This window comes from Peromyscus leucopus, chromosome 19, assembly GCF_004664715.2.
Source record: "Peromyscus leucopus breed LL Stock chromosome 19, UCI_PerLeu_2.1, whole genome shotgun sequence".
Taxonomy (NCBI): domain Eukaryota; kingdom Metazoa; phylum Chordata; class Mammalia; order Rodentia; family Cricetidae; genus Peromyscus; species Peromyscus leucopus.
Window position 1 is genome coordinate 82916789 of NC_051079.1, and position 70478 is coordinate 82987266.

Consider the following 70478-nt stretch of genomic DNA (forward strand, 5'->3'; position numbering starts at 1 on the left):
TTTCCCAGCATGAGATTCAAAGCCCGGTCTGCACCTAAATCCATCATCAAAGTTCATATTGGACAAAACAAATTCAATTGCCTTCCCCACACTCATAGCTTCAAGCTTGCCCAAGAGAGGCAAAGTTACCACTGTAGAAAATGAGAATCTTGTATCACTTTCTCCCCAGATGTCTCCAGCAAAAGAATGATCTCCTTTCTGTGGACTTTGAACATCCGCCACAACTTTATTTACATCAGTACATTAACGCTTTGGTACACAGTAAGAGTCAGGACAACACTAAGAGTGTACAGAAGATGTGGATCATGTCCAATTTCAGCACTTATTCCCCAACACTCATATTGGCATGACTTGATAAATACCAGTATTTCTTCTCAGTTCATGCAATGAAGCTGTCCATTAGATCCATCACGGTCAGCAGGCAGTGCTAGCACACGCCTTTAATCCCAGCACTCAGGAAGCAGAGGCAAGCAGATGTGTGAGTTCGAGGCCAGCCTGGTTAACAAAGTGAGTTCCAGGACAGTCAGAGCTACACACAGAGAAACCCTGTCTCAAAAAACAAAAACTGACCAAACAAAAAGATCCATCATGGTCAGGGCCCAATAAATGCCACTAGTTTTCAAATACTCAGATACACAGTATTCATAATCAGCTTTCTTTTTTTAAGGTATAGGAGGCAAAATAATTAGCATGCTTCTCCAGGAACACCCTTCTGCAGTGTGCCCATGCCTACCCGCCAAAAGTCTATGTATTTTCAACAATAAAATTAGCAACATGCTTAAGGAGAATGTGCAGTCACTGTGAAGTAACAGACATTATTGCAAGATAGTTTTTGAACAAGTGAAGACAATGTTCATTTCTGTAGTAGACTTACATTAATCCTTAGATACTCAGGTACAGTTAAACAAAATTAAGTTATAGATACTAAAATGTCATATAATTCAATATATTTTAATTTATAAAACTATTGGAATTTTGTTTTTGAACTTATATTAATAATATAAATATTATTAATTTTATAATTATATATTATAATATATAATATATTATATAGTTATTATATATTAATAATATATAATTATATATTATTACCATTATAAAATTTAATTAATATGACTATAGGTAAAATTAGTATTAATTATTATAACATTGTGCATTCTATCTGGAATAACACACTTGCCAGGATGTATAATTTTAAAAGATAATGTTCAATTTTGGGGTTTTTCCAGTTAGTAAATATAACAAAAGACTGATTTAAAATGTATTTTTCTGGTCAAGAAGTACATAAGCAAGTCACTGGGGCAGAACGGGAACCTTCAAGCCCCATTCCATGTCCAGTAGAATTCACTATCACAACCTCGGTCACAAGAGAAATGTCGGGACAAATGGCTGACTATTCAGAAAAGTAAGTTTTATTTTATTTTATTTTATTTTATTTTATTTTATTATTTTGGCTTTTCGAGACAGGGTTTCTCTGTGTAGCTTTGCGCCTTTTCCTGGAACTCACTTGATAGTCTAGGCTGGCCTTGAACTCACAGAGATCGGCCTGGCTCTGCCTCCCGAGTGCTGGGATTAAAGGCGTGCGCCACCACCGCCCGGCCAAGATTTCCTTATATCTTCCATCTTGTTTTCCTTATGTTTCCACATGTATTCCATCCAGTATAATTTAAATGCATTGAAGTTTTGAATGTAAGACACAAAAGCTGATGTTGGAAATGAACATGTGTACTCAGCAGGTGAGGAGATGCTAAGCATGACTTAATGAGGAAAGGTGATCCACGGATAGCCTCTCCCAACAGCTCCTGCCCCTTAGGTCAATGCTCTTTTTAAAAATACTTGAAAGCTGTCGGCATCACAATGGATCACTTGTGTTGACTCCAACAGAAAACAAATAAAGCTGGGTGATTGTGAAGGAAGGGCTCTTCTTGGTTGTCTGAGAGTTAACACACCACTTGGTCACATGCAAAGCTTTACAGGTGGCCCCAATTCTTACCCAGAAAACACTTCTGCAAAGTGTTTGCCACAAACTGGCTGATCCCTGCTGGAAGGGCACCACCTTTGTGATTGATCCTTGCAATCAAGAATGATTATTTCAAACTGTCTAGTATAATCCTCATTTTTCCTTGAAAAGCTTCCTCTAGACTTGACCGCTGAATATACAGGACACACAGGAAGCCTAGTCACACTGCAGCAGACCTCACCCATAAACTATACTTGCATTTGGAGCATGTGTCTTTGTGTAGCTGGAGAGTTTCTCTCTGGGTCCCGCCAAGCCCCCACAGTCCGACAACCCACTTATAAAATAAACACATAGATGCTTATATTATTTAAACTGTTTGGCCTAATGGCTCAGGTTTCTAGCTAGCTGTTCTTATATCTTAAATTAACCCATTTCTATTAATCTATAAGTTGCCGTATGGCTTTTTAAAAACATTTTAAATGCCATATAAATGCTTACGGGTATCTTAACATCTTCTCATGGTGGTGGCTGGCAGCATCTCTCTGCCTCAGCCTTCCATTTCCCACACCTCTTTTTCTCTTTGCCTCACCTATACTTCCTGTCTGGCTACTGGCTGATCAGCATTTTATTTATCAATCAATCAATCAATCATCCACAGTGCTTCCTCCCACCCCTTTTTTTAAAGGAAGGTTTTAACTTTAACATAGTAAAATTACATATAAAAAAACAATTATCAAGCAAGAATTGCAGTTACAATATTTAGTCTATTTATAATATCTAGTCTATTTGTATTTGGCAAAATTAAAGATGATATCCTATCTATCTTATATTTGTGAGTCTAAGGTTTCATATCTAACTTATATTTTATCATAACTAAGGAAATTATAACTATCTAACTTCAACTACATCAAAGACCTCAGAAGGATATAATACTACCTGAGAAATGGGAGAAGGACGCAAGCAACTTTCAGGAGTCTTGCGAGAGTAGACAGAGACAGCTGGCAGCCTGGACAGTCATCCAAAGTTTCTCTGTAAAGTTGGGGCATCTGTCTTCAGCCCACAGGCCTAGAGTCTCTCAGTTACTTTTCTCTGTGTCCTGTAGAATGTCTGGCAGTTTGCTCTGTGAAGCAGGAACCTGAAGGACCATTTTCCCAAGCAAAGTTCAGTGGTCACCTTCCTATGGGTCCTGCATGTCCAGTTGATCAAGGAGTCCAGGCAAGAGCAGTTTCTTGCCCAAATGGCTATTTTTGCCAAGAAGAAGATAAACTCCATATAGAATGTCTTCAGTGCCCATCCTCCTCTCTGAAGTAAATCAGTGCTGCCAGGAGCAGACATGTCTCATTGTCCAGAAAGTGTAAATTTTTAAAAACATTTTAAATGCCATATTCTGCAGGTCTTTGAAGTATTTGAAGATTACCTATCTATCTGAAATATATCTATGTATACCTAGAAAACTTAACATGACTATAAGTTTGACTATCATAGAAGACTAATTGTTCCATTGCAATTTAAATGAGTTGTATAAACATAATACCTTAAACAAGAATAAAAACACACATACATTATAATAAAATTAACTTCAAATTTGTATCAATAAACTAAAATCCATAGCAATGTAAAACATTTTTAAACAAGTTGCTCTTTAAAAGTAGGTTCAACAATCTACCCTTTTATCCTGTCATATCTATATCCTATATATCTATATCATATCCCCCTTTCTTCTTTTAGAAAGATATTGTATTTATAATTAACATGATTTAAATAAAAATATTGGTTTTTTTCTGTCCCACACCATAGGGCTCTTATGATATTGGACACAGGAATCTCTCAACCTTTTCTTTTAGGAATATGTTTGGGTTTAGAGAAGGAGTGAGCCAATTTTATCCCTAAAGCCAGCTTGGTATATTTGGGGATTTGGGGTGTAGTTTTTTTATACTACTTCCTGCTGGATGGAGGTGCTGTATTCTTATGGGGACATAAAGAAAATTTTAGGATTATGGAGTAGTTCATGAGGGTGTATTGTCTGAGCCAGTTGCCTTGAAACCGTTTTGGATGTTAGATCATCTGGGCCATAGTATCATCAGAGACCTTTCAGGGGGTCTTGGCTGGTCAAACCTGATATATCTTAATCTAGAACAAATCCATAGCCTCTTGCTTTCTGTGGAAACAAAAGCAGAGCCTCCTTTCCAAAGCAACATATCCTTAGATCCAAATTTTGAAGTCAATGTACCTTTAAAATATACATATTGGCTTAACTCAACAGCTTTCACAATCAAATGTCTTTCTGCAGTTAACATATCAAAGACAACATAATCCAGATTTTCTGTGTGATATCTATCTTTATGTGGCTTATTTTTTTATATTAATTTTACTGTCTCTTTAAAGACTTTATTTTTTAAAACTATGTATTTTTTATATAACTGTATATATTACTTTTTTGTCTCTTTCAAACCTACATATATTTTACACACACTGTTAACCATTTAAAGTCTTTTTCCATCTGAATCTGCCTTATTGATTTAAACTGTAGCATTACTAGGGCTAAAATAGCAGCTTTGGCTGGTGGCTCTGCCCACCTCAGCTTTCCAACATGAAGATGTTACATTTATCCCCATGTTAGGAGGAACCATGCTCATGGCAGGAGGCAGTGGGTCTATGCCTGTATCAAAGCAGGATGTAGTCCAGAAACCTTTTTTTTTTTTTTTTGGTACTAGCAAAGGCTAAATCCACCATGCAGTGTAATGTGCCACTTGCAAACACCTCATTCCCGCCATACTGTAGGTCAAGTGTGCACACCAGGAACCCGCCATAGTAGCTCAAACCTGCAGGCTGCCACTAACTTGAGAGAGACAACTAGGAAGCTGTTTTTAGCTCCATTTTAGAATCTTCTTTCTCAGGTTTTAGGTGGGAACGCTTGCCAACCCATTGGGCGCCATTTGTAGCTGGAGTTCTCTCCAGTCCTGCCCAGCCCCATGGACCCCACAACCACTTATAAAATTGTGGTACTATTATGTTCCCCAAAATATTGTGCACCCTAATAAACTTATCTGGGATCAGAGAACAGAACAGCCACTAAATATAGAGGCCAGAAAGTGGTGGCATACATGCCTTTAATCTTAGCATTCCAGAAGCAGAGATCCACCTGGATCTCTGTGAGTTCAAGGCCACACTGGAAATAGCCAGGTGTGGTAGGTACAGGCTTTAATCCCAGGAGGTGATGGCAGGAAGCAGAAAGGTATTTAAGGCATGAGGATGAGGAATTAGGATCTGATTAAGCTTTGAGGCTTTTGAGCAGCAGTTCAGCTGAGATCCATTTGGATGAGGGCTTGGAAGCTTCCAGTCTGAGGAAACAGGATCAGCTGAGGAATTGGCGAGTCGAGGTGGCTGTGGCTTGTTCTGCTTCTCTGATCTATCAGTATTCACCCCAGTACATGGCCCTGGGTTTGTTTTTATTAATAAGAACTTTTAAGATTCGTGCTACATAAAATAATCACTCAGAAGCTCATATTAACTAAACTGCTCGGCCATTAGCACAGGCCTCCCATTGTCTAGCTCTTACACTTAAACTCAGCCCATTTCTGTTAATCTATATGTCACCATGTGTTCCATGGCTTTACCTGTGTGCCATTACCTGTTGCTCCCTGGATGGCAGGCTGGCATCTCCTCACTCAGGTTTCCACCTCCCAGCCTCTCTTCTCTCTGCTTGTCCCACCTATCCTATACTTCCTGCCTAGCTACTGGCCAATCAGCATTTTATTTCTCAATCAATCATAGCAACACATATTCACAGCATACAGGACATCCCACAGCACTTCCCCTTTTCTGTTTTTTCAAAAAACGTGGAGTTACCTTAATATTTCAACCAATATCTTTGCTATCATTTAACTTGACAACAGTAATCCATAAAACCTTTTATGTTTCATACCTACAGGCTGAGAACCACATGCACATTTATCCTCAATTCTCTAGCAAAGTCAAGCAAAATCATAAAACAAAAGACAACCACAGTAAGTTAAAAGATGTTTTCCCCCAGAAATGGGCTCAAGTTGATCATATTTTTTTACTTTTCTCCCATGGAATTATACTGGATTTTAGACATCAGAAGAGTTTAGGTCATAAGGGGCCGCAGCTCAGATTTAATCCTGTCCAGTTCTTAAAACACATTAACCAATGGAATATAAATAATGTGCAAGCGTTGGCAACACTCACTTGAAGTTATTCTCAAATCTTGCATTCTGGATGGGCTTCTCCCAGGGCAGTATGCTGCGTCCTCTGGGGGCTTTGCAGATTCCATGCTTTCGGAATGGGCTTTCTCTCTCCCCTGAAATAATTTGTGAGCCACCCCAGGGTTTGTCCTTCATTGTTTAGACTGTCACTCATCAAGCCTTCATTAACTACTAGCTTGTCACAACATTTGTGCATACATTTCCTCCAGCACTCCAGGCTCACAAGCTCCTCCTTTGAAATGAGGTACAGGCGGCGAGGGTGGCTTTCTGTTCTCTGCCACAGCCTGTGCCTTCTGGCAGCCATGTGCCAGGGCCCGCATCTCTGAAATGTGCAAAGAGCATTTCCTGAAAAGAAATAGCTTCTATGGAGACAAAAAAAGAAAAACAACTCAGACACAGTTACTCTGTAACTTGATGATAAAACCAACCAATCAACAGACACATTGTTGTTGAAATGCACACACCCCGCTGCAAAAGAAGTAAAGTGGATTTTAAATGGTTTTGCAGATGGAGCTGGAAACAACATAAACGAAATGCATCTTTTTACTGTTTCCTTGAAAGCTTAAAACACATGGATTTGGTTTTCTTCCTAAGCAACCCAGCTCTGCCTACTGATTTGCGCTTACTAACTGATCGTTATTTCAGATGTGTATAAACACCTGCCCCTCTTCCAGGATGGCCTCCACCTCATGGTGGGGTTAGCTCAGAGCCTGCCAGCCTTGCTTCCAGGGGGTAGGCATTCAATGGCTAAGGGCTTGAAGAGGTTTCTGGTCCCACAGTCTCAGCCTTTCCACATGAGTGTTGCCTCTTGCTCTACTTTAGGGCTTTCTCCTAGTTTTTCTCTAGAATCCAATCACCGCTAGGGAACTTTCTGCTCTGGGACAACTCCTTGGGATGCCTGTTGCAATCCCAGAAGGACCCTGTTCCCCACCTCCACACAAATGACAAAGACATAGAGAAGTACATGGGCAAATCCAAATGAGTGCAGGCCCCAGAGGTGAGGCTGATGAAGGGCTCAGATTCCCACAGGCAAGGCTCTTGCTATGACAAAGACTAGTAGTGCATGTGGGATATTCAGTAAGAAAGTAAAACATTAAATATTGCATTTATGACTTAAGTCATTTTTTAGGCAATAAAAGAATAAACTAATATAATTAAGGTAGCAACTGGAGTCCTAGCACTCATTTTCAAATCATGTCAGTTGCTGTCATGGTGACCACAGATCTCTGTCTCCATTGCTTTAGGGGCAATGGAGAAAGAAGGGGAGACCTTCTCTGGGCTCTTGTTTGAGTTTGAACATGCAAGGACAGTGTTGGCAGATGTAGAAACGGAAGTGAGTGAACTCAAAGAAAAGTCGCCGTAGGTCAGGACTACGGACAAAAAAGATGGCTTCCCGATGGCTAGCTAGGCCAGATATTAGGTGTGAGTGGGACCAAAGGAGACTAGCGGCTCACAGGCAGGAAGGACAACACTCATGCCTTGCAGTGTGGAAGCAGGATGAAGAGAGGTGATGGCAAGTCCACACGCTGGAGAGGGATCCACAGAGATGGAGAGGGTAGGGTCTGAGCAAAGGCATTCTAGAAAGGACCGTAGCCAGATGCTGGACCATGGACAGTGAGGTAGGGGCATGCAAGCCCATAACCACTCTGAAAGGATGCAGGGTCCTTACATGTGCAAATGATAGGCTCAGCCAACAGGGGACTTCTCTGCTTCTATTCTTTAGAAACTCTTGCTACAGAGAATTGGAAAAGAACCTGAGTTGGCTCACAGTCTCTTCACTGCCCACACTGTAGGCAGTGTGGAAACTCAGCCCAGCCTTGAAGGATTTGCTTTGTTTGAGCTCACAGACATAGATAGGCTTAGTGTTAGAGACCACTGGGGGCATCGGACTTGAATCCTCATCTAACTTTCTGATGGGAAGTGCCACAGGGGTGGATTCCTGCCCTCCCTTGCTGGATACCCAGCACCTACCACATGGCAGAAACACCATGTGGATTTGTTGCCTGAATAATAAGTCATAGATGGATGAATTTATTTAAGATCAGATAATAACCCACAAGGACAAGGTGAGATTTTGAGTCTTATTCCCCCCCCCCAACAACTTGGGGTCAAAACATCCATTAATTTTAAATGCTTTTATGATAAAAGGCCACAGACCTGTTAATGGCTGTTTTTAAAGTTAGCCAGATTGAGGCAAGAAAGACCAGTGAAGCACCGATTTGGAGCACTATTTGTGGATTAGGTCAGTGGAGAGCCAGACAGCCATGGGGATGCAGTACTTTGTGGAGGTTCTTTATGTCAAAGAGAGAGCTTCCTGCCGCTCCTTCTTGATCTCTGCCGGTGAATTGCACACCCCACCCCACATCATGAGGTTCACTGTGGTTCCCTGAGGTTGGTGCCACCCGTGAGATGTGATCTGAGTGACATCACCACATCCCTGCGGCATCAGCGGGGCCTTTCCCTGACCACCACAGCCATGAGACTGAGACTGAGGGAGGCTGCTAATCTGGCCTCTGATCCCAAATGGAAGCATGTGGAGCGGAACCAGAGTGAAGAGCCACCATTCTGTGTCACGTTTTTCTGGTCGGCCACCAAGACCTGGGGGTTGTTGCTCTTTACAGCGGAAATGGGCAAAAGCCAATTTATGAAGACATTCACACTTAGAGAACCTTAGTGAGGCAGTACAGGGATTTCGGCTCACGGGACTCCTCCCAGTTGGGCTCCATCAAACACACTGACCACCCTCCAGAAAGGCACAACTCCTATGACAGGTGTGACTCCACACTCCAGCCATGTCCTACTTGTGTGTGTGTGTGCGCGCGTGCGTGCGTGCGTGCGTGCGTGTGTGTGTGTGTGTGTGTGTGTGTGTGTGTGTGTGTAGGAGGGGCTGGTGGGGAGCCGTTGGAAGCCACAACCAACCCTTGTCCATTTTTTTTTGGGGGGGGGATTGTCTTCCTGGCCATCTGACTGGATTACTGAGATATTAGAATACTGCTGCAAACCAGAGCCCACATCCAGGCGAGGCCCAGAGCCCCTCTGTGGGATCGCCACGCTCCTAAAGGCGAGGATGCCTCTCAGAGCTAAACCGAACTCCGACAACTCGAGGCACAGGAGTGGCAGCAGCAGGTACCACTGTCCTCCCTTGGACGTTTGCCTGAGCACCATACCTGTGTCACTTCTCTGCTGGGGGTCAGATGACATTTTCCCAAAGAGTGTCCATGAGGGAGGCCCTGAAATGAACAAAACTGACTGCTCTTCAAACCTTGGGTCCTGTGGTAGGGGGCACCACACATGTTCAATTTGCCTGCTCTCTGTCCTCTCACCCGCCGTCCTTGGTGGAGCGCGTGGGCTCTGGCCAACATCGGTCTGATGACTAAGGTTAAAAAAGGAGGTGAAATTCTGAAGAACAATCCAGAAGGAAGGAGTCCTAGCGGCAACAGGCAGCCTATGCCTGGACCAGAGAGAGTGCTGGTCATGGCCAAGCTTTGGCAGCATGCAGTGTCCCCTGGAACAACCCAGCAGGCAAGGCTTTGAGCCCAGCCTTGGTCTGTCTGTGTCTGGAGCTGGGGGGCAGGGGGGGGGTGCCTCCCGGGCAGTCAGCAAGCTCGCCAGGCCTCTCTGTCATGAGGAAAGAATCTGCAGGTCTGTAAACTCGCTATTTTTAGGCCTTTGTGGGGCCGAGCCAGTTTCCCAGTGTGGTAAGACCCACATATTTTACTGAATAGAACCTTGAAAAGTTATAACACATGCCTCCGGCCGACTCAGAAACTTCAGGGGGTTGAAATGCCATACAACTAATTCCTGAGGACAAAGGGGCAAGCCCCCAAGCCCCTTTGTTCTCTCTGGTTGCTCCCCTGGTCCACACCCACCTCAGTGTGCAGCTCACTCAGTGCCATTCAGAGTCTTCCTGCATGTGCTCCTGACCAATCCTGGCCAGGCAACTGTGCTCAGTGCCAGCTCATGTCAACTAGCTCAAGGTGCCTCCCACATAGGGGGCATTTCCTGCTCTCCCTGGTGTCCCCAAAATCAGGAAAACAGGACCTCCAGCCATTGTTAAACCCATATCCCAGAAACTACTCTCTGCCCAACTCTTCCAAGAGACCTGGTGGCTCTCTTCAAGATGTATGCTGTCTGTGGCTACCTGTCCCCATTGCCACTCTACAGAGTCCTGCCCAGGGCTTGGCATGGTCCCCAGTCTGCTCCTGTGCATGGAGTATACTAGATGGTCTTCTAGAAAAGGCCTTAAAGATTCAATCTAAGTGCTTGGCTCGGAATTCTCCAGGCCTAATCTGTGACTGTGGGGTGAGAAAGCCTAGTCTGGCACAGGTGCTCAGGGTGGCTTCCTTCTAGAGGCTTACCTAGCTACTCCTGTCTTCCCTTGGTAAATGCCATGGATAAAAGCTAATAACTCAGCTGGATGTGGTGGCTTACACCTATAAACACACTTAGGAGGCAGAGGTAGGAGACTGTCCCAAGTCTGAGGCCAGTTTGGGCTAAAGAGTGAACTCTAGGCAAGCCAAAAGGGTGGGCAGAGAATACAGAACAACTTGGGAAACAGAGATGAAGAGCAGCTCTCTACAACAGGTGAAAGAGAACCAGCCTGATCCAAGAGTAGGAGGCAGGGTATGGATTTACGTGCTGTCCTCCTACCTCACTTAGTGGGAAAGGCCCAGAGATGCCTGGAAGGCTTGGAGGAGATCCTAGCTTCTTACAGAATCTCAGCGTAGAGCTGCCTGTTTACAGGGTCTATGAATGGTCACTCCTGAAATCCAGCTGCAGTGTGAATCCCTTTAGTTTTCATATAATCCTAAGTGTGAGTGACCAGGGCCATCTACTCCTTCCTGAAGGTGTGGTGTGTGAGGTCAGAGGTTTACCAGATGGCCCAAGGCTGTAGGACCAAGCACAGAGATGGCAGCTGGAAAACTAGACCCATAGGCCCTGGTCTTCACTGAAACAGGAGAGGTGGTTTGACCTGTTTACAGTCTGGGTTCCCATAGGAGTTCTGCAAATTTTCCCTGGGGTAGACAGGCTGGGTTTACTCACCCAGGCTTCCTACCCGGGTGGAGCCTCTACTTACTGACTGCTGGCACCTGAGGTGGTAAGGTGTGGCACTGGATTGTCCTGAGACGTGACCTCAGCCAGGAAACACAGCCAACTCGGCTGTTTGGGCTGGAGGAAGTGTCCTGGGGTGGCCTGTGGTGTGCAACACTGGCACTCTTGCAATTACTTCTTGTTGCCCCTTCAGACTACACCGGGAGACACAGAGAGGGGATGTGGAAGAAATACGGAAAAGCATGGATGGTCCTGTCTTACTTTTAAGTTATATGTCTTCTATACAAGAGATTCTGGTCAGTTCCAAAAAACAAAAGGAGCATCCTGTAAACTGAACACAAGCCAGAGACACCAGTGTTTAACGTCCAGTGCTCCATGGTGCTTCTGCCACCACCCATGTTGTCTTGCACCAGTGGTGGCTCCCGTGTTCACATCCGAGCCCCGCTGCCACAGTCTCTTCAGCAGAAACCCATAGCTCTTGACACCCCCCTCTCCTGCTTCCACACACTAAGCCAGTCATGGGTCCTGTGACTTTACCTCCCCAACAGTTCATAGCAGAGTCAGCACTGCACACCTGCCAGGTCCAGTGCTCATGTTCTGGGCACGGCTAGACTAACTTCCAGCCTTTCTTGGGAATGCATATCTGAGCTCTGGATGCAGAGGTACTGACCACCCCAGGCCTGGCCATTCAACCTCCTTGAGGACTGCCTCCGTCCCCTGCTGGCTCTCCACAGGGAAGCAGAGGACTCTCAGGTCCAAGGAAATGGCAATGTTGGGAAGACGCCTGGATCCCAGTGAGTGGATGGCACTGAGCCACACCTCACACTCAGTTCCCTATTGGCCAGCTGAGACCTCTTTGACCCCACCTGGATGGGGGTCACAGATAGGAAAGAGACTTTTCAAATGCTAGTTTCTAGCACCTTTTGTTTCCTTCGGTATTTGACAGCAGCCGGTTGGTGCATCAGGCAGGAAGCAGGCAGCCCCCTCTGATGTTGCCATTCCCACAGAAGCCTCAGGTCTTGGGACCCGTGGGCCTTGGACACGGCCGGTGTTAGAGCTGTCAGCCTTCGGTCTGAGCCCCTTGGACTTGGAAGACTTGGAAGTGGTGACCAGGGCTGCAGCTCATTTCTCTGGCAGTTTATAGCCTACTCTGTCATTGTCTTTCTATTTCCCATTGCCCTCTGTTCTGGCTGTTCTTGGACTGCTCAGGACTCCTTTAGCTGTCAGTGGCTGCTGCTGGGACTCAACTTCACTCACCACCTCTGCTGGAAAACATACCAGAGCCAGGATGCAGCTGAGGCACCCTGCAGGCCAGACAGGAATTGAGCATTGGGTGTAGTTGGGATCAGTCAAGTGCAATCATTTCCTCCTGTAAGAGGTGGGATGCCAGTGGGTCAATGGAATGCCAAGGTGGGTGCTGTGGGAATTTGTTCAGTTCAGCCAATGACCTTTGGGGTGTCTGGCCTGATGGGCGTGGTCTTCTTCGGGTATGTGACCGGTTAAAACTGAGGAGGGGACAGGTGCTCTCTCTTAGGTAGCAAGGACCAGTCAGAAAGCATGAAGCAGCTGTGGTTGGTCTTCTCTCCCTTGGGCAGGGCAGGACAACAACTGGACCAGCAGGATCAGCAGCGGGCGTCTTCCTTATTCTGTATCAGTGAGTGTATTATCCCCAGTCAATACCTTGGTAAATTCTTGAGATCCCTTAACAGACTCTCGTGGGTTCACATTACAGGTGGGTCTCAGTAGCACTGCCACACTGGTACTACTGCTATGTAGATTCAGGCTTGTGAGGTCTGACTGTGGGGATGCCCCAGGCACCCCCACTCAATGGGTACCCACTTCAGCTGACTGGAGACACATCCAGGCCAGCTGTCAGTCAGCACCCTGGGTCCTCACTCATCCTCTGCTGATTCTGTCAACAGCTCAGCTTGTACTACTGAAAGCAGGATAGACTAGTCAAGAGAAGTCTTCACTGGGTCTGATGTTGCAACGCCATGAGAGGCAGTAATAGGAGATCTCCAGCCAACTCACTGGGAATCTAAGCAGTCTTTTTTTTTTTTTTTTTTTTTTTTTTGGTTTTTCGGGACAGGGTTTCTCTATGTAGCTTTGCGCCTTTCCTGGAACTCATTTGGTAGCCCAGGCTGGCCTCGAACTCACAAAGATCCGAGTGCTGGGATTAAAGGCGTGTGCCACCACCGCCCGGCCTCTAAGCAGTCTTCTTACACATCCTGAAAAGGGAGTGTTTGACCCAATCCAGGTATTTGTTTTGGACCAATTATGATTATTAAGAATTATGTCTTTGGCCAATCATGGCCTTGCTGCAAATCATAGTCACCCCTCTAGTAGGGGACATGTTTCCTCTCCTCCAGGTAAGAGTGATCCCAAGCCTGGTGCAGGCTGGCATCCCTGTCTGGGTCTGTGCCTCTGAGAGCCAGGGCAATCATCTGCAGTCCTTCACAGTTGTCTCGAGGTGTCCATGGCGTGTTCAAAATGGCTGATGTTGGCACGAGCATTATCCTGCTGGCAGTTAAGGGGATAGGCCATTTGCTCAGGGCAGCTAGGGCAACAAGAGAGAGTTTTATATCTAATTAGGAGTCTAGTTGCCCCATCTGGTGTCTTGCTTATTTACAGAAAATACACACTAGAAGGAATGCTTACAAACTTAAAGGACTCACTATTAACACTAATGCTTAACCCCTGCCCAGTGTCCAGAGAGAGCCTGCCTGTTCTGTCTCAGCTGAGCCCTGTACATGGCACTCAAATCCTTGTCTGACTGGGTAGAGCTGAGCCCCCTCCCCACCCACATCCTGAATGACTGAGTGGAGCAAACGCCCCTTTCCCACATCCCAGATCCCTGGATAACAAGGCGTAGCTGAAGTCCTTTCTCGTTCACCCAGATTTCTGGATATTCAAATCCCTGGATGCTGCCCATATAGGGGGAGCTGAGTCCTCCAGCCAATACTCCCTGCCCATCTGGGGCCCACACTGTCATGGTTGTGTCAGAAACAAGCTCTCAATATGTTCTCCCATTCCAGCTTGAGATTACTTCCCACAGTGGCGGTGGTTACTGACCCTCACTCTCTCCTCCTGAATGACCTCCACACTAAAGCCTGCACCCATCACTAGTTTCCTACTTCTGTCAAAGGGCATCAGCCTTCCCTTCACATCCAGCCAGTAAGGCAGAGTGTGCTCTTCTAATGCACTCAGACTACATTGTTCTAGGAATAAACCTTCAAAGGGAGCCAGCCTCCCCAGTGCATGACGCATGCACCCCAGCATGACGCCCAGTCGTCCCACACCTGTCAGCAAGTGTGGCTCCAGCATTTTGGTCATCACCCTTCCCCAGGCCTCCACCTGGAATGCATCCACCCCTGTTATTGGTCCAGAAGCTCTTCTTGATCTCCACCCCCCTTGCCCCCCATCATGCTTCTCTGTGCATTCAGGGCACATCTCCACTTTCTTTACTGTGAATCTCTGGGCTCTCTCACACAGAGGCTGTGCAGGTCATCTGTCTGTATTAAACACACCGCAGGGACCAGAATCTCCCAGTTACAACAATCGAAGTGCCCTCTTGTGGAGACACAATCAGCCCTGTTGACAATTCCTGCCCTGGAGTGAGCTGGGGAGAAGGCCAGCTAGGGCCCTGAAATCAGAGGGTTGCATTCTCCGGGCAGAGTTACTCCCAAGGATGACCGGAGAAAGTCAGAACAGGCTTTCAAACTCAAGATGTGTACACTGGGTTTGGGGTCCCCTCCCCGACCTGGTTCCCCCTTGGCTAGCAGACCTCCTTTGTCCTTCGTCCCTTACTCATGCCCAGTACAAGCCATGACTCTATTGGTTTTTGTCTCATTTCTTAGCCTCCCTGGCAGTTAAAAATGGCTATAATTATGGTCAGTTCGTCAATACAATTTAAGATTAAAAAAATGGAGAAAGGTTTTCTTGGAAAATTATTGCAGTTCTGACAAAAGAAGGCACATGCAATAGACACTGCCCTTTACTTCTCCTTCGTGTTCCCAGTATGGACATGAGGGCTGGGCTGGGACAGCAAAGGTCTGGACAGCTTGCACAGGCTATGAAAACAATGGCCTGCATTGCGACTGTCTATTAACACAAGAAGACGATAATCAGACCCATCGGTCTGTATCAAGATCGAATCTGTCACTTGGGCCCACAGTGTGGTGAGAAATGATGACAGGCCCGCTCACAGGTTGTGCACACCTGCTTGCTTCTTGCCCTGCTTAGCCACACTCAGAACGAGCGGGACAGCTTGTTGGATGAGGACACAGAGAAGGCCATCAGCCTTTGTGCCCCAGCTGCCGCCAGCCGAATGTCAGCTGTGTGAAGGCGACCGACCCTCTGGGAAAGCCCACCTTTGGCTGTCCTGCCAATCGACTGCAGCAAGATCAGCCATGTCTGAGCTCAGTAGAACCACTCGGCCCATAGGCTGGCTTTAAGAAGTACTAAACACTACTTTGCCAATGGGTTTGAGGGCAGCCAGCTACCCAGCAGTAGCTGAGTGATATGCCACTCAGCCTGGGAACCTGGGCCCTTCGAGCCCCAAAGAGAAAGTGCTGGGTTTTTTCTCTGTGGAAACTAATGACAAAAAGAATGATCTCCCTGCCCAGAGTTTCAAAGACTGAATTTTACTCTCAGCATCAAGAAATATATGGCTTCTGTGGCTGGAGAGATGGCTCAGCAGTTAAGAGCACCCACTGTTCTTGTAAGAGGACTTGGGTTCAGTTTCCAGCACCCACGATAGCTCATTCTCATCTGTAGCTCTAGTTCCAGGGGATCTGGCATCCTTCTTTGGCTTCCATGGGCACCAGGCACACACGTAGTGCACATAAAATACATGTAGGCAAACACTTATTTAAATACATAAAATAAAAATAAGTAAATCTCAAAAGGAAGAAAGACATGGCTTCTAATTTACATAAAACCTTTGTTCTAATTACAAAACTTGTCTGGTGGCTGATTAATCAAAGGAGGGGGATCAGCTAAAGGCAACTACAAAGATAAGAGCGTGAGACTATATGAAAAAAAAACCCACAGGAAAACACTGGAATAAAATAAATGGCAGCATGGATGACAGACTCCGGAAGCTGGCAAGGGGACTATGGTGCTCATGTCCTTGGCTGTTCTGCCAGCACTCAGGGAGGACTTAATCGCTGTGCCACACTGTCCTAGAGCTGGTGTCCAGCAGTGAAGAGGACAAGCCGTCATCTCTTGGGGACCTGTCATTCTGATGCAGCTGAGGGGACACAGATAAATGACGTATTAGATGGTGGAGTGGGTGGCATCAAAAGGTGTGGAAGCCTTTACCCTGGGTGCCTGAATGGCCTTATAGGGAAACAGATCTTTACAGATGTTCTCAGCCTGATCCAACATAACAGGTGTCCTAAGAGACGACAGACACAGGGCAAGTGCCATGGATGATGGAGACAGGGTAGTGCTGTGGATAAAGGAGCAGTGCCAGGGATTGATGGGAGAGGAAACGCTCGGAGGAAAGCAGGAAGCAGGGGCTGGCTTTGGCCGTACAACCTTCTCAGACGACACGGCCTGCTGGCATCTTGATGCCAGACGTCCCGGTCTCCAGAACTGGGAAGGAACAAACTTGTTTTCTGGGTGCCTGATTGGTAAATCAGGGAAAGAAATGGGGGAAGTTGAGGACAAAGTCTGCAATTTAAGCAGAGCCACTTGGAAGTCCTGAAAATGTGAAGAGGGGATAGAAGGAATCCTGCGTATGTCTGGGGAAGAGCATGCCAAGTAGCTGTAAGAGCCAGAGCAAAAACTCAGGGACAGAAGTGTGCCCCACCCTCTGTGGCCACTGCAAGCAAGGTTAGGGGATAACCCGGGAGAAAAGGTGTGAAGAGGGGGAGGATGACAAGGTAAGAGTCTAGAAGGTTAGCAAGGCTGTTAATTTTTGGTCATCAAAAAAGCAAGACACTGAGGGATACATGATCTGATTTCTTAAAAGTAACAACTTAAATATGTATGAATACATGTGTGGACATTCATGCATCTGAATCACTTGAAGAACCACCTGCTGTGTGGATAAGAACTAAAGGGGCAAGGATGGGATGCGGGAAACCATTTGGGAGTCACAACTTAAAAACAGACTGGAGGTAGAGGTGATTGGAAGGACCAAGGAGAGGAAAGGTAATAGTTTGGTTTTGGATGCTCCTGGCAGCAGCAGAGCCAATAGGGCAAAGGGATGGCGAAGGGAGAGGGCAAGGACTTGAAGGATTTCCCGAATCATTAAAATTGAGTTCCAAACTGAGGGCTCTTTTCTTGCCTGTAGTATTTAATATAACACCCCCTCGCTTTTGGGGGACAGGGGTTCTTTGTTTGATCCAGGCTGACTTGTACTGTTTGCAATTCTCCTGCCTCAGCCTCCCCAGTGGTGGAATTACAGGCATGCACCTCCGTACACAGCTTAATGCACAGGCTCTCATCGTTGGCTGTGATCGCCACATAGACAGGCGGTCAGAAAACGCCAGGGACGAAACATTCGTTCATTTCCACGCCACTGAGGAAAGGAACTAAGTATGTACTACGGCTCTTCCACGTTGGTGCCATATTAGAAGCGCCAAGCACTCAGTAGTTTGCTCCTCCCTGGTACAGACCAGGAGCAGAGCCGCTCCCTGATGCTCAAAAAAAAAAAAAAAGCGGAGCCCAGGTACCGCGGCGGGCCCAAGCGCAGCGGGAGCAGAGAGCAGGCTCGCCCCGCACATCACATGCACAGGACACTGGGTCTGCTTCCGACTTCACCGGCCGCGTGGCCCCGTGGCGCATCCCAAACCAGGCGGGGCGCTCACGACTGCGGCGAGCCACGCGGGTCTCGGAGGCCAGGCTCCTGCCGGGTCACTTGACTGCACCGCACGGAACGCGCGAGCAGACAGACGTCCGGAGGGCGTGCGGGCGTGCGAGCGGCTAGACCCGCACGCCAACCCTCGCCGGGCGGCGCCGTCGCAGCGGTTTCGTTTTCCCAGCCGGCCGTGCGGCCGGCACGGAAACTTCCACCCGGCCGCCCTGCGGGCCTCTGCGCACGCGCGGCGCGGCCCCGCCCCCACAGCGAGGGCCCGCACCCCGCCCCCTCCTCCGGCCCCGCCCTGTCTGTCTGGTCTGCCGGCGCCCGCGCCGCCCGCCGTCTCTCCGCCGCCGCCCAGGGCGCGGAGGGCGCAGGCGCGGTAACCAAGGCGGCGCAGCCGAGTGAGGATTTGAAATCCCCGCGCGTGCGCACTGCGCCGCGGCCCGCCGAGGGAGGCCGCGCCTCCGCCCCGCCGCCCCCGCGCCGCCTCCCCGCCCCTCCTTGGAGCGGAGGCGGCGGCCCCCCCACCCCCCACCTCCATCCCCCGGTCCCTCCCGCGCCCGGGCGCCGCCGCCGCCGCCGCCGCGCCGCAGGAGCACCGTGACTGCCTGCCTGCCTGCCTGCCTGACGGACGGCCCGGCGCTCTGGGCCCGCCCCCTCGGCCGGTCGCCGCCCCTCCGATGGCCTCTCCCCGCCGCCCGCACGCAACGCCGCCGCCGCCACGGCCCCCTCGCCCTCCCCGCGCCTCCTGAGCCGCCCGGAGCCGCAGCAGCGCCGCGCGCCCCACCGAGCGCCGCCCGCGCCCACCCGCGCGCCCCGGAGCGCGGCTCAGGCCGGTCCCCGTCCGTCCCTCCCTCCCTCTCCCCGCCCGTCCCTCCGTCCGTCCGTCCGTCCCTCCGTCCGTCCGTCCCGCGCGCGGCCGGGCCGGCCCGGGGCGCGGCGGGGGCGGGGGCGGGGCGCGGCGGGCGGCGCGGGCCCCCGCGGGGCGGCGCGTGGATGGATCCGCGCGTGGCCTGGATCCAGCCCGAGCAGAAGGGGCCGGCCAATGCCCTGTGGATGCAGATCTGGGAGACCTCGCAGGGCGTGGGCCGCGGCGGCTCCGGCTTCGCGTCCTACTTCTGCCTCAACTCGCCGGCTCTGGACACGGCGGCCGCGCCCGGGCTGCGGGACGCGCAGCGGCAGCGGCAGCGGCGGCGGCGGCGGCAGCAGCAGCAGCAGCAGCAGCGGCAGCGGGAGGAGGCCCGGGGCCGGCGCCCGCCGCGTCGCCCCCACCGCCTGCACCCGGTCCCGGTGCCGCCGCCACCACCGCCGCGCTGCCCCCGGCTCTGCTGACGGCGCTCGGGCCCGCGGCGGACGGCGCGCGGCGCCTGCACAAGTCCCCGTCGCTGTCGTCGTCGTCCTCGTCCTCGTCGTCGTCCAACGCCGAGTCGGGCACCGAGAGCCCCGGCTGCTCGTCGTCGTCGTCCTCCAGCAGCACCTCGCTCAGCCGCGCCGGCGGCGGCCGCACCTTCTTCAGCTTCGCCGACGGCGCGGCCCACGCGCACCCGGGCCCACGCGGCCCCGCGCCCGCCGGCTCGCCGCCGCCGCCGCCGCCGCCGCAGCAGCACCAGTTCCACCCGGGCCGGCGGAAACGCGAGAACAAGGCCAGCACGTACGGCCTCAACTACCTGCTGTCGGGCAGCCGCGCGGCCACGCTGAGCGGAGGGGGCGGCCCCGGGACCCAGGCGGCCAGGCCGGGCACGCCGTGGAAGAGCCGCGCGTACAGCCCGGGCATCCAGGGGTGAGTGCGCCCGCCCCGCGGGGCCGCCGAGGACGCCGGCACTTTAACCATAACTCCCGTTAGGACGGGATTGACAGTTCGGGATGGAGGCCTGGGGACAGACGGGCACGCCGTTCTCAGCTTCCTCCCCTCCAGGGCTGGGAAGCCAGGGGGCCTTGCTGGTTCAGACTGGGGAGCTTAGGAGCTTGTTCTTGCCTATAAGTTAAATCGTGTATTTTAGTGTAGTCAGGTTGAAGGTATTTTTTTTTCCTTCCTTTTTTTGGAGACAGTAGGTTTTTGATAGTGATACAGCTTAGCCATCAGGTGAGATTGAGAAGTGGGGTGTTGTGTGTGTTGAGGTTACCTAGTACGTTTTAAATCTGGGCGGATGTTAGCAGAGCATCACCTGGGGATTCTAAAAAGCTGCTTAATGGCACGCAGAATTCTTTCCTGTGTACTCACGGGAAGGTATCATTTTCATTTAAAAATTTTCCACACATCCCAGAGGACCTTTAGGGTTTAATGTCCCCAATGACAGCAAGGTGGGGGCGTTGGTTTGGAATTGCCCCAGGTGTGACTGCTCTTGTGTGAAGCTATTCATTCAACCCATTGGCTTTTCTGAGCATCTAGAACAAAATATTCGTTTATACTTTGTGCGTTTCAAGACTGGTGAGCCTGGCTTGCCTCAGTTCCTGCGGATCTGAGAGACATCGAAACCCCCCTCCCCTCAGGCCTGGATCTGCTGACCACCCAGTTTATGTTGGCCCCAAGGGTTGCTAGACTCTGAGACTCGTGTGAGGTAACTTCTTAGGGGACGGATACTCTGCCGAGTGTGTAACGGTTGCACATCCTGCATCTTGTTTCACCTGGTTTGGGGTGGGAGTCGTGAGCATGCACTACAGACCCGGGAGAGGCTGGTTTCCTCTGCGGATTCTCCACTGCTTGCTTGGAGAACTTTCTGAGGCAGGTGTCAAGGAACAGATTGTGTGTGTGGCGGAACCTCCGGAGGGAGGTTTCTAGACTGTTACATAACTGTCATGGAACCAGTGTCTCCACTGTTAGTTGGGGCTTGACCCGGGACAGTTCCGCTTGTGCACCGTCTTAAGCATGAGCAGCGTGGTCTGCCCCTCTGCCATAACTGTGACTCTCGAAGTAGAGGTCTCGTTGGTGGTTTGTAAGCTGGTCAGCCTCTGTATGTTCTTCTGGGCTTCTGTTAGTCTGGGTGCCACTGTGGGCCAGGTGTGTTTCTAGAGTCTGGGGTGGGGTTGGGGTGAGTGACATGTAGTCTTATGGATCCCCCAGACCTGGTCCATCCCTGGAGTGCCCCTTCCTGGTCTGCTTGAACATTGCTACCTAGGTGTTCACACTCGCCTACTGCCATCCTTTCTCCCAAGTCCAGTCATCGATCAGATGCTGTCCCCTGGGCCTGAGTTCTCATCATACTTCAGGCCCATCAGAATCATCTCTGGTGGAGGCTGTCGGAGCAGTCCTAGACTGGTGTCCGTCGATTTAGTCACTGTGGCCTGTGTCCTTGGTCATCACTCAGTGGGATGAGGTGCTACCAGCTCCCAACTCCAGAAGACTCGCCTCATCTCCTACCCTTCCCCCACCTCCAAGAGAGATGAATGCCTGAACTCAGTGGTGCTTGGGCTCTGTTACTCAGCTCGCCTTAGACCCTGCCTCAGTTTCCCGTTTACTCAGTTTAGGACACTACGGTATAGGTCCTAAGAGGACTCCAAACCAGCTAAGAGCCTTGATCCTCTCTGGACCAGGAGATGCCACCCATATCTCTTTCATGTGCCTGGTGACTTATCTGTCTCAGGTGGCTTGTGTCATGGTTTTGTTGCGGGGAGGGGGGGGGATTGGAGCTTGCTAGTCAGCTTGGCCAGCCTGGGGGGGCAGGGTACCCTGTCTGGTTCCTCCTGTGAATGACCTTTCAGAGGTGGGTAGGGAGAATTAGTAAACCAGGACAGCAGTAGAGTTGGGCCTGTGTGTTAGGAGTAAAGGTAGCCCAATGATGGTTTCCATGTGGCCGGTTGGTCTTATGTGAACTGACCTTGGGATGGCAAGAAAGAGACCTGTCTGAATCTTCTCTCGTCTACCACCTTGTCTAGAGGGATGTGTGGGCCAGCATCAAGCCTTGGTGACTTAGCAAGAGACAGAACTAAGGTCAAGTGTTGGCTGAAGTGTGGCCCAGTTAACAGTGAGGGGCCGGTTTGGGAAGGGTTGCCAAGTGTTCTTTCTAGTCTCAGGGTATGCCTTTCAGGGGACACCCTGCAGACCTCAAGAAAGGTGGCGTGGTTTTCCAGTGGCTGAGAGTCCACAGCTCCTGCTGAGCCCAGCTGGGTCTCCGCCTGGTGGACACGTGGCACCTGCAGCATCCATCCTTCTCTGGGAGGAGTCCGCCCTGGGAGGCTGCTTGCTGGCCTGGGTTCATGGACTGCTAGCTGGCTTTCCACCTCGGGTAGGGTGAAAGGACAGGCTTAGAGCATGAGCCTGGAGAGTAAAGACGGTGAACCCCGGTGTGAGCACTGCCCTGGCACAGGCCTGAGCTGACTTCTGAGACCGTTGTTTAGGGCTTGGCATACGTAGTGTTGGACATACCTGCTACATGAGCTCCTCTCCCAGAGACGGAGGCAGCTGTGGATGGGCTCTCTGGGTTCTCCCTTTCTGCGTTTAACCCGCCTGGCCCTCTGCGTCCTCACCTCTGACCCACAGTTTGATTCCTTTGCCGTGGTCGGTCTCAGTGGCTTTAGAAGCTGCCTCAGTTTAAAGGTAAGGAGAGTCCTTTAGGTGAGGGTGGGGTGTGGGCTCATGCATTTAGCCACATCCTCCTCACTGCCGTCTTCCGGCAGGAGTGCAGAGGACACGGGAGGCCTTTGCACACAGCTGCAGCACCGTGACCTGAGTTGGCTCTGAAGGTTGTGGCCTTCCAGGTGTGCCCGTAGTGGCAGCTGTCGTGAGCGGCTTCTTGGCAGCCCTCCTGGCCATGGTTAGTCTTGATGTGTTCCGTGCCCTCGGTGATGGAATCCCATTGTCTGTCTGAAGCCTCCAGGGTCAGCAGTGAGAGTGTGGTTGTGATTGGGGGTGCTCACAGGGCTGCACGCATGCTCTTTGTGCTGCACTCTGTGAGGGAGGGAGTCCGAGCTTGATGGAGCAACCAGGTTCCCTCTTCCCGCACGCTTCCTGCCTGCTTTGACAGAAGTAGTGGGCCTTTCCTCAGAACAACCGGGAGGCTCCACTGGGAAGGCACCGCTGAGGGCCCCTGGGGTGTACTGTGGGACATAGGGTAGTCTCCGTGATCTCCTTCCCTGGGCTCCTGTGAGCACCGGGTGCGTGGGAAGTTGTAAGCGCCGCCGCCTCTGCCGGTGACGGTGGTACACCTGGTCTTGCTTCACAAAGATCGTCATAGTTGAGGAGGGAGGTGAGAAGGGTCACCCCACACAGATGCTGAGACATACTGACCACATTGGCAACACTCCTGTACAACGCTCCTCCACACGGAGACGGAAAGGCTAGGGCACGTGCTGCTGCTAGGGTGCCTGAGGGGAGTCCTGGAGGACCAGCCGCTGAGCCACGGGGCTGTCACCAGTGAGCCATGGCTTGCTCAGGTTGGAGAGCTGATTCTGGAGAAGGCTACCCAGGAGGACAAGGCCAGTCTAGTTTTTGGACTAGAATATTAAACAGGCTGGCAAAACCCTTTGGAAACATGAGAGGCCCTAGGGTTAGAGAGGCCCTGGGTTTGGTTCCTTACACCAAGGAGGAAAGAAATAGAAGGGGCGCGGTGTGGGGGGACGTGAGGGAAAAATGGAAGCCTAGAATGATTTTAAGCAAATTTCTTATGGCCATGCTATAGAAGTTAGAGAGGATCTTGGTGTCGTGATCTTTGGATGAAAAAGCAGTACTGTTTTCACCTTAGGAACAACATGCTTGTGGCTGAAAGTAATTTTTAAGTAAACTTTTATGTGTTTTTCTTATTATATATTTACTTATGATTTTTATGTATGTGCCTGTGTGAGTTTATGTGGATCATGTGTATAAGCATCCAAGTGTCCACATTTGCCAGAAGAGGCCATTGGATTCCCCTGGAACTGTAGTTACAGGCAATTGTGGGCAACCAGATGTGGGTATTGGGAGCAACCTGGATTCTCTGAATGAGCAGTAAGTGCTCCTAACCGCCAGGCTATCCATCTAGCTCCTTAAGTAGACATTTAAAAGAAAAAAAATACATAATTTTAAGGCCTGTGCTTCAAAGCCTTGGCTATTTTTTATTATAAATGTGAGCTTTTGGGTATCATCTTTAAAGAGTTCATAGAAAAGTGGCCTTTGGGAGCAGGGATCCCAGTGCACCTTGGACAGTAAGAGGCTGTGCCTTGGTGAGGTGGGATGGATTGGCATCAGATCTTAAGGTTGTGAAGGGCAAGTTGTACTTAGAAAGTAATCCAAGATCTCAAGTCCAGAGGCTTCTTGTGATACCGCAGCCAGATTTCAGGCTGCAGGAGTGACCACCCTTCGCAGCAGCCATCCCTCGAGCTTGTCATGGGCCAGTGTTGATCTGAGGAGGCCAGGTCCAAGACCGGCCAGCCTGTTAGTGTTGCTTTTCCTTTAAGCTAAGCTGGATGGGACACTAGCTCCAGAAGGTTGCCCAGGAGAGTGCGGCCTGCAACAGAGGCAAGCAGGTGAGGCTCTGTGTGAACATGCCCAAGTGGGGCGGCCATGTCTTCTCCCCAGGTGGTGTGTGCACTGACTCAGTCAGCATCCTGTTCTTGATATTTCTCTGCTTTCCTACTTTTCTGTGCTCAGGTAGCAAAGCACTGTGAACTGGTTTTTGGAACAGTTATCTCATTAGGCATGTTCTTGGAGTCACATTAGGAAAGCTTGGGTGGGTTCTCCATTCAGCTCTTACAAGACAGGGGTCTAAGTATCAGCTGCCTGGTGTCACATCTGTCTCCAGGGCCCACTCTGAAGCACATTCCTGCCTTTGTGGCACACAGGCTCTCTTCTTTTCTAGGGGCTCCCTGTATTTTGTTTGGGCTTTTGGTCCATTCCATCTTCAAGCCCACAGGATGCCTTAACCCTGACGTCTCCTGCCAGTTAGAGGAGGCCCCTTCCCTGCAAGGGCTCACACGACTGGGTAGACCATCCAGACACCCTATCTTCAGGGCATGTAATTCAGTGTGATTCAAAGATTGTGTCATAAGGCGCACAGGTTCGGCCACTGGGCACTGACTGCCACACACGCAGGCGTTGTTCAGTGGGGAGTCGGCTCTGCTGTGGGAAGAGGAGGCCGTGGTGGCTTGTCCAGCACCATGTCCTTTGCCCATTGGCAGTGACCCTTGCATATTGTCAGTTCTGTCCTTTGGCTTGATTGTCACTCCTGGATTTGGGCTGGGAGATGACAAGAGCCGTGTGACTTTCTGTGCCCCTTGAAGGTGTATCATTCTTCAGTCTCTTATTTTAAAAAAAGTTTAGAGAAGAACCATTTGATCGCACAGAGACTGTGACTGAAAAGTCCCAACCATGAGGTGTCCTGCATTGGTCAGCCTGTCTTGGTGACCCCTGGAGTTGCCACTTGGTAATTACAAAGTAGCCCATCACTGTTTAGTGTAAGATGTGGGCAGCACCTGCTCTTCAGGTCAGGTTGATGGGAAGGGTGGCTTCCCTAGGCCTCGGTTGCAGAGCGTGGGCCGCCTCCTGGAGGAGCCGAAGACGCTCACAGTTCTTGCCTTGTCCCTTCCTGAGCCCCTCTCCGTGGTTAGTTCCTGTGGAGTTAGCTCCTGCTGCCCCAGCCTGCCCTCTGGAGTTAGCGTCCACCTTCTCTGCCTGCCTTTCTCCTGTGGCTTGTGACACTGCTTTCCACAGAGGCTGCTTTGCGCAGCTCTGGGTTTTCCCGGTGGTTGTTTCCTGAGGGGCAGCAGTGGGCATAACCTTCCAGTTCTAGCCTGGGAACGGCGGAGGTCGGTTAAGGGAACACAAAGTTGAATATTCCCGTTTCTACCTGAATTTGTTTCCCATATTGGGAAGCGTGCACTTGGCTTTGAGAAGTTGCTGCTCGCATACTTGGTCTGGTTCTAGCTGGTTTTACCTGGGTTCTAATTCCCACAGCTCAGTTTCCCCACCTGAGAAGTAGAACCTGTGACATCTACCTCATAGCAGTCAAAAGAAAACTCAGCCAGTTTGTGAGCTGGTCTGCATGTGTGGCAAAGGCTGCTCCTGCCCTCTTTCCTCCCCTCAGGAAATAGAAACCCAAAAGGGCTTCGTGTTGCCAACAGGAAAAGCCTTCCTCTTTTTTTTTTTAAATAGGCAAAACTACAGACTAAAGCTCCAAGTCTTAGAAAGGGGAGGAGGAGGATGTTGGCTCAGCTGAGGCCAGGATTGACACTGGGCAGTTTTGGGATAGTCTCCCCGCCTCCGTACCCCCCCCCCCAAATCTGCAGTTGTATTTTAACTGCAGACAGCACCTCAGTGAGTCTATTCTGGGTTGAGTGTGTGTTGTGTAACTGGTGGTTGGTGAGTTCTGAGATGATGCGTGTGTTGTGGTATTGGTCCGTCCGTGGGTTATGAGTTCTTAATCTTGTGCTCAGAGTGGAGTGTGAGTGGCAGGAGATGACCGACTCTCAGGTCTTTGCTGCTTCCTACACCGTGGATTTGTCGGGAGGACACAGAGTGGGCTGGGGAGCCAGGGCAGCCTGGGTGGCAGAGTCCTGTGCAGAGGAGGGCGTGCTGTGTGTGTCCTGGGTAGAAGCCACTGGCCATGCGTACTGGCCAGCACTTAGAGCGGGGCCAGTGCAGGTGAAACACGGAGTTGAAATTTAATTTATTGATTTGTTTTTGTGGAGTTGGGAATCAGGGTGCTCAGCTTGAGTATGCCGGGCAGACACTGCTCGTGAGCACCCTCCTGAGCCCTTACTTAATGTTAGTTAAAATTTAAATGGCCGTGTGTTTGGACAGTGCTGACTTTGTGTAGCTGTGCGTTCTGTTTGAAATAGTTTGATTCAGTAAGTTGCTGAAGTAAATTGAAACTCAACAGCAGTGAAAACTGTGTTGCTCAGCAAGTCGCTGTGGATAAAGCTCTAGAAATCATGTTTCTGACTTTCCAATGCAAATCTTTTAGGAAAGGCTGGTATTTTCATGACTCAAGCAGCATGGAATAGGAGAGTGCAACACGGAGCAGCTTTGAGGGGTGGAGCATGCAGAAGCCGTGATGGCCGCTGGTGTTCACACATGGGCTGCTGATAGCTTTGGAGGTCTCTCCCAGTCCGTTTTTCCCAGCAGCTCTTGTGCACAGGATTCTTGGAGGCTAGTGAGCCCTGCTCCACTTTCCTCTTTGACTTCCTGGTTCACAGCCACAAATAAGCGATATTTCTTGTGTTTTACAGCCACAAACCCAGTCTAGATTGGCTCCTGTGCTCTGGCAGAGAGCTCTGCACTTGTACACGCCGGCCAGTGCTGTTGATGAGGGAGCTAGCCACCACCAGACCAGTTCATAAGGGGCCTTTACTGTCCCTAGGATTCCCATTCCTAATGAGAATGGGCAGATTCAGACCCTGCCTGTGGTTCCTCTTGTGTGGGTGCTTGGCTGGGTGGGGGGAAGAGGGCAGGCAGGAAGACCTCTGGGACTGGATCTTACTTGCCAGGCAGTCTCAGAGATTGAGTTCTCGGCAAGATGGAGAAGTTGTGAAGTGCTGACTTGCAGACTCTTGACTCCCACTGGGAAAGCTGGGTACCCTGCACTCCTCCTCAGCAGCTCATTTTAACCAGACGAGAGAAATTTTCCAGAGACCCTTAGATCTTGTCCAAGGGCCATGTAGGAAGTGGTAGAACTGGGCCCAGACTAGCTCCTTGCCTGGCAAGTCCATGTACTTCACCACTGCCTTCCAGAGAGGGCGTGGGAGCATTTGAGTTCAGAGCCAGAAGCATGATTTGGTGAAATGGCAGAGACAAGAGGTATGGTGAAGTGTAATGAAGAAGGAGTATTTTGGTCACAGGCATCTTCTCTAAATTTAAGTAGCATTTTAAAAAGTGAGAAACAATCATGATATGGTATCTAAAAGTGAAAAGAGCCCTTGGCATGGTCTGGGAGAATATAACTACCAGTTACTTCATGAATCAGTCACCAGGAACTAGTATGTGCACAGGAGCAGGATGCTAGAAGGAAGGCCATAGCGCTCACATGACACACTGAACTGCAGAGTGGGCTCGAACACCGTGTAGGACTTGCAGGGAGCAGCTTGTGGAATGAGGAGAGCCGCAGGGAGCTCACTGTGCAGGGAGCCTTCTTAGTGTGTGTGTGTGGGGGGGCTCTGCCCGTCTTGGTTCCCGCCCGGCAGTGGCCTGCTGTCTGTCATCCCTTTACCCAGTGTTTGCTGCTGCCCTTCAGGATGCTCCCAGGAGGCATGGCACTCAGCAGAGCAATCCACCCGGGTAGCAAGGCTGGCAGGGGCAGGCTGTCAGTGGAGCCCAGGCTCTAATTCCTGGCTCACTTGTTAACTAGGAGCCCTGCAAAGGGGCTTGCCAGAGAGGTGAGGTTGACGGGAGCAATACCTGTGAACCCTGGGCCAGATGCTGCCATGACTCCTTCCCTGGCGTCTGAGGACTGGCTTTGAATACCCCCAGGAACGTGAGTGTAGCTTCTCACAAATCTAGTGGCAGGACCTGGAGCTGTGTTCTGCTAGTTAGAGAGTGGCCTCCTTCCTTGCCACCTAGTTTACAGATAACCTTTCAGAGTATTATGCCCATTCATTTATTCGTTGTTGTTTTTTGTTTGTTTGTTTTTTGAGAACGGGGTAGCAGCCATTTTCCTGCCTCAGCCTCCTGGCTGCTGGGATTACAAATCTGAGCCACCATATCTGATACCAGTTTTAAAATAATGATGCATTTTTGAAGCTGTCATTTCCTTAGAAGTGGGAGCTTTGAAGTACCACAGTTCCATCACCCAGAAATCACCGGGATCATTAGGTGACCACAACTATGGATGGCATTCTCTGAGATCCTATAGGGGCCACTTGGAGCCATCAACAACAGACTCACTAGAACCATCTTCATTTAAACGTTGGAATAATTTATTCTGCTTCAGTAGGAGATGTGCAGTTTCAGATAGAAACACAGGCTTCTAAGAGCTGCTGCCGAAGCTAAGATTGTAAGCTGATGAAAACCCAAGTCCAGAGACCCTGTTAACCAGGCACTGATGCTCTCAGTGTGCAGGGTTCCTGCTCCTGATGGTTCACAAGGCACTGCTCTGAGTTTGCTGCGTTCACTAGCATTTGTTGAGTCCCTCCTGAGCCAGCATGCCAGGCCCTGTTCTCAGGACTACCTGTGTGGATTCTGGGCAGATTCCAAGCTGCTGTCCTTTGTTGTCCTTAGCTCAGCACGGTCAGCCCTGCTTCCCCGAGGCGTCGTGTCTTCTGGCTAGGTTCTGGGTTACCGTGCTCTGACCCTGTGTCTGCAGTTTTTGCCTGCGATGTATAGCATGGTGGATCTTCATACTGCACAGCAGCCTCTGCCCGTCCCTTTTTGCAAAGGACTAGATGGCACGTTTTCTTGAAGAGAGGATACGGGCTGTGCTGTCTGAAGGGTCGCTTGGCTGGCTTTCCATCTCAGAACAGTCACCACCACCTGTCCTCCCAGGCTGGACCTTGTCTTCTCTGCTTTGACGATAGTTACTAATTGCCCACCTGTCCAGAACACCTCTCGATCCCAGCAGGCCTCTGCGAGGCAGACTTTTCTGTGCGCTGCAGGCTGAAGTTGGCCTGCAGAGTAGGGAGAGCCTCTGTCATGTTGCTGGCTTTACCTTCTTGTTTTGGCGGTGTCTGATACCTGTCCATCTTTGGATGCCTTGTTCTGACCCCTGACTTTTCCCGCATTAGGGACATGTTCCCTCTGGTTTTTCTGTGGAGCTGGCAATGAGATGGCTTTCTCTTCGTCTTTATTTTTTCCCCTTCTGGGTTTGCTGTTTTTATGATGCCATCCCTCTTTCCCTGCCTGTGCACAGCACACTTTCCCTCATTGCTTGTCGTAATCCTGACTTGTGTGAATATGTTCCTATGGGAGCAGCCCCCGGCCCCAGTCCATCTGCAGTTCTGAAAGTCTGCCTGTGCCACGAGGATCACCAGATACTGGCAGCTGAGGTGCAGACTGAGCTGGGGAGCTGTCTTGTTGGGACCGGGATTCTACTTTGAGTTGTTTCAGCTTTCCAGGGCTCAGTGCTCTTGGCTTATCCCTGGGCTTCCTAGAAGGCCTGGAGGCCTCTTGTTTGCAGTCAGCCCCAGGGGACAGAGATGCTCCTGGGCTCCAGCACTCAGTCTGCAGCGCAGGAATGCTCCTCCCCAGGGTTTCCTTGCCTGGGGCTGCTGTTCCTGTCTGGCTGCTGTTTTCCCTTCCAGCCCCAACATCAGCACCAGCCCTTGGAAGGTGGTCCCTGGCAACTCCTCCTGAGCCTGAGCCACGCATCATCAGTTTGTGTTTCTTCATAGCTCTGGTTGTTTATTTGTTTGCCCTCCACGAGGAAGCCCCTTCCAGGAGAGCAGAGTGAGAGCGAGGGCCTCCTTTTGTCCTGTCTCGCTCACTGGTCTCCAGTACCTGCCGCACAGTAGGTCCTCAGTAAATGACTGGAGCACGCAGGTTACTTCTGCTTCTGTACTAAGCACTGGCAGAAACCTCTGGGCCTCTTGGGTTGTTTTCCTTTCCTCTCTTAATTCCTGCCCTTGCTTTCTACATTTTTGATACATTTCCATTCTGAAGGAGTCCCTGTTTCTTATGAGGTTCTTTCTGTCATCTTGTGTCTCGGCCAGGGGCATGACTGCAGTGGGGCGTGTGCATGGTGGATGACAGTGATGCAAGAGTCTCCTCAGTGACCAGTGTCACCCAGGAGAGGCCTGAGCACCTCACGTACAGCCCAAGTCTGCAGGCAGCTGTAGAGCTAGTCTGCACAGTTTCCGGTCTTGCACCTGTAAGGAAGCTGGGCAGCTGGGCTGTTGGGGTGGGGTCTGATTCAGTGCTTACTCCTACCCAGCTCCCTATTCAGTGCATGGAATTGTGGGATAGGTTTTTAGGGGCCCTGGCTTTGCAAGTGGGCTGAGCACCACCTGGAGTGACTTCCTATAGTAGTGACCTGAGAGGAACCCAATCCAAAGGACCTGCAGAATGTGTCTGCCAAGCCAGAGGGACCTACACCGGGCTAGCTTTACGGTAGAGGCTCTGAGAGGTGAGGTGCCGGCGGAGATGCAGGCCTCAGGCTGCCTTCTGCTTGACTTCGGTGTGCTAAAGCTAGAGTGTGTTAGGGTTTGGGGATCAGGTTATAAAAGCAAGAACTTACTGAAGAAGATTTAAAGGCTCACAGAAAGAAGCTGCCCTCATTCCCTCCCCGCTGCTGACCAGTGTGTGTCTCTATTTTATGGTGGCTTACTCTTGTAACAAATGTATCTTTCCGTACTTGCTTGTTACAGTCTAGTTCTGGGTAAGCGGTTCTTACCCTCATAGTTAGTTGTGTGTTGTTTGCTTCCTAAACCATTGGGAATCACGCACTGTATCCCTTTGTGTGGAAGGCTTGCCCTTAGGTGGTATTTCTAAGCAAGGTGGATTCCTGTTCCTTTGTCTGCTGCAGTAGCCCATGGCATGAAGTGTCCCTCACATTTTGTGCAGTGGCCCCGTCATCATGCTGAGTGCCAGTCCCACTCCTGCATTTCAGCGAGCTCAGTGGCTCAGTGCTGGGGCTGGTTTCATCTGGTCCAGGGCTCACCCGACTTCCCTCTGTAGAACGGCTGTAGCCATGGCGGCTCTGCCAGCACTGGAGAGTCCCTAGTGAAACCCTTTCTCCATGGTGTAACTGCTGTTGGAGCTAAGCTCTGCCTTATGAGGAAGAACGTAGCCTGCTCAGTGGCTCCAGGACTTTTGCAGTGTCCTTGGGTATGCTCTGCCTGGGTGGCAGTCTTGGATCACTGAGGGTGCATATGGGCACCTCTCATAACCCCTTGGGCTCTGGAAGGTTTTTGGACTTCTGTCTGTTCAAAGTCCAGACTGACAAGGTTAATCACCAAGCTGCAGAGTGCTCCCTTTCCATCTCTTGTGTATACTAGTTGGTATTAACCTGTTGTAATTAGTCTCCTGATATGGGAGCCTCAGTTGAGAAGTTGCCTAGATCTGATTAGCCTGTGGGCATCTGGCTGGAAGATGGTCTCCTTGTTAATTATGTAGGAGGGGTGTGGACAGTGCCATTCCCTGGGCAGGTGGTCCTGGGCTATATGAGAATTCTAGCTAAGTGTGAGCCTGAGTGAACAGCACGCACCATTCCCTCGGGCTGCTGAATTCCTGCTGTGATGTCCCTCAGTGATAGGCTGTGACCTGGAAGTGCAGGTCACTTAATGATGGACTGTGACCTGGAAGTGCAGCCACTTTGCTTCGGGTCAGTGTTTTATCACAGCAACACTTTAATCCTAACCTCCCTTGGTGCCCCCAGGGAGTAGCTGCCGCTAGAGAGAACTTTCTTCTTTCCTTAGCTTCCTGAGGCCAAGCCCTCCCTCACCTCTGCAGTATAGCTGTGCCTCCCCATTCCACTCAGCAGCCTACGTAAAGATGGGGACCAGCAAGGCTCCTGCAGCTGCGCAGAGAGCAGCCAGTGGGAGCCCCAGACACCAGGCCAGCACTAGGCTGCTTCCTTCCACTTGTTTTGAGCCTGCAGTTAAAAAAAAGTGTTTGATAGTCTGGTTCAAGGTTTCCTAATTTGTTTCTGATTCAAACTTGTCTAATTTGTTCAGATAGTTGCCTTGTGCCGTAATTAAATGAGTGATTTATAATTAGTTCATTAACTATGCTAGTTAATGATGCTTTAAGGAAGATTATCTGCCCTCAGAATAGGAGAAGCAGTTCTTTGATTCTCTCATGGATACTTGGACTTGTCATTTGCTTAGCAGCCTGTTGCTTCTGGTAAAGAGGTAACTGCAGCTCAGTGCCCTTGTGTCAAAGCAAGCTGCAGGATCCTCCTGTCCTGGCTGCTCTGTATACACTAGTCGGTATTACCTACTGTAGTTAGCTTCAATCGTCAGCTTCATGGGTGTGTGTGTGTGTGTGTGTGTGTGTGTGTGAATTGTATCAGTTAATTTCACATAATTGTACCAAGGTGCTGTTTTCTGGCAAAAAAGGGTGCCTGAAGCAAAAGGTTCTGGTCTCTCAGAAACTACTGATTGTACAGTTTTTTGAGGCAGGGCATGGTGGTTTTGTACACCGTTAATGCCAGTACTGTGGACAAAAGCAGTGGATCTGTGTGAGTTTGAGGCCAGCCTGGCCGACATAGCAAGTTTCAGGTCAACGAGAGCTGTGCAGTAAGACCATGTCTGAAACCAACAACAGTAAACCCCCAAACAAAAGCTTCTGAAGACAAAGTTGGAGGAAGAGAGAGAATCATTGACAGTAGCGGACCGTTTTCAGTGATTTGTACTGGAAAAGACTGGGAAGGGAAAGCAGTACTTGAGTCAAGTACAGGCCCGGTCAGCGTGTAACAATAGAATCGTGAGCTGATAAGATGAATGATGGGCTCTAGGTAAAGGAGGCAAGTGTTAACAGTTGGAGAGCTGTCTACCTTGGGGCGCAGGAGCTGTGTCTGGGCAAGTTGAGACGCTGTGATGCCAGCTGCTCACAGTTGGATCTGTTAAATGCTGTGGCCACATCCAAGGAGGGTCACCCATTTTTTCTGTGTGTGCTCTTTCTCACTTGCACACACACTCTCTCTGATTCACTTTTTGTGTTATGTACATGAGTGTTTCACCTGCATGTATGTCTTTGCACCACCTGGGTCCAGAAGAAGGCATTGGGTTTCCTGGACCTGGTGTCCAAATGGTTAGGAGCCTCCATATGGTGCTGGGGACAGAACCTGAATCCTCTACAAGAGCAACAGATGCTTTTAGCTCGGTTGTCTCTGTAGGTTTCCCCATCATGATCTTGATGCTCCTTGTTCATAGAATCCCTCTTCCCTCTCTTCAACTGGACTTGTGGAGCTCAGCCTGGTGCTTGGCTGTGGATCTCTGCATCTGCTTCCATCTGTTACTGGATGAAGGCTCATGTTTGTCTTTCTGAGTCTGGGTTACCTCACTCAGGATATTTTCTAGTTCCATCCATTTGCCTATGCAGTCGAAGAGAATTGGAAGAAGGATTCTATGAGCAAGGGGCATCAAGATCATGATGGGAAAACGTACAGAGACAACCAAACCAAGCTAGTCGGAACTCATGAACTTTAGACCAACAGCTGTGGAACCTCCTTGGGACTGGACTAGGCCCTCTGCATAAGTGAGACAGTTGTGTAGTTTAGTGTGCTTAAGGGGCCCCCTGGCAGTAGGATCAGGATCGATCCCTGGTACATGAGTTGACTTTTGGAGCCCACTACCTATCATGGGACACCTTGCACAGCCTTGATGCAGGGGGAGGGGCTTGGACCTGCCTTAACTGAATCTACCAGGCTTTGCTAAATCCCCACGGGAGGCCTTGCCTTGGAGGAGGTGGAAATGGGGGGTTGTTGGGGCGGGGGAGAGGGAGCAGGGAAGAGAAGGGGGATCTGTGGTTGGTATGTAAAATGAATAAAAAATTTCTTAATAATTATAAAAACAAACAAACAGATGCTCTTAGCCTCTGAACCATAGCTTCAGCTCCAGCTCCGTTTCCTTCGGTACAGACACCGCTGTCACTCGTTGCCCACTCTTCTGTGGCTGTTGTGTCTGAGCCATCCCTGCTGCAGGCTGTGACTCCGCTCTGCTGCTCATTTCTTCATGTTCTTTACTGGAGGCCGTGCAGCTGCTGGCCCAGGGTTGAGAAGAAGGAAGGGCAGCACTCTGGGCAGCTTCGAAGTTGTGCTGGTGGGGTGGGGAGTAGAGGAGCCAGCTCTGCCCAGGCAGGAGCAGGAGGAAGGGTAGGGACCAGGAGCCCAGGTTCTGGCTTCGCCTGCCTTGGGTTTTTGCATAGACTGGGTGCAGCACTTCCACAGTGGAAACCATCCCCCTCCCAGGATGGCCACTGCTTTCCTTGGTAGCTGGATTTGCTATGCAGTGATTTGGTTTGGCTTTGTAGCTGTGGTCTTTTCTTCTTAAAAATAGCCCAGTGATCCAGGCTCCATGCCCCTGATCTGGGTGTTAAGGGTAGAAACTGATGGAACGCACAGAAGAGACGTGAGAAAATCTGTTTCCCTCTGGTGTTCTAAGATGGTCTCATGTAGTCCAGGCCACTGTCAGCTCTCTGTTCTCATGCCTCTATCTCCAAGTGCTGGGATTATAGATGTGGGTCACCACACTCAGTCTGCCATTACCCCTTGAATGGATTTGGACTTCCAGGAAAGTGATTATAGAGGAAAACTACCTTGTTTTTCTATGAACTTTAATTTTCAGTAGAAAAATATACTAGAAAAGTCAGCTCTCTAGTATTCTCATGGTGAAAACTAAAGCTCACCAAGAAGCCCCTGGTCTGGCCATCTTCATCCTCAGAATAATCACAGAGTCCCTAGTTCAGGCACTGCAGTACTCAGTGCAGTCCCTGTCCCCATGGAATTGGAGCTAGGCCTGGCCTGTGGGCCAAAAGCTATCTTCAGTATCTCAGAGACAAGCATGGTCCCCTTGGTTACGATGTTCCGTTTCTACACTATAGATCGAGCAAATGGAGTACAAAACTCAGGATGCTCTGGGAATCCAGCACTACAAGGTGGTGGCAAGCATTTCCCCAGAGGCTGCTGATAAAGGCTGAGCACAGCTGGGCTGCTTTCCCAGGGCATGCAGCCTGGCGGTTGGTGAGTGGCAGGCCCTAGAGTATGAAGACAAGGTTCTGACAGAGTGAACACGCAGGCCTCCAGCATATCCCTTTGTGTTCTTCCTTCTCCGCACCTGGTGGAGGCCCCAAGAGGAGTGGAAGCAGGGATCCCTCCAGGCTTCTAGACCACTGGAAACCTGTCCCTTAGCTGGCAGCTGCCTCCATGCACAGCGGTGGCTTTTCTCACTGGGGCAGTGCTGACCACAGCAGGATTAGCATCAGCTCCCACTAGCTATGGGATGCCACCTCTGTGGCCCATGAGAGCTGGAACGTGAGGCAGCCACAGGCTCTTGAGGTCTGCCCAGACATGACAGTGATGCTCTGATTGCCCATGTCTGTTAACAGCTGTCATCAATCATCAGACATCCTGTCCTCACTGACTCAGTTTTGTGGTGCCTTGGTGACCCTGCTTGCTTCCAGGAAAGGCCAACAGGAGGCTTGGCTCTTTGTCTCACCCCTTGTCTTAGTTAGGGTTTCTCTTGCTGTGCAGAGGCACCATGACCATGACAACTCTTATGAAGGAAAACATTTATTTGGGGTTAGCTTACAGTTTCAGAGGTTTAGTCTATTATTGTCATGGCAGGAATCATGTCAGTCTGCAGACAGACATGGTGCTGGAGAAGGAGCTGAGAGTTTCTACATCTGTATCTTCAGGCAGCTAGAGGTCAACTGGCTTGAACTCTTGAGGCCTGAAAGCCCACCCCCTAGTGACACACTTCCTCCAACAAGGTCACACCTCCTAATAGCACGGCTCCCTATGGACCAAGTATCCAAACACATGAGACTATGGGGGCCATTTCTCTTCAGACCACCACACCCTCATCTCAGGGCACCAAGGCAGTCTAGCAGCAGCAGTATTCTGTTCTGAGAACACAAAGCCCATGTTCTTGACTGAATTTTTCCCAGAACAGTGGTAACGTTTCCATTGCATTTCTCATGATTTCAGATAGACGAGTGCCTGTCCTGCCTCGCTGATAGGCCCATAGCGCTGGAAGAGCCCTGTGTTCTGATGGGCACCTGGGGAGGCTAAGCCTTATTTACTTGGAGGGCCGCGCTCTCTCGGCCCTGAGTGAGTGATGAGGCGTCTGAGCACACACTGTGTTTTACTGGTGGGTGTTGGCTGTGGACCAGAGGACTTGTCACCTCCCAGGTATCCTCCTGGTGACTTCCCCTGAGGCCTGGGGAGCAGGAAAGCAACTGCTTGATACTGTTGGTGTTTCAGACGTAGCTTCAAAGAAGGTTGGCTGTGTGTACTGCTTTGCTAGTGAAGACTGGAGTCACATTTGGCCATCGGACCTCTCTGTCTACAAGATGTGTGGTGTGGCCAGTCTGTGAGCTATGCATGAGACTAGTGAGCTGGCCTCAGTGTTCTGCTGTGGTTTGGACCAGTTATTTAATTATCGTCTCTGTCTCTGTGTTGGCCTATTTCTGAACCCTGCTCTCGGACTGTGAACTCTGCTGTTCTCATCCTGAGCTGCTGAGACCTGGGCTGTTCATGTATCTTTCCCGTCTCAGGCTTGTGTATTACCTGTCATGAGGCACCCAGTGGAGGGACCTGTGTGATTGAGGAGGCCTTGATGGGGCCTGCACCTTTGGCTGGCTGCTGCACTGCACAGTGGTTATCAGAAAACGTCCTTGCTGTGAGTGCAGCTCTCACACGGACACTGTTGAGAATGTTTCCTTAAAGGCTGGTCAGAAATGCACTAATGCTTGGAATTGACAAGGGTTCACCTGTGCAGCTAAGCCATACTGCGAGATTTCGTGTACTGCAGTTTTCATTTATTGTGTATTTTCATAGAAAAGACACTCGGGGCTAGAAAGATGCCTCAGTAGTAAAGAGCATTGGCTGTTCCTCCAGAGCACCTGGACTTGGTTCTCAGTGCCCACATGGCAACTCTCTGCTGTCTGTAACTCTAGTTCCAGGAGCTCTGATGCCCTCTTAGGGCCTCTGAGAGTACCATGTGTACAAGAGGTGCACAGACATGCTTGCAAGGAAAACTCCCAGACACATAAAATAAATAGTAATAAAAACTAAATAAGCTGGACCTTTTCTAAGTGTAATTTTTATTTCATGTGTACGGCTGTTTGCTGTGTGTCTGTCTACCATGTATGTACAGCGCCTTTGGAGACCAGAAGAGGACGACAGGTCCTCTAGAACTAGAATTACAAAGAGTTGTGAGCCACCCTGCTGGTGCTAGGAATCGAACCTGGGGTCCTCCGGAAGAGCAGCCAGTGCTCTTAACCACATCACTCCAGTCCCAGAAGCTGGCTTCTGAGTGGCTCCAAATATATTTTCATCTATAGAAAAAGGTAGGATTCTGCTTAATTGTAACTCTTGTTTTTCTCTTTTATCCCCCAGGCTTCATGAAGAAATAATTGACTTTTATAACTTCATGTCCCCTTGTCCTGAAGAGGCAGCCATGAGAAGGGAGGTGGTGAAACGGATCGAAACTGTGGTGAAAGACCTCTGGCCGACAGCTGAGGTGGGTACCTGTCCTGGCACCTCACCACCCCGTCAGTGTGAATGCCCTGTGATTGTTTTGTCAGCTGTGCCCACACCCCGTGGGTGGAGTGGCCCTCCAGGCACAGTCCTGGGCAGCGTCACCTGGGAGCTGCTTACAGAAGCGCTCTCCACTCTGCTTGGCTGACTCCAACTCTGGAGTGGTTCAGTGGTCAGCTCACCAGTGCTGCTGGAGGATTCATTCATGTTGACACTCTGATATTCATTTATTCTTCCTCCCGCCTCCCCCTTTCCCTTCTCTCTCCTTCTTGTTTTCAGTTCTCCTGAAGGTTAGAAAGCTCACTCCTGCCCCACCCCCACTTCAGTCCTGCACTTCATAGCATGCAACGTGTTTGTTCCATTAGAAATTGCAAATACAAGTGGAGCACGGTGGTGCTGCATGCCTTTAGTCCCAGCACTCAGGAGGCAGAGGCTGTGAGTTCAAGGCTAGCCTGGTCTACATAGTAAGTTCCAGGATAGCCAGAGCTACATAGAGAGAGAGAAAATTGCAGTGTTTCATAGGACCTCACTTTCACACGGATGAGTAAGTGTCTGTGGAAATGAGGTACTTGGGTATTTGCAGTTCTTATGCAGGTACTCTGCAGTATGCCAACTGTGACCAGGTAGCTAATAGCCTGGCCTGCATTTTGATGTAAACATACAAGGAATTTTCTAGTTTGTTGTAGCATTTCACCTGCTTCCTCCCCTAACTTCCAAACTGGTTTTGTTGTTTACTCATGTTTTGCAAGGCATAATGGGAGTCTGCTGACCTGACCTGTGGGGCATTTTCTTTCAGGTGCAGATATTTGGCAGCTTTAGTACAGGTCTCTATCTTCCAACAAGGTGAGTGCCACTCAGATGATTGTGTGCTTTAGTGTTTACTTATGGAGTAGATGGTGTGTGTGTGCATCCGAGGCATGAATAGCCGGCAAACGGGAAGGATTGTGGGACGATAGGCAGAAAGGGGAACTTAGGTTAGTATTAAGGCACCAAATTGCTTGCTTGGCACTTTTTGTCTTGCTTTTAATTTCTTATGGAACAGGAATGTTGAACATTAGAGACAGAAGATGAATGGGAACTGCCTTAGTCTCTGCTACTGTAACCCAGTGCCCCAGGCTGGCTGCAGTGTAAACTCTGCCTTAGTCTCTGCTACTGTAACACAGTGCCCCAGGCCGGCTGAATTGTAAACCATAGAAGCTTATTTGGCTCTCAGTTCTAGGGACTGAAAAGTCCAAGATCCAGAGGCCACAGCTGGATCAAACGCTTCCTTTGTGTAACTAACCCACCTATGTGTCAGTGCTCTTGATCCTCTAACTTGGTCACTAAGACAGCGCCCCCAGAATCTGCTCACCTCAGAAAGGCATTGGTGATGTTTGTTGGCAGCCACATTTCAGTGGGGGTCTTTGGAGACGGGATGAACATTGGTTTTAGAACAAGCACTGGGGCATGGGGATGTGGTTGCAGTAGTGAATAGAAAGCTTTAATGAATAGTTGAGCACAATTCTGCTTGAACAGTATTTCATGAAGATCTTTATGTGGAAGAAGTGTCAGATTTACATCCTAAAATTGTCTTCTGGGTTTGTATTTTCATGTGCATGATGTGTAGGTGGTTTTTGTTGTACAAGCTACTTAGCATTTGGAGGCTAAAGTGGCTATGATGTCAGAACTAACGGACTCTAGAAGCCGAGCAGATTCAGAGTCCTCAGGGATCCCTGGGCCTTCAGGCGAGCACCAGTAACAACAGTAGCCTAGCTGTCTGGAAAGTCATGTATTCATTTCACCCCTTTGATTCCGGGGGCTTTGAGGACCTTTTCACGCTTGCTTTGCGTAGTTACATGGCTCAAGAGCTGCATTCAGTGCCCAACACTTAGGTGCTTGATGGGATTCTGCTATTACCTTTTGGTACAGAGGCAGCATGCTGGGAAGCTGGCCTCCCACGTGGGAAGTCACCTCCTGGTGAAGTGTGTTGTGACTAAGGTGTGTTTCTCTTCTCACCAGTGACATAGACCTGGTTGTCTTTGGGAAGTGGGAGCGTCCTCCATTACAGCTGTTGGAACAAGCCCTTCGGAAGCACAACGTGGCTGAGCCGTGCTCCATCAAAGTCCTTGACAAAGCTACCGTGAGTATGGGGCCTGACAGCTCACCTGAGTAGGAGTCCCTCTCCACAGTGTCCTCTGATCTTCCTGACAGTGGTTACTGCCTACATTTTGAAGATTGTCCTCTGGTGGTATAAACATGCAAACAAGTGACCATCTTCATGCTTAGCCAGCTGAGGAGCTGTTTGGTGATAGTTGGACTTCTTGATATTTGTGAGATCTTCATACTTGGCCCTAAGAGACAGAATTGTGTCCATGTCCATCCAGGGAGTAGGAGGAAGAGGAAGATAGCTAGGGAGAATCCTGTGTCCCTTGTGCTGTTGACCAGGAGTGCAGCGTTGGGGGCGGTGTGACTGTGTGCTTTTTATATGGGAAAGAAGCATGCTAGCTTACATTGGAAGGGGAGCACCCAGAGTTCCCTGTGCATAGGAAAGGCCCATCTCAGGCTGGAAGGTGTCCTGTGGGGTTTGTTACAGTGACTCGGTCCCTGGCCCTGGTGTGCACCAGTTGCCAGCTCTGCCCCCGTGGGCTGCTGTTCCAGCTTGGACTTGGAGTGTCACCTCCTCTGCAGGGTCTGCATGGGGGAAGTGTGGGCTTCCTTCCCCTTCTGTGACCTTCTCTCTGGTGCCTGCCTGCTCTGCATTTTGGCCTGTTTAGATGGTAAGCATGCCCGTCGAGGAGTGGGCATCTTCACAGAGTACCCGTACCTTTCCAGCAGCAGTCCCTCCAGGCATGGCTCCCCACCCTGCCTTTTGTGTACCGGGCTCTGCTCAGTCAAGACCCTGGCCCCTCCTAAGCTGCTGAGCGCCATGCTGCACTCAGTCCTTCAGCTGACAGGCAGGCACTGTCCCCTTTCACATTCAACACCTGAGGAACCACCCACAATGAATAGCAAGGAGATGGACTGGGCTCCATTAAACACCTGGGCAGAAGTGGCACCTTCCTGTAGCCGGGTCCTTGCCATGGTCCGTCATCTTTGCCATGTCTACTCTCTCTTTGATCTCTCATCCAGGGAGAGATCCAGCTCTCTCAGACACTCGGCCTCTCCTCTTAGTGGCCCCTCATGTCTGTGCAGTTGATGAAAACGAGGCCCTTTGACGGTGCAGGAAGCAGGAGGGATGTGCTGTTGATTTGTTATTTAGATGTAAACTCACTCTGGCCTGACGTCCCTGAGCCCTTGAACTTCTCAAGGTCCAGACAGTAACTTGGAGGAATGGTGGGTGTAGCCTCTTGGTCCTCCTGACCTCCCTGCCGCAGTGTGTTGGGCACTGAGTACTGTGTACCCTGCCCTCAGTCACTTGAAGATGGGCCCATCCCACCTCTGAGGGGGTGCTCTCTATTGAGTATCCTCCCATGATATCCATGGATTCGGATCTTGGGGTGCAAAGGTGTTGTGTGTGGTGCAGCCTGTCTGTTAGTAACAGCTGCTCCAGAATAAGTACGGTAGTGTTACTGCTTATTTCTCAGTGTGTCTGGCCCCTCGCCCCCAAGTCTACCAAGTAGAAATGGGGCTTATCTTTGAGCATGTGTGATATGGTTTCCCCCAGTCCTCTTTCTCAGGCTCCTGTTCCCTTCTGGCTGTCCCACTTCAGAGTCAGCCTGTAGGAGCAGGTGCAGTGGAAATCCTGCTGTGAGGGAGGAGGGGGAGGGACATCATTTGGGTCCCTAGTGACCACTGAGATTGACTCTTGACAGAACCCTTCTTTAGTACTGCTCTTGAGGACTGCTCATTCCCATTGGTGGAGAGAGAAGGTGGATGTCAAAGCAGCTGTTTAAATTAAATCTTCACAGGTGCCAATCATAAAGCTCACAGACCAGGAGACTGAAGTCAAAGTCGACATCAGCTTTAACATGGAGACTGGTGTCCGGGCGGCTGAGTTCATCAAGAACTACATGAAGGTACGCTGTCTCAGGTCCACAGTAAAGACGGGGCGGGAGATCTTGGTACTCATTTTTCTCATGAATGTTAAAAACTTTGGTGTGGGGCCTTGTTAGTAAAACAGACGATGCAATTATGAGTACCCTTTAATGGGGTTTTTAGAGGAAATCAGGAAGTACATAGCTGTTTTTCTGATTGACTTGGAGTAACTACTTACTAACATTGAGCCTCATTTTAGAGAGCTTGGGAGAAATGTTCTTTCTGTTAGTGCACAGCCTTGTTCCCGGCTCAGGGCCACACTCACAAGTTGAGGTGGACATTCCTTCTGTGGGTCAGCTCCCTTTGGAGGCCTCAATGCCTCTACGTGTGAGAATTGGCTTGGTGCTTGAGCTGATGCCTTTTGGAGCTTTGACCAGGCTGTTGGCAGTCAGGCAGACGGCTCCCTCCTGAACAGAGCCCTGGAGTCTCCTGTCTGTCGTCCACTTTGTCGTTGGATCTGCAGCATTTGCACCCCAGAGGACACTGGATCAGCCTCTCCCCATGTCCTAGCCTCCCTGCTTTCCTTCTGCTCACAGCTCGAGTGCACCTGCTTACTCCCTCTGGGTGCTCAGGACTCTTGTGGCAGGGTCCTCCTGTGTCACCGAGTCCCTATTGGGGGAGAGAGGGCCTTTTCATACTCCCTCAGCTAGTGTGAATCCTTAAGCCTAAAACTGGAGACAGTTCTTGTTTGGAGGTGGGGGCAAGAGGATGGATGAGTAGTTCTTTCTCTCATGTGAAGCTTGCTGTCTAGAGTCCCTGTAGAAGCACATCAGCTGACCGGTACGTGTTTGCTTGGCTTTACAGAAGTACTCGCTACTGCCGTACTTGATTTTAGTGTTGAAGCAGTTCCTCCTGCAGAGGGATTTGAACGAAGTCTTCACGGGAGGCATCAGCTCCTACAGCCTCATCTTAATGGCCATCAGCTTCCTGCAGGTGAGTGGGTCTCCTCTGAACCGTTCTCGACGTATGTGGCGACCCTCACCATGGGCGGAGCAGCTCCCTTCCTGCTGCTTCGCTGGCTGGCTGGCTGGCTCAAGGCATGGTGTCTTGGTCAGTGTTGCTCCGGAAGCTTGATTCTGTGGCTGACTTCTGTCAGGTGATGTCCGTCTGAGCTCCAGGAAGCTTTTGTATGTTGAGAACACATATATTGTGCATTCAGAGTGAGAGAGAGCAAGAGTTAGTTGGTTTATTTATATATAAATCATAAAAAGCCTTTTTCATTGGTGCTGATCTGCAGTTTGTCCCCAAACACATTCAGAATAAAGGGCGGGTACCAACACGGGGAAAAGATGGAGAAAGTTCCTTCTATGTTTTTCTCATTTGGTTTTGGAGATAAAGTCGCTCTAGTCGTGGATGGCCTGGGACTTACTGTGTAGCCCAGGCTGACTTGGACCCACGACAGTCCTTTGGACAGCTTCCCTGGGGCTGAGATTATGTCTGTGAGCCACTTTGCTTGGCAAGCCTTCTGGGATTGGTGGTCTTGAGTTAGGTGTCGTCTTTGTTTACCTTGGTGAGTGAAGCACAGGAGGCCTGTCTGCACGGATCTCTCACTCTACAGGCCAGACTGACCTGGAATTCACTAGGTAGTCCAGGCTGCCCTTGGACTGGGAACAGTTTTTCTGCCTTGGGCTCCTAAGTGCTGAGATTATGGGTATGAGCTTTTGCCCCTGCTGACAGTTTCACATGTATAAAATCGTACCTAAGTTAATTAAAATTCTATTGTATTTACATTTGCTTGAAAAAAAATTTGCTAAATAAAAATATTTCAGCCACCCAAGTATATGTCCCCATGTATATCAGTGATTTTCCTTTGCATTTGGTGAGGGTTTATCAATTCCAGTGACATTGTTAGCCTGCAAGTTAAACTACAGCTCGAGAGGGCTGTGTGTGAGCTTTGGCTCCCAGACTTGTGGCCCTGAAGCTTGTGTCCTGGAGATGTGACAGCAGAGAAGCTTTTAGTGCTGAGCCGTGAGCTCCACCCAGCCCACCCTGTTCTAATCTAATGGTGCAGCCTCATAGCACACCAAGTGTGGGACATTACTGTGAACTGAAGGGCGCTGTTTTTATTTCCTGAGTACCCCTGATTTGAGGTAACACATTTCAGTTACCTTGTAAGAACAGTTAGGATGTGCATGTCACCTTGGGAGGGGTTCCAGGGCCTCCTGGTGTGCTTGTTGCTGGGGTCCAGAACTCACAGGGCCATATAGACAGGCTGGGATTGCTGTTTCCTCTCCACCTTCTGTGCCTGTGTTAGCCCAGCTGCCTCAGGCTGGACCTGGTGTATCATCATGCTCATCTCACAGCTGCCTGAGGGAAGGCGGCCAGGCCCTGGGCTGGGCTGACTGGAGCATCCGATTTGACTCAGGCAGAATGCCCTGCTCTTTGGAAGAGGTTAGATCTAGGAACCCAGAGCTCTGATGTCACAGGGATCTCCCGGGGGAGCCATGCTGCATGCTTCAGCCCTGTGCTGCCAACTAGTGTGTTAGTGAGACTTGACCGTCACCATCTAGAATTGTGCAAAGGACAGAGTTCTGCGTGGCTAAGGAGACTGAGCCATACACAACCCTCGAGTGCTTGGAGTGTGGCCAGTGAGACTGACGGGGGCTGCTTACGCTCATTCCTATGTGCTGGCTGCACGTCACCACACTTGTGAATTGGCAGGGGACAGTGGGCAGGGCTCAGAAGGAGACCCTTTGGCTCCTTGGAGAGAGAGTGGTGTGTATGAAAGCAGCATGTGAGATCTGTGCAGTTAGGCTTAGTCCGCTCACAGTCTGGTTCACGTGCTGTGTGGTTCTGTTCAGTGTCATCCTGCCACCTATTGGTGGCATGTCAGGACGGTGAAGTAATGTGAGGGGCAGTTGCACAGACTGAAAACATGCCTACTGTTGGGCAGCCTGGGGCCAGTTCGATGCCTGGGTTTGGAAGTCGCGCTCTGAGTGGCTGACGGGTGGCCTGGGGCTCTTGAGTGGGGACTCGTATCACTCTGGAGAGGCCGCCAGGTGAGTGTCGTAGAATGTACCCTGAGCTCCCATGTCTGTGGCTGTGCTGCCTTTACAGTTACATCCAAGAATTGACGCCCGGAGAGCTGACGAAAACCTCGGAATGCTTCTTGTAGAATTTTTTGAACTTTATGGAAGAAATTTTAATTACTTGAAAACTGGTATTAGAATAAAAGAAGGAGGTGCCTATATCGCCAAAGAAGAGATTATGAAAGCCATGACCAGTGGGTACCGACCGTCGATGCTGTGCATTGAGGACCCCCTGTTACCTGGTGAGTCTACTCCTCTGGCTGGGAGCACAGTGCTGGTTTTTGAGTCCGCAGACCTCAGTGGTGACACTTTGCCTTGTCTAGCTAGTTTACTGCCTTTTAAAGGGTTTACACTGTGTGAACCAGAATTAGGGAAGGTTAATCCCTGCATCCTTACGAAACCATTCAATCTGGGAAGAAGCTTGTGCCAGTAAGTGCGGCGTCTCCGCTGGGTGTTTCTCCAGGTGCCTTCCTGTGTCCCGGGAACGGTGCTTCCTGGGTGGCCGGCTGGACCTCTCCCAGCCCCACTCCCATGGCTTGTGTCACCGTGGTGACAGCTGGCCTTCAGATCTCGGTCAGTCTGATGAAGCCGTGCTGCAGATTCTTGTGTGATTATGTTCTTGTCTGATGCTACTGTTCAGTTCTGCACGTGCCTGTTGAGCGTCTCTGGGGTGAGAGACCTGCGCTGGTGAGGGACTCAGGGATGGGCAGCTGACAGGATGCCGTGACTGCCACAGGTCCCTGGTGCTTTGTCCTGTGCTCATGGGATTGCATGAGCAGTGGGGTCTGCGGAGCAGGCGCCTCCCAGGCTTTCTGCGTTAGGGGACCCTCCTCACTGCACCCCACACCCCTGCATTAGGACCCTCACTGCATGCATCCATCCTCACTGCACCCCACACCCCTGCATTAGGACCCTCCTCACTGCACTGCACTGCACCCCCACCCTGCATTAGGACCGTCCTCACTGCACCCCACACCCCTGCATTAGGACCGTCCTCACTGCACCCCACACCCCTGCATTAGGACCTCACTACTGCCCACTTGTGCAATTCCCTCACTGCACTGCATTAGGACCGTCCTCACTGTGCACTCCAATTTGCATTCACTGCACCCCATTCATGCATCCCTACTGCGTAGGACCAATGGGACTTCCTCATTTTAGGACCCTGTTAGAATGCAGATACTGTGCATCCGTTTACGCAAAGATTGTTTCGCTCCTGGCATGGACCCACACCCTGCATTAGGACTGCTGCACAGATACCACCTGGCACAGGACCCTCTCACTGCATACAGGATGTGGTTGTTGGGCGCTGTGACATTGCCCTGTGTGTATTCCTGTTTATTATTTATTTATTTTATTATCCTAAAATGCAATGATCATTTTAATAGTGTTTCATTGCTTCTAGGGTGAGATTGATTTCTGTAAAAATCGGCTGAAAGAAAATTACTGACAGCTCTACTCAGCTGTCTGTAAGTGGCGTGACAGACTGCATAGATGGGGGGTGTGGCTTCCTGGGAGTGCCCTGTGCGAGTGTCTGCTGGACCATCCAGCTGGAGACACCCTTGTCTTCAGGTGTTGGTTTCAGTGTGCCTGCATCACTGCTGTTCGCTACCTGAACATTTCATCTAGGAAATGAAATTCCAGTGTCCCCCCGAAACAGTCCATACCTTCTGCCTGTGCGGAGTGAACGCTAAAGTTCCTCTTGGCTCTAGTGAAGGCTTCGTTGGTCTGCTCTGTGAGGTACTTCACCTGCCCTCTTCCTTGAAGAGCATACTTCACCAGTTCTGATAGTGTGCCCAGGCGAACTACCCCGTCATGCTGGGACACTGTCAGGAATTATCCATGAGGTGGTTGTGATGGCAGGTCCACACTGCTGGGTGGTGGTCAGGATGTCGTGGATCTCCTTGTGGTGTGGTGGGTTTCCTTGTGGGTTTTTTCTTTTTCTGCCCCTGGGGACTTAGCAGAGCTCATGAACTGTCAGGATCCCATTTGTGGTAGTAGACTGTCATGTGGATCTGATGCACACTGAGCCTGTCGGCACTTCTGTACCGTGAGCTAGGTGCTGCAGTCAGCAGCAGCTCAGTGGCGCACTCACGTGCCTGTTGTGTGAGCCGCTGAAGCTGGAGGCATTTAGTGATGAGACCCCATTCCCAGGGCCTTGCCGGAGAAGTTGGGAACGGCAGGTGACGTTCAGGTCTGAAGCAGTCTGACGGTGGCCTTTCGTTGCAGGAAACGATGTCGGGCGGAGTTCCTACGGGGCCATGCAGGTGAAGCAGGTGTTTGACTATGCGTATATCGTGCTCAGCCACGCTGTGTCACCGCTCGCCAGGTCTTACCCGAACAGGGATTCTGAAAGGTAATGGGTCTTGTGCCAGGGTTCTGGGCTTCTCTCTGGAGTGGCAGCTGCACTTTCTCTAGTCATGTGTTTCTGTGACATTGGTGGGCACATTGCCATAGTTGAGTGGACCTTGGTGATAAAGAAAGCCTGTTGGGATTCAGGATGGCTTTTGGGTGGCCCGTGGTCTAGGGCCCATGAACATTTCTTGTGGGTTGGTATTTATTAACACTTACTAATAGGGAGTTCTGTGCTGGGGGCAGATTCCTGACTTGTAAAGCCACCGTCAGGTGTGCACGATTAGCATGTGAACAGTCCTCTGAGCACACCGCTCTCCCTCATCCCTCAGATGTCGCTGTCCTCCAGTCAGACATGTTTCTCTCTGACCCCAGGTTAGCTGCTGTGTAGTATGTTGGGGGTGGAGAGCAGACGGCTGGCAGGGGATGGGAGCGAAGGGAAGGAAAGAAGTCTGTTCCGGGGTGGGCTCTCCCAGGAAGCTGTTAGGAATGACACTGGCTTTATGCCCATTGGCTGTACAGTGTTGCAGGCCAGCCTTAGCCCTGTGATGGGCACTTGGGGTCTCTCCTACCTGTGCAGTGGGAAACAAAATCAGAACTTCATAACTGCTGTGAATGGAGTCTGGGCTCCCCTAAGAAATGGATGGAAGCCATCATCTTTTGTAGACACATCTTGGTTAAGGACATCTACATAGTGAACCTCCTTTTGTCCTACCATGATCTCAGGGTACACTTGAATGTAAGCACGTCAGAACTCACGGATGTTTTGTAAAGTTCACTGAGCTCAGTTTCTTTTGTCCTTAATGAGCCTCACGCCTGACCCCTGATGTCGGTGTCCAACCTTGTTCTTTGCAGTACTTTAGGAAGAATCATCAAAGTCACCCAGGAAGTGATTGACTACCGGAGGTGGATCAAAGAAAAGTGGGGTAGCAGAATCCTCCCGTCTCCAGAGCTGGGTGAGAGACTGACACAGTGCGAGGCCTGGCCCTCTGTCCCCTTGGCACAGAAGCGTCTCCTACCCTCTTGTAGGTTGCTCAAGCCAAGAAAGTGGTTCCTTTTTCTGATAGGCCGTTCATCCCATAAGCTCTGACCTAATAGAAATAGAAGCTGCAGTAGGCATGTGGGAAGGGGCAGGCGAGGGTAGCTGTTAATGCTGCATTTGACTCAGCCCAGACACTTGCCTTCCAACATGTAAATTGAGATAGGTTTTTTCCCGTTTCAAATCTTAGAATTCTAGTGTGTCTTTGTATTTCAGAATTCTGCATTTCTATTGGAAATACTTGCTTTATGTTATAGTTTATAAAAGCTACAGGTAAGATTTATATACCCAGCGTTGGACAAATATTATAATGTTTTCTGATAACTAGTTTATGCATATTTAAAATTAGATTAATTCAGACTTAAGGTTTGGTTTGTTAGTCACACACACAGCGTTTCAGAGCTCAGCGGCCCTTGTGCTGCCTGCACATTGCACTAATTACTGAGCCAGGCTTTGCTTTCCTGCCCCAGACAACAGGATTAAGATCAAGGAGAGAATCAGCACTTGCAATGGGGAGCAGATGAAGAGCCGGGAGCCCAGCTCCCCTTACAGCCAGCGCCTGACTCTGTCCCTGTCCAGTCCCCAGCTGCTCTCCTCAGGCTCCTCTGCTTCTTCCGTGTCCTCGCTCTCGGGAAGTGATATTGTGAGTAGGCTTGTGCTCTTGACGGTCTCCCTCATCTGGGGGGTGGTGTCGGTGTCCTTTTTATCTAGCAGGGATGTGCTCCTCCATCTCAGTCCCTTCCTGGATGTTCATGGGTGTGTGCGAGCGCAGTCTATGCTCAGCCTTCTTTGGCATAAGCCTTAACCCCAGGCTAAACCCAGGCTGTGTTGCTTACATGACCCATTGACCAAGGTAGAATAGCACTCAGCCAAGCTGTGGACTTTTTTTAGTGTTTGTTTGTTTAAGCTGAAGCCCACGTGTCTCATCTGTATTTCCTGTTGCCTAGTCTTCCTCAGTTTGGAAGGGACTGAGGAAGCGGGCTACACTTGGACCGCCTGTCACTCAGCTGGGTTTGCTCTCATGGCCTTTCTTTCCTGCTTGCCTCCCTGAAGTACACTGTGCTCACAGCTCTCTTGTTTCTGTTCTGGACTCTAGGACTCAGACGCGCCAGCCTGCACCACACCCAGTGTCTGTCAGTTCAGCCTACAAGCACCCACCACCCTGATGGCCAGCCTGCCCACAGCCTTGCCGATGCCCAGCAGCAAACCTCAGCCTGCTGCTTCTAGAACATTGATCATGACAACGAACAATCAGGTACAGCATCCTCCCCAGGGACAGCCTCCGAGCCAAGCAGTACACGAGAACAGATCAGTGTTTACTGTGAATTGAGTCTCCTGTAGGCACTTTTGACCCTAGGAATTGATGTGTTTTGGTGGCTGCAGAATGGACCCTGGTCATTCTGTGAGACAGTCTCTGATTTGCTGGAATGTGATGCAGTTCTTAAGCACTGAGTGTCTCTGAGGGGTGCTCTCTCAGTGTCCTGCACACAGTGTCTGGGCATTACCCAGCATTACCCATTGCTAGCTGAAGTAGATACTTTCTTTCTTTCCCTCAGTTCAGTGTACAGACCATTGATGTGTTAGCGTGGATTTGGACGCTGTGCTAATTACACATTGTTTGGGAACTTAATTCTTTCTAAAACTTATATAAAATCAATATAAAATATAAATACTCAATTTTGTGTATACATACCAATTATATATCAATTGGATTTGTGTACACTCAATACATTATTTACTTGAAAGTCAAAGTAAGCTGGGCAGTGGTGGCGCACGCCTTTAATCCCAGCATGTGGGAGGCAGAGGCAGGCGGATCTCTGTGAGTTTGATGCCAGCCTGGACTACAGAGTGAGTTCCAGGACAGGCGCAGCTACACAGAGAAACCCTGCCTCAAGAGGGGGAAAAAAAATTAAAAAGCAGCTTTGGAATGGGGGCGAGTGTAAAGCAGCACAGAACATAGAGATAGATGGGGTTCCTGGAGTCATTGGCCCCGCTGAGATCAACCCACAGACCTGCTCTGCGGCTGTGAGCTGCTAAAGCGCATGACCCCAGTGGGGGTGTTTGCACACTTCACCCCAGCAGCACAGCCGGGACCCTCCCTAGTGCACACACGGAGCTCCGGTTGTTTAAGCTATGGAGTTGTGTCCCAGATCAGCCTGATTGTCTCTGGTGGGGACCTTGGTCCCCTCCTCCCACTCTGGAGGCCTCTGTCTCTCTTTCCTTCCAGACCAGGTTTACTATCCCCCCGCCGACCCTCGGAGTTGCCCCTGTTCCTTGCAGACAGGCTGGTGTTGAAGGAACCACATCTCTGAAGTCTGTTCACCACGTGACTTCCCCAGCCATCCCCTCGGCGTCCCCCAATCCACTGTCTAGTCCTCACCTGTACCACAAGGTGAGTGCCGGCTCCTGTTGCCAAGGCAGCTGCTCCAGCTGGGCCTGGGCCCCTCACCCTCGAAGAGAATTCCAGAAAGCTTTAAAGGGGCCTTTGTCTGTGCAGACTCATACTTGTTTTTCTTTTGTAAGCAGTGTTTCAATGGTCTAGCCTGACAGTTTAAATAGTAGCAGCCTCAGGTCTTCACTGGTACTGCAGTGTAAAGGAGAGCAGGGGTCAAAGTTGAAGACTTACTTGGTGTTCAGTGTACTCAAGTTCATCTTACCACATAGTTTTTTTTTTTTTTTTTTTAAATCAAAAGGTAAAGCCAAGCATAGTGTGTGGCACTGTGTCATGCTGGCATGTCTTGCCAAGTCTCATTAGCCCTGGGAGTGCTTCACGCCCTGAGGTCCTGCTCCGTCCTCCGGGGCTTTAGACCGAAGGCTGTGACCACACAGGGCTGGGTGCCGTCCGGGATTCGGCGCAGCTCGGGCAGCAGTCAGTGCTGCAGTCAGTGCCGCAGTCAGTGCCGCAGTCCTCGCCGCAGTCCTCGCTCTGGGGCTGCTCTGTGCTCACCCAGCCCAGTGGGCAGCGCAGTTGCGTTCTCTGGCGCTGTCCCGCGGTCCTGGCCTCCTGGGTGGCCCGGCCTGGTGGGTTCGCCTGACTCCCGAGCAGCTCCTGTTGTTCTGGTGCACTTCGCAGTTGCTTTGGGAGCAGCCCACGGCTTTGCTGCTGCCGTAAGGATGCTGCGGAGAGGGCAGGCATGCGTGGCTCGTGTGTGGGAGTCCAGACAGGGCCCGGGTTTGTAGGACCGTCTCGTACCTCTGGAGAAGCAGGACGTGTTAGAAGTCTGTGGAGGACGCGAGTGAAGTGCGTTCTTGTCAGAGTGAAGGGTTCCCTCCTGCCCGCTGCATGTCCCGGCAGGGACGCCGCCGCCTCCACGGCTGTGAGGTTCTTGTCCTCTGTGGTCGTGTGCTGCACTCCAGCCTGTTTTCTGTCTTTCCAGCAGCACAGTGGCATGAAACTGTCCATGAAAGGCTCCCACAACCACACCCAGGGTGGAGGCTACAGCTCTGTGGGCAGCGGGACCGCGAGGCCCCCTGTTGGCAACCGAGGGCACCACCAGTACAACCGCACCGGCTGGAGGAGGAGGAAGCACGCGCACACGAGGGACAGCCTGCCTGTGAGCCTCAGCAGATAATGGCTCCTGGCTGCCCCCGCCTCAGACTGCCCATAGGCCTCGGGCACCGCAGGGAACCGAGGCCAGCATCCAGCACCTCCACCGTGGGCTGCCGAGTGCCGCCCAGCACTGGTCACTCTGCATGTTTGTGTGGTGGCCGCATCCATCTTACAGAGCAGCTCCATGTGCTCATCTGTGAAGCCTTACTACACGTGGATGTGCGTCTGCCTGCCCAGAAGTCTTCGTCCGTGCCCACCAGGGCGGCTCAGGAGTGGCAGGGGCCGGATGTGCTCGTGCGGGGTTCTGCAGCCGTGTCCGCCTGTCCCAGGCAGAGTAGTCAGGCCCTGCCACGTGTCTGTCTCATGGGAGTGTGCAGGCTGCCGTTTTACTGCCCTCATGTCTTGTTTGAAACTTCGGGACTGTTTTTCTATGTAAATATTGAAAACTTATGATTTGTGCAATAACTCAGATATTTTTTATTTAATTTCATATTTTCACATAAGTTATATTTAAGGGAGGAGGGAATTTTTTTTAAACACGCTTAGATCCTTTCCCAATTTGCATTTTCTAAGTTGGGTTCCTCGTGTTGGCTGGTTGTCTGTTAAACGTCATTACATGAACACCGTAAGGAGGGGCTTGTGGGCTTTATTTTTTACGTCTTTTCTTTTGGTCAGATGCAGGGAAGGGGCCAAGTCATCTTGATGGTTTTGTGAGGCGCTCAGCTCCCAGGCCTCCAGTGTGTACCTGGCAGCCTTGCTGTAGGCCTTGGGCTGTGTCCTGCTCTGACCACAAGTTCTGACATTTTGGTTTGGGTTTTTAAAAACTAGACAGCAAATCCAGCATTTAAAGTGCCAGAAGTAAAAACCTCTAAGGGGAGAAGAGGTTGTCACATCGTACAAATCGTAAAGTATTGTGACTGTGGACGTGCTTCGGTCCGTTAAGTGATGCGGTCTAGAGCCGTGGGCCTGGTGAGTATCATCACAGACAATGGCACCCAGATTAGGAATGTGGAGAAAGGAATTTCCTTGATTCCGTTGAGGAATCTGCATAGCGGTATGCACTCGTTCTGTTAAGAGCAAATATCTGAAAAGTACCTCCGCTGTTCAGGGCACGCGGGGAGTCTATTAATGTATCACAGGAGAGCACAGCCCAGCGTGGGCCCGGGAGCGGCTGGTGCCTGGCGTCAGAAGCATACAGGTATACTATGCAAGTAGTCTGCCGCAACAACCACTGTCTTCTTCGTTACTGTTTTTGGACAAGAATCCATCCATCACCTAACCCCGAGTCTCTGAAGCACCACAGTTGTCCTGGGAGTGCTTGCATCTTGTAGGCCCTCTGGCTTCCGTTTCTAAAATGGGGCTCTGGCCCTGAGAAACACTACAGGTAGGTCAGTCTTTAGGTTCACTAGTGGAGAATGTCAAGACAAGAAGCTGATTGCTGGGACTTCTGATTGACACGCAGCAGTGGGGGTTGTAGGTTGATGTCTGAATGTGATGGACGCCTAGCCAAGGACAGATTCTGCGTCTGGGTCTGCCTCTCGCTGCTGTGGTAGGGCCACTGCCTATGGGAGACAGTCCAGAGCAGAGTAAAGTAGCACATGGGGTCTGCAGCTCATGAGGATTGGAATCATCCAAAATATTTAAAACTATTTAAATTGTGAAACCTGTTGCTAAAGAATATTTATGAACACTGGTCCATAGGCCTGTACTAATTACACATTAGCAATATTGACTGTATCTGCATTAAGGAGCCACCGTGGGGCCGTGTGAGTGACCCGCAGATGTGCGTTTTAAAGTACTATCCCAGGCACAGGTATGTGTCCATCCCCCTAATGGTGAACCAGATGAATTGGCCTGGCTACCACTGTGGCCACATGCTACAGTTTGACAAAAAGATCATGTTTCAATTTTGTGTGTGGACAACAATGTGGACACTAAAATTGACATATTTTTATGTAAAGTTTTTTCTATTCTTTGATTTTTAATAAACTTTAGAAACCAGCTTTGTGTTGACTAGATGCTTCCCTCTGAAGGGTGGGTGGTTTCTGCATTTGCTGCTTGCTGGGTTAAATACAGTTCTGAGGTCATCACCATGGCCAGAATGGTGATGGGTCGTTTTACCGTTAGGCCATTCGATGGGGTTGTGCCTAGGTACTGTGGAAGGCCACTGTGACTGTAGCAGGAGTTCCAGCCCCACATGTGGGTACTTGGAAGACTTCTGGAGGACTCTGCACACCATGTTGTACCATGCTCCGAACTCAGGTGTTCCAGTGAAATGTGCAAATCAACACTGTCACACTTCAAGCTCCCAAACATGATACACCCTCAATATGTGAATTGTGGGGAGTTTGGTAAGCATGACTCTAAGTGACAGGACACATTCAATGTGTGTAGTGGGCTACTGTAATGCCTGTGGACGAGTGTGAACAAAAACGCTCATCCATTCTAACACAGTAGTTCTTTCCCAGTGACTGAGTCAGAGAAAGACCAAGTCATGACCTTAGAAGCCTGAGTGAATTCCAGGCAAGATAGGAAACCCATACGAGGCTTTTTCCCTTGGAAGCTGGTATTCTGACCTCAGGAGTGTGAGGCTGGTCTTGAAGTGCGGGCTGTTTCCATTTCTGCTGAGCAGTATATTGCTGTTAATCTCACCTGTTAGTTTTCAAGTCCTGAGTGTGTGTCCAGGCAGTGGGTGCAGATGTGACTCCCTCCCTCATAACTGTTGGCGCAGGTGTATGTGGGAGGAGTGGCGGAGTCTTCGGGAGTGCGGTTGTGGAGGTGTGCTCAGCCCTAAAGGTGAGAGGCAGGCCGGATGCTGTGGTGACATTTGCTGCCTCTTCAGGCCACATGGCAGATGAGAGGAGCCACAGGCCTGCTCCATACACACAGCCCTTCCTCTGGTGGTGGCAACCGCTTTACATTATGACAGAATCCTTTCTGGTGTCAGGGGAGCCCTTGGGCTTCAGGCCTTCATGCTCCTAGGCAGCCCCTCCCCTTCCAGTGACAGCTTGAGACTTCACTCGGTCAGGCTTGATCATTGCCATCGGTTCCACCAGCCCCGTCTCAGTGTCCCGAAAGACCACTCCTCTCTCGGGGCTGCTGCCTCTCACCACTCTTCAGCTGGGGTCCCCATCCTTCTCCACGGCCTCCAGCTCCTGCTGACTCCAGCTGGTGCTGCCTGCCCTGCTCAGCTCGCTGCAGTATTTGTGCTCCACCCGATTTGGCCCCTGCAAATCCTCTTCATGGGCTTTGTCCACATGCTTCCGGGAGCATTCCTAGGAGCACTCCTAGCCGCGCTGGCCGGTTTTATGAGCACTTCTGGCCTGGGCCTGTCTTCTGATCATGTAACCTAGACGGGGTTTCTGTATAGTTGCCCCCCAGACGGCCAACTCAGCGGGTCTCCAAGCACCTCCCCTCCTGCTCCCCCAGCTTTGCAGCCACATGCTGTGGGTGGAACCTCCTGGCCAGGCAGGGTGGCCCTGAGATCCACTTTATTGGCCTGTTGTCAGCCTCTGCCGATCACCTGACTGCATTCCTTCACCGCTTAGAAGCTGCCATCCTGCGCTGGGTGCGGTGGTGCACGCCTTTAATCCCAGCACTCGGGAGGCAGAGGCAGGCGGATCTCTGCGAGTTCGAGGCCAGCCTGGGCTACCAAGTGAGCTCCAGGAAAGGCGCAAAGCTACACAGAGAAACCCTGTCTCGAAAAACCAAAAAAAAAAAGCTGCCATCCCTGTGGTGTTCCCACTCTCTCCCTTCTGGCTCTCATACCTCCTCTCCAGGCTGCATGCCCCAGCCCTTTCTCCCATATCACCACGAGAGCCATCTTGGAAAGACACGGTGTGGTAGCCAGTGTCGGGTGGCAGATGAAGGGCAGTCCAATTGAGGACGTTACCCTGGGACACAACCCTACCAGCTGACGGCCCCAGCCAAGGCCAGAGGGGGAGGTGTGGAGTTGTTGGGGACCCAGAGCAGGCAGAGAGGGACAGAGTCTCTGGAAGGACAGTGTTCTTTAATTGCTTGTGTTCTCACTGCTGGGGAAGTATCCTTGCAGCCCTCGGGCCACCCGCCCAGGCTTCTGTGGGTCAGTCTTCTGTCCCAGGTGACCTCCCTGCACCATGTCCTCAGGCTGTGAGCTACTCCTTATATACACCCAGAGAGTTCTGAACTGTCACCCAGAGGCCCCTGGTCAGCAGAGACTGGTGCCAGACCTGAAGGGATGGCTACATGAAGCTGGGCCATCAGTTTAAAGGGTCTAATTGGCACGAGGAATTAATTTACTGTAACAGGCCAAACAGACATGTTAATGCCTGCCTCTCCCCTTTCTCCCTTTCATTTAATCTTAGTGTTCTTTCATACTTGAGGTTCTTGGGGTCTTAGTGCAGGTGTGAAAATGTTGTTGGACTTTGCGATGCGATGATTTATGGATGATTGGAGCACAGCACAGTAGACACAGCCAGGCACCCAACAGCTGTTTTCTCTGATCGCTTCATAGGCTTACCAGCTCAAAGTGCGAAGTGAACTCACATGTGAGTAGAAAGGGAAGGGTTTGGGGTGTGTTTTCTAGATACCAGACGGACAGTTTCATTGGGTGCTCTGGATTGTGTGACTTGGGGACATCAAATGCACAGTAAATACCTCTGTGCCCACGGGTGGCCGTGCAGATGGATCGGCTCTCGAGTTACATTCTGAGTTGAAGATGAACCGTTTCACAGCGGGTCAGGGCCGGTGGCTCTCCAGGTCACTCCAGGTCACCCAGCTCCTCAAGGTGCTTCACCCAGACGTCTGCCCCAAGCTGCTACCTCCTGGCACCCACCCCTGCTGATGGGACAGCTGTATGTGGCCTATTTGCCTGGCCATATTGAACCCACCCTTCAGGAACTGTGCATGTGTGCCACAAAGGCCCTTTCTCAACGTGGGACCAGCTCGCTGGTAACCAGTAGACCAAACATTCACCCCACCTTTCATTCTAACTCCCATTGTTTGGGTACTGAACCCACTGGGCTTGTGCTAAGGGAGGCAGCTTTTACACACACTCTGCATCTTGGGCCTGCAATCGGAGCCTTTGTCCTGGAAGAGACACCTCCCATATTGATGCCTGCACACCTGGAATGTCTGGAGAGGGACAAAGCCCTATCCATCCTGGTTTCTTTCATGTCTGCCTCCTAACCTAGCGGAAAGGCTGGGCCCATGATCCCGGTCAGGGGACTTCCTCCTCGGCCCACTCAGGGCTGGTTTCTCCACTTTGCCTTCCGTGAAGCTCCACATTATAGCTCAGCCTGAGCGCATAACCAGCAACCCTGTGGACAGCTGTGGTTGTGGCTCTGGGATGCTGTTCTGTGGGGTCCCGTGGCCCCTACAGGTGCAAGTGTCCGTTCATCCCCTCACCCACACCACACGCACGGCCCGCCATTCAGAGGGTTTGCTGTTCCTACTTCAGAAGCAGTGTCCCCGAGAGAAGAGAGATGGCACCCTTGTTCCGATCCTGCAGATGCTCTGCCCTGCCAGATACTGTCAGAACTCAGGAGCTCCCCTCTTGCCAGGCTGTGTGGCCTTCGACCTCCAGGCAAAGGTGTTCCCTACGCTATTCTGAGTTCTGTTTAATAAGAAACCACACAGGGCAGTCAGGATTTCAGTCCCTGGGAAATGGGACTGAGTTTTCCTCTGGGGGAACAGAGAGGTCTGTGACATCCTGACAGGACTGGGGATGCTGCCTCTCGGGAGCTATGGGGCCTTTTTTGCTGCCCCAGGACTGCCTAGGGACCAGTTGGGAGTGTTTCTGGATTTTCATCAGATGAATCCCCTTTCCGGGACCCGCTGTGGAGTTCTCATTCTGAGTTCTAGTGTGGCCAGGGCACTGGTGGCCTTCTGGTTGTCACGGTCCCCCACATGCTGGGAGGGGGATCCCCAAATGGTGCCATGTCTTTCTGAGGAGGATGGTTTCCTCACACTTGGGGGCCCAAAGGACTGTGGTGAGAGGCAGGGACTACACAGAGTTGAGGGTGCTGTCTAGGATCCCTGTCTTTCTCATTACTGTGAGCTCTGGCAGAGGACGCTCTGCCGTTTACCTGTGTGGAGAAGAGGCATCCCACTGTCTGGGTGTGTGGGAGAAGGGCCGAACACACCACACTGGGGGCAAACCATGCACAGCCACCCTCCCCTTTAGACTAATGTATGTGGCCATCAGATGTGACCCCCCCGGCCCCCTTTCTTCTCTCCGTTTCTCTCTGGTGCTCTCGGCCTGGCCACCATGACACAGGCTCTCTGGAAGGTCTGAAGCCTTTCTAGCCACAGACACACTGCTGTGGGTAAGCAATGTGGGCAGGGAGGGCTCCTGACCAGGCCTGCTTCCACCAGGTCCGGTCCAGGGAGGGATTCTGTGCTCTGGCTGTTTTGGTGAATATGCTTGTGGCCACATTAAGGGAATAGCAACTTGATGAATGGCCTATAAACAGACACAACCGAAGTTATTGGTGATAAAATATTTCATATTCCATCAGCGAATGAACTCCAAAGAGGCTTTTCTGTAACATCTGCCTCCTTTCTGGTCATCATATTCCATCCTGGAGGCACCTGACGGTCTGAATGGGTCTGAGCTACCTCTGACCATTAGGGATCACCCACCGTTAGGTGTCTATGTCCTTCACAGCCTGGCAGCTGTCCCTCCTGTCCAGGGGGTGTGGCCCATGCAGCCCCACTGAGGATTCTGTAAAGTCCAGCTGCTTCTTCCTCAGAACCTGGCTCCCCATTCTCCGGGTCCAGTGTTTGGTATATCTGATGGCATACACCCCACACGTCTAACCCATGGCCCATGGGCCCCACTCACCCCAGAAGTCTATGAGTGCAGCCCAACATGAAAACATTTTAGTGGCCTTTTGCAAGTTGTTTTTGGGTAACTTGATTGCATGGTTCTCCAATGTGAACTTTTTGGGTGACACCATGTCACAGTGTCATAAGGTTGGACGTACCTCAAGCCAAATGGCCACGGGAAGCGTTTCACTTCCTCTCCTGCTTCTCCTTGCTCTTGGGGGACATTATCAAGTCACAAGTCCCGTGTGCTCCCCGTTATCCATGTCTCTCCTGCCTTTCTTTCCGCTTGTTCAGTACAGGGAGCCTCAGGTCAGGGAGTCAAGTTGGAGGGGTGATACCAGGACGGGGCACTGGATGGGGAAGGGACGACATTTGACACTCACACCTGGATGGCTCAGAGGCCAGTTCTCTCAAAGGAAGAACTTAACCCCTTTCCCCAGAGGACGGGACAGGACAGGCCACCCAAGTGACACCCACTGTGTCATAACACAGGGCATAACTCAGGATGGGACAGGCCAGGTCGCCCCAGGTGACACATTGGGATGGCCAGGGGGCATAACATTGGAGCCTAGTCTGCACTGGGATGTGCCCTGGAGAGTCAAGGCAGGAGCGTGGCCAGCTGCTTGAGGTCACTCCAGGGTTCTGGGCTGTAGAGGTGGCTTCTAACGGCCTAGCACTGCCCTGGGACAAGACAGGCAGGGGGTGTTGGCTTGGGTATGAGTGTCAGGCAGGAAGCTGGACAGCTGGTTCGCATGTAGGAGGGGCTGCACGCATAGGCTGATAGTTCTGTCTTGTGATTAGTGGAGGCCAGGGGAATCTAGTCAAGCACACAGACAGACAGACAGACAGACGACACAGAAGGAGAAGGCTGTTTGGACAGGAGTAGGCTTTGCCTTTTTAGGGAATGGGGAGCTGAGGAGAGATTTTGAGAGGAGATGCAGATTTCTAAGTACTCAGGCCCTGTAAGTGCATGGGGAAGTGTGTGTATCCTGATCACGTTGCTTTTAAGCACCTTGAATGGATGAGGATGCTAGAGGACGCAGCGCTCTTGGCCTAGGGACTTCAGGCACAGGGATGTTCCGCTCATTGGTAACTTCTCGAATAGGATGGCATCTGACCGGGTACCCCAGAGCCTCCGAGGACAATGACCTCAAGGGACCCTAGAATCCACATGAGACAGACCCATGCAGTCAGGTATGCCCCCAAGAGGACAGCGGAGGCTGATAGGTCAGAGAAAGAAAGGGCTGAAGTGAGGCTGCTTAAGGCCAAACTACATCATGTCCTGAAGGGTAAGAAAGCCACCTGGGTGGGAGGTGACGCTTCAGCAGTAGAGAGATTGCTTAGTGTAGCAGGAGGCCTTACAGCCAACACCCAACACCTTAAAAACAAACGAATGAACAAACAATCAAACCGGCTGTACCTACAAAAGAAACCTCTCTTACCTTGGAGAAACACTTAGGCAGCATTGTCTGGGCCTGGCTCCAGGCAGCAGGAAAGAGGAAGGAGACAAGGTCGAATCTCACAGAGCTGAGCTCCAGACAACGGTCCCATGGGTCAAGATCTCTCTGGCCTGCGTATGTCACACACTTCCACTGTACGTCTTTTTTTTTTTTTTAAGATTTTTTTTAAAATTATTATTTATACAATGTCCTGCCTGCATGTATGCCTGCAGGCCAGAAGAGGGCACCAGATCTCATTACAGATGGTTGTGAGCCACCGTGTGGTTACTGGGAATTGAACTCAGGACCTCTGGAAGAGCAGCCAGGGCTCTTAGCCTCTGAGCCATCTCTCCAGCCCCCACTGTACGTCTTTTTAAAACGTTACTTTATGTGTATGGCTGTTTCACCTGAGTAGCTTTGTATCACATGCTTGTAGTACCTACAGAAGCCAGAAGAGGGCATTGGATCCCTACTAAATGGAGTTACAGTGCCGAGCTGCCCTGTGGGCGCTGGAATCAAATCCAGGTCTTGCGGAACAGTAGTCAGTGCCATGAACCGATGAACCATCTCTTCAGCAGCGCTCCATCATACCTCCTGACCTGCCCCTGCCTCCTCAGTCTGGATGCTTGGAGTTTCCTTGTGGGGAGAGGGCTTCCGGCTGTTGTGTAGGCAGACTTGTGTCCCAGGGAAGAGGGAGCCGCGCTGTGCATTCCCGTGGTATCTTCACAGAGACAAGGAACCTGTGTCCCTTGAATGGCTCTTTGTCTTTGAAATGGTTTCACAAGCATAGTCGAGGTGGGTGAGTGTAGCCTTATCCGGCAGCATCTGTGTGTCTCAGCACATTCCCCCAGGAAAGGCACCCTTGCTGCCTCTGACTACCCTGCTGGGAACAGACAGATCTGCTTTGCCCCCCTCCCTTCCACGGAGACCCCAGTACTTCAGCAGGGCACTTTGTGCCACAGCAGGTTTGGGCTATGCTTTCACCTGCAGGGTCTCAGCATTGGGAGTGGGAAGATTTGGGAGGAGGCGCCTGAGTTCTTCCATTCGGCATGGATTTGGAGAGAGCTCCCAACCATAACAAACACGAATACTGGATTCTCAGCTGGCATGGGTCTTTCACACCTGATGTTTTCTTTGGGATGAGTTGAAATCACTGGCTTTGGGACTGAATTGGGGCTCCAAAGGTCACCCCAATTTCCAGCGATTTTCTCAGAGGACTCAGGACATGGTGTGTACCCATGGACCACTGGGTGTTGTTCGTCACAGTGAAAGGAAACACATGCATATGGCAGGGAGCTGGGAAACCTTTCGAATGGAGTCCCTAGAAGAAGGATGAGGACGGGGAGGACGCATCCTTCATGGGAAATAAAGGAATGGGAGAGCATGTTGGAGGCTGGCTGCCCCCTCCACTGATCTCTTTTAGGGAGAGGTTCTGCCTCACCACCTCATGGTACAAGTCAGTCCCCGAGCAACAGTGCTGGATCAAAGGTATAAGTAGCTCTTATTCTCCACACCGAAGAGCACTTTGCATGTTTGACTCCTCAAGGCTGCTCAGGCATGGAGCCCGCTACTGCTTTGGATTAAACAATTCTGAGCCTCCTCAGGAGACAGGGAAGATGAAATGCATTCAGTGAAGGGCGGCAATTCAGTAAGAGAATTACTCCACAGACTGCTCGAGCTTCGTGTGAGAAAAGACATCAAACTGTTCCTCCGGTGCTTTTTAAGTTAGCAGATAAAAATCTGTGTTGCTGCTGCAGGGGATTTTCACACAGGCAGCTAGAATGACTTTTCTGAGACTCAACATGGACTCATGTCTCTGGTCTGCTTCAGGGAGAAAGAGAAATTGTTCACAAGTTCCTGTTAGCCTGCCTTTGGTAGCATAGAAGGAGCCCTGTGCGCTTCTCTGAGCCAGCGCCCAGGCTCAGGAAAGTGGTGCTGGCACCTCCAGCGAGGGGCTAAAGCATGCTGAGGGGCGGGATCTGCAGGGGACTCTAAGTTGCCCCCTTTCTTCACACTGTCACCTGAAAGTCAGCAACTTAACCCCGTATCAGAACACAGTTTTTAAAGATCTGTTTTTCTCTTATTTATGTGTATTTGGGACTCTCTCTCTCTCTCTCTCTCTCTCTCTCTCTCTCTCTCTCTCTCTCTCTCCTCTCTCCTCTCTCCTCTCTCCTCTCTCTCTCTGTTTACAGGTGCCCTAGAGGGCATAGAGGGCACTGGATCCCTTGGAACTTGAATTATAAGTGGTCGAGAGCCACCTGACATGGAAGTTGAGAACTGAACTTGGGTCTTCTGGAAGAGCAGCAAGCGCTCTTAAACGGTGAATATTTTAACTAGCAGGAGGTGCTTTAGACGCCATGCTGGTCCCAGCACAGCAGACCTGACCTAATCCCCGCTCTAAGCCCTTATGGGTGTTGTTCACAGTCCACACTGCTGAATGACTCCTATAGGTTCACCCAAAGGTTCCATTCTCCAGGAGCCTGGAGTCGACTGCTCCTGGGACTGCGGTTTCTTTAATGTCTGCTCCATTCATATGAGTTAGGTTTGGTTTCCAGCTTGGGGACAATGTCCTGCCTGTGGCCCCCTGGGAAACGCCACTGAGGACTTCTTCCATTGGAAATTGTCAAGAATGTATCTTCATCAAAGGCAGTTTCTTCCCATCCTTCTGGAGAAGGAGTCCTGGCACATCATTGGATTTTCTGGATCCTCTGTTCACCCCACCACTACCATTGTGGCCTCATTGTGTGGCAGAGTTCAGAGGAGCCGATAGGCAGTTCTGGATGTCTGCTCTATCCCTCTTGTCAATTATGTAGATGTGAGACGTGACACTGGACAAACTGACCCTCACCTGTTGGTCATGACTGGGCAGCCTTTCTCTCTCTGAGTTCAAGGCCACGTTGGTAAGCTCCTGTTGGGCAGGATCCTCACTCAGTTGGCTGATGTAGAGGCCGAGTCCTGCAGGTGGGGTTGTGTCCCTTCCAGAGATGCGTTGAAGTCCTAACACCCGGAACCTGTACATGTGACCTTTTTTTTGGAACTAGATCTTTTAGGAATAATTAAGTGAAGTCAAGGTCATACTCAGTGAAGGTGGACCCTAGTCCAAAGTCTGCCATCCTGACAGAAAGAGGACAATCGTCAGAGAAAGACCATGCAAAATCAGAACCAGACTGGAGCCACTTGGAGTGATGTGTCTACAAGACATGGCATGACAGAGTGGCTGGCAATGCCAGGGCAGAGGGAGAGCCTTGGGAACGGTTTTCCCTCTGGGCCTCTGGAGGCACCCGAGCTCTAGCATCTAGTTCTGGAAGAGTAAGAGGCTATTGTCCTAACCCATTCGTTTGTGGCACACTCCCCAAAGAAATGCCCGGGAACAGCTCTGTGCGTGTCGTTGGCTACACAAGTGGTTGAAACAGAGAATCTCATTGTGATTTAATCTAAAGTACATTGTTAAGTGCCTGAACATCTTTGTGTTTATTGAATTTCTTTCACTGTGAGTTGTTCACTCAGATTCTTTATTTTCTTACACTTTTTAAAAGATGTATTTTCAATTTTAATTGGCACCTAGCCATTGATGCATCTGTAGGGCACAGCATGACATTTCAATACATGCACTCAATATGTAATGCTCGGATCAGGTAACCTAGCTACTCGCCTGTGACAGAAATCATAAATGTTTCCTTTGGCCAGTCATATCAATGCCAGCCTGATGAACCAGAGATCATGTCCGTATCTGCCAAGTATGGAGTAGCCAGAGGGAGCTCCACCTGGGGCCTGGAGAATGACTGTGGAGGTCTCTCCCAGCTCACAGTCCTCTTCTGTAAACGGAAAGCGCTAGACAGCAGAACCCAGGGGTATTCTAGATAAACAAAAGCCCAGGCGACTTTTCCTATAGAGGACTAGATAGCGACTGGTTGAGACTTTGGGGTCACTTTGCACTGTAGTCCAAAGCAGTCAGGGACCACGTGCAAAGGAGCGAAATAGCTTCCTTCATATAAAGCCATTTCCCGAACTAGTGTCCTCTGGATTTGGCCTTCAGGTCATGGTTTGTGGACATCTGTTCTTGTCTGTGGGCAATGGACTTGGGGTGTATTGGGCAGAGAGAATAGTTTCTAATACTTCACAGCACAGTAGGGTACCTGCTCCATGAAAGTTAACTGGATATTTCAAACTATGTATAAAGGGGATTTTGAATCTTTCCAACACAAGGAAATGATATATATCTGAGATGTCATATGCCAGTTACTGAGAGAAGAGGAGGAGAGACAGAATGGGAAAAAGGAGGAGAGACAGAATGGGAAAAAAGAGAGAGAGAGACAGTGCTTTGCTACACAGCAAGGTCCTGCAAGCTTACAAACCACAGAGGTGTGTAAATAGCTTATGTCTGCTGTGTCAGGTACTCGTGCATCTCAGATAGAAGTCAATGTCACTAAACATGGCTACAGAACAGGAACCAGACAGTGGTCAGCTGGTCAGGAAGGGTCCCCCAGACAGTGATGAGCTGCCCAGGAAAGGTTCCCCGAGGCAGGCAGTTCATCCAGAGAGGAAAAGATGTATTCAGAGTCTTTCCTCAAGACTTCCTTTTGCCCAGGGTGGCCCCGCTTTCTTTACCAGCAGGGGGTCCCTGTCTACCTGATGAACTGAAGTGGGGTCCTGTTGGGAACGGAGATGGCTATGTGAGGTGGCTTGACGTGTCTCTCCCAGATCCACGTGTTGAAGCTGCATTGACGACACTACAGAGTTAGGGGTCTGTCACATGGCAGAGCCCTGTGGATGGGATTAGGGTCCTTATGAAGAGGGGAGGAAGTGGGTCTGCTCTTCCATCCTGCGAGGCCACAGCTTTGTGCGCGCGCGCGCGCGCGCGCGCACACACACACACACACACACACACACACACACACACACACACACGGCCCTCTGCTTTCCTCCATGTTGTTAAGTCTCAGACCCCAGGACAAATGGCTGATGGACCTATTTAACATATCAGAATGGACCTGGCTGCCTGGTTCTCCCAGCTTCCCTCCATTCCTACCTGTTGCATGTATGGCTGGCATGACCCCACCCCTTACCCTGAACTCTCCAGCCCAAGGATTGGGCTGCCTGTGGTGGTATTCTAATTGTACTGAAAGGTGATTTTAATTGTATGTTAATAAATAAAGTTGCCTGGGGGTCAGAGCTATTAGAGACATAGCAAGAGTGTGGCGGCGGTGGCACACGCCTTTAAACCCAACACTTGGTAGAAGAGCTAGGTAGATCTCTGTGTGTTCAGGGATACAGCCAGCATTGGAGACATACACCTTTAAGACCTAGAGGGTGGTACTTACAAGCAGTGACGAGGCAGTCAGGTGTTTGGGTTTACAACCAATGAGAAGGCAGAACAAAAAGACTATGAAAAGACGTACACACAGGAAGTAGCTCTCTTTCGGAGAGCTAGGAGCACTGTAGGAGGAAGGGTGAGATTTTAGCTCTGAGCTCTGACCTCTTGGCTTTCTCTTTTACATTGGTTCTGTGTTTCTTATTTAATAAGACGGTTGTTTACATCTACAGCTGCCTTCCCCCGGTGGCTCTTCCCTATATAACCCAGCTATTTTGGTTACCTGCCCCCTTGGTACCCTTGGCCTCCTGGCTGCTGCACCTTGTCCCCCTCTCTCCCCTCTCCTTTCCTCTCCCCACTCCCCACATGGCCCAGCTCAGCCTGGTCTCTCCCAGGTATCCCTGCCTCTGGCTATGCTCTCCCTTTATCTACAATAAACTTTATCCTTCACTGTACCTAGGAACAGTCACATCCTTCCTTTTTTATTTCTTTTTTTCATTCACATGTGAAGATGCAGCCATACCACACACTGAGCCTCGATGGTGGGACTTCACAGTCTTACAGCCATGAGAGGTTAAGTTTTCTGTTGTTTATTAATTCTCCAGTCTGGGGTAATTTGTCATAGCAGCACAAATAGATGAAGGCAATGCTTTTGAGCTGGATAGCTAATACCTTGGCGGTTCAATCCAACATGCTGTCAAAGAAACGGGTCTAACCCTGAGCAAGAAGTTACTCTAATGAGAGACGAGGAAGGACACTTCCCTGGAAACATGCTACCCTGAGGAGGGTCACTGCTCATGTGACCCCCAACCCTTGCTGGGATGAAAGGTATTATAACTAGTAGGTCTCCAAAGACTGTGAGGTTAAACACCAGCCAATGGGGAAAACATGGTCCCCATCTGCATTAAAATAAAAACCAGCTGCACCACACTGGAGAGTGGGCCCTTCACTACGCCAGGGCAGCGCAGTAGAGCTGGCCCTGGTGGGTGGGGGTGAGCCAGCCCTGAGGGCATGAGAGCAGGAGAGTTGGCCCCACCCCTAGCTGCCTGCAGCATTGGGTGCCAGGGCAGTGCTGGAGAGATCCCCCTGGTATAAGGATAAGGGGGAGCTGGTGGGCTGACCAACCCAGCTACTACCCAGGGCCAGAACTGGGACTATGAGTTGGCCCACCCCAACATCCACTCCATCTGTGAACTGCTGGAGCACATGAGGTGCCGGTCCTGCAGATCCAAAGCTGCAGGACCTCCATGACACAGGACAACAGCAGCATATCCAAGAGGAGTCCCCGTGAGGGCCCAGTATCAAGGGTTTATCAGAAGCCCAAGGCCTAGAACCAGGCCAATGACTCATTGCAATGAACACTCGCAAGTAATGATGTATGGACTAAAGGGTATGCTGTGTGACTCACTGGGCCATACCACAGCTCCACAGTGAGATGGGGTTTTTCTCTTAAACTTTTTTATTTTATTTGGGGGGCACTGCAAGGTCAGAGGGCAGATATGAAGGGACAGGAAGATGAATGGGGTCAAAGTACTGCTGTGTAATATTACTTTAACTATGTAAAGGTGTGTTACATTTGTTTATGCTGCACTTGTTTAACTATATCAAGATGTGTTGCTTTAAGCCGGGCAGTGGTGGCACACACCTTTAATCCCAGCACTGCGAGGCAGAGGCAGGCAGATCTCTGTGAGTTTGAGGCCAGCCTGGTCTACAAATCAAGTTCCAGGAAAGGCGCAAAACTACACAGAGAAACCCTGCCTCGAAAAACAAACAAACAAACAAACAAACAAACAAAAATGAAAGAGGTAAAAAGCCCAGAGGCAAAATGTAGATGAGGAGAAACAGGTTAAACTACCTTATAAGAGCTGGTGGGACAGGCACATGCTGAAGGCCAGCATTTATAACTAATAAGTCTCTGTGTCCTTATTTGGGAGCTGGCTGGTGGCCCCAAAGAAAGCCTGCTACAGGATACATGATGTGAAATCCACAAAGAATCAATAAAAAGCTAAAGAACAAACTAACACACCCAGCTTCATTTCCTGTCACAGTGTACTTGCTCTTCTGCCTTTGGGTGGAGTGTACCTACTTGATCAGGAGTAAAACTTTGCCTTATTGAGACACTTTAGTTGGAGTGGTAGTTTGGTGATATTTTATTTGTGCTCTAACAAATGAAGCTTGCCTGGGGATCAGAGGACAGAGCTAGCCACTATATTAAACACAGAGGTCAGGCAGCAGTAGCACATGCCTTTAATCCTAGCATTCAGGAGGCAGAGATGCATCAGGATCTCTGTGAGTTCAAGGCCACACTGGGAACAGAGCCAGGCATGAGGACACACACCTTCAATCCCAGCACTAGTTAACCATAGAGGTCTGGAGGTCTGTATAGACAGATAGGAAGTGATAGAGCTGAGAGGAAAGAGGAAGTGATGAGCTGGATGAAGAGAGGAAGTGAGATGGCAGGGCACAGAAAGGTATATAGGCGTGAGTACACAGGAAGTAGCTCTCTCTTGGGCTGAGGATTTCCTAGTGGTAAGAACTTGGGGCTGGCTTGTTCTATCCCTCTAATCTTTCAGCTTTCAACCCAATATCTGGCTCCGGGTTTTTTGTTTGTTTGTTTTTGTTTGGTTTTTTTTTTTTTTTTTATAATAAGATCATTTAGCAATTTGTGTTACATGGTAGTCGCTCTGCAACCCTGAACTTATTTCTAACAGTGAGAAGGGACATTTTTATCCAGGTCGCTCTGCAGCCTCTCACCATGAAGATGTCTGTGTTTCTCATGTTATGGTCTGCCTGTGGGAACAGTGTATCGGTAAGAACAGGTTCCAAGCTGCCCGCCAATCAGAGTGGCCTCGCATGACATGCATCTTGATAGGTTTGTGTTGGAACTCTCCCTTGAGAATACCCTTCAATTCTTTTTGCCTGTCTTATGCATGAAAACATCAAAGTACCAAGAGTCACTAAAGTGCGAACTTGTACTAGTGAGTTACACCAGCATGTCAGAAAACGTTCTGGAGGGCAGGCAAAACGGCTCTGCAGCTAGAGGCACTTGCTGCCTGGTCGGATGATTTGAGTTTGATCCTGGGGACATACATAAAGGTAGAAGGAAGGAGAGAACTGACTCCACCAAGTTGTCCTTTGGCTTCTGCACGGGTGTCTACACTTAGACACTTACAAACCCAGGGGCCTCTGTTCTCTAAACTCACACCCCTTCTCACTAAGCCCAGGCACCCCCCACCCCTCCCCTCTAAAATCCCTAACTGTAAGGAACTTGCGTTGTTCTGAGTGGTTTCGTGTCTCAACATCTCCTCCTCATCCCCATCCCATGAGATTTTCCCCTGAAATAATCCACCCCCAGCACATACATCTCTCTACCACACCGGCACAGAATCTTTATTACAAAAGAAAAAAGTCGAAGGTGGTGTGTGATGGCAGTGCAGCTTTCTGGGGAGTTAAAACGGCCCAGATCCCATCTAATGCTGCTTTTGCCTGAGATGAATGTTTGGCTGCACGTACAGCCTCGCAATGCTGGGAGTTTTGCACACCACATGGGAGCCAGAGCGCGCCTCTGCCGACAGACCTGAGAGCCTCTCTAAATTTATCCCGTTTCCTGCTGTGCTAGATCCAATTTGACTTTGAACTTTAAGAAAAACAGCTCCTTGGGTTACGTAACTGGCAGCGCCGCTCGCCGCGGATGTGAGCCGGGAGGAGGTGACAGGAGCTCCCGCGGAGAGAAGGGAAAGCTTTCCCCTGCTCCAAGGCAGGTGGCGCTGGCGGCTGCTAGGCAGGGTGGGGGAGCGCCCCCAGCTTCTGTTTGAGTCAGGGCTTCTTCTGTTTCCCCTGGACAGGTCGCTTCTGGGCTCTGCAGGGTTCTGGCAGATTCACGGGGAACCAAATTTAAGATGCCAGCGCTGTAAGGGCTTGCCGCAGCAGTCTCTCCACCTTGGCTGCTCATTAGGCTCACCCGGGAGCTCCTGAAAATAAAGATACGGGGCCCTGCGACAGCGATTCTGATTTAATTAGGCTGGGGTGGAGCCTGGTGAGAAATAGGTTTCAAAGCTCTTGGCGGCTTTGATTTATGGCCAGGTCTGTGCTCAGTTGGAAGGTACTGCTTTCCCAGAGGGCAATTGATGAGCGGGGAAACCCACATACCTCCTTCCGACTCTGTAATCCGAGAGGTGTGATTTTTTTTTTCCCCCGAGACAGGGTTTCTCTGTGTAGAGATCCTGTCCTGGATCTTGCGCTGTAGACCAGGCTGGCCTCGAACTCACAGAGATCCTCCTGCCTCTGTCTCCTGAGTGCTGGGATTAAATTAGTGTGCCACCACCGCCCGGCTCTATTTTAGTTTCTTAATCTTATGAATAAAAGAATTAGGACCAGGTTTGGAAGGAAGCTCAAGGACAGTTTTCTCAGAGTTTGAGGGCGTCAGTAGTGGTCAGCAAGCCCCTGCTGTAGCTGCTGGGAGCAGCAAGACAACTACCTTGTGGGTGCCATAGTAGCTCAGCTGTTAACTTGACAGAAACCGGGGGTCACCTAAGTAGGGGGCCTCAGGTGAAGAACTGCCCAGGTCAGATTCCCATGGGTATGTCTGTGAGGCATTTTCTTGTTAATTGTTTTGGAGGGCTCCACCTGCTGTAGGTGGTACCATCCTCAGGCAAGCGATCCTGGGCTGTCTGAAGGGTAGTTGAATTTGAGTCTAGGGGCGAGCTTAAGTGGCATTCTTCTGTGGCTTCTCTTTCAAGCTCCTGCCCTGCATTCTTGCTCTGGTTTTCCTCAGTGATGGATTGTAGCTTATAAGATGAAATAAAGCCTTTTCTCCCTAAGTTGCTTTCCATCAGTGATTCATTTTGGA

At 50.6% G+C, this 70478-nt stretch overlaps 1 protein-coding gene and 1 pseudogene across 2 annotated transcripts; one reads left to right on the forward strand and one right to left on the reverse strand.

Annotated features, from left to right (window-relative positions):
* LOC114696082 overlaps positions 1-383 on the reverse strand; it is a 980-nt pseudogene extending 597 nt beyond the window's left edge.
* An 18662-nt stretch (positions 384-19045) lies between these two features.
* Tent4a (terminal nucleotidyltransferase 4A) lies at positions 19046-54073 on the forward strand. Of its 2 annotated transcripts, none has more exons than XM_028873683.1 (14): positions 19046-19209; positions 19266-19829; positions 37948-38071; positions 38885-38931; positions 40087-40207; positions 41976-42083; positions 42907-43035; positions 45160-45373; positions 47361-47487; positions 48339-48439; positions 48993-49165; positions 49619-49777; positions 50750-50914; positions 51900-54073. In XM_028873683.1, exons 1-14 carry the CDS (start codon positions 19046-19048, stop codon positions 52092-52094), a joined length of 2391 nt encoding a protein of 796 aa, XP_028729516.1. In that variant the 3' UTR covers positions 52095-54073. The 2 variants fall into 2 exon arrangements, with proteins under 2 accessions (XP_028729516.1, XP_028729517.1); XM_028873684.1 differs by having other exon boundaries at positions 51903-54073.
* The last annotated feature ends 16405 nt before the right edge of the window (positions 54074-70478 follow it).

Coding starts and splice junctions, on each gene's coding strand:
- Tent4a (XM_028873683.1), top strand. CDS start 19,046: ATGGATCCGCGCGTGGCCTGGATCCAGCCCGAGCAGAAGGGGCCGGCC. Junction 40,208..41,975: donor AAGTCCTTGACAAAGCTACC/GTGAGTATGGGG, acceptor AAATCTTCACAG/GTGCCAATCATAAAGCTCAC. Junction 45,374..47,360: donor TGAGGACCCCCTGTTACCTG/GTGAGTCTACTC, acceptor CTTTCGTTGCAG/GAAACGATGTCGGGCGGAGT.